The sequence below is a fragment of the Halichoerus grypus genome, chromosome 12 (assembly GCF_964656455.1).
Source record: "Halichoerus grypus chromosome 12, mHalGry1.hap1.1, whole genome shotgun sequence".
Classification (NCBI taxonomy): Eukaryota; Metazoa; Chordata; class Mammalia; order Carnivora; family Phocidae; genus Halichoerus; species Halichoerus grypus.
This window is the reverse complement of record NC_135723.1, coordinates 9,703,780-9,775,868: the sequence shown is the minus strand read 5'-3', so window position 1 is coordinate 9,775,868 and position 72,089 is coordinate 9,703,780. Positions and strand designations below refer to the sequence as shown.

Sequence of the window (72,089 nt, the reverse complement as noted above, 5' to 3'; positions counted from 1 at the left end):
GGAAGCAATGGGCTTCGGCGTTTCTGCATAGAGAAGTGGGGGAAGATTACGTCTCTCCCCAGGTAGGGGCTCCTGCCAGCCTTCAGGAAACCCACCAAAGAGGGCCAGTATACTTGGATATTGGGTGATGATCCTTTGGGATGGAATTCTTTCCTGCCACCCAAGTTATTGTTATATGAGTTATTGGTCAAAGGCACCGGTGAGGAGTCTCTGGCAGGTGAATTTAGACCATATTCTTAGTGGTTTTTTGATTATTGATGGTATTTAGGCTGTAGTGTCATGGCCCATGTTTCACTTGCGGGAAGTGCAATCTTTCCAATCTGTATGTAGCCCAATTTAACTTGAGGAATGTCTGGCCAGGTAAGAGTGGGAGGAGAGTCTGGAAGCCCAAAGTAACCCTTCCAGCACTGTATCTGTACTTCTCCAGCACATCACTTGATACTCTGTAGGATGGTTGTGCATGTACATGTCACATTTTTCCTACTATGTTTTAAAACATGTGAGGACAAGACCATGAGTATCTCACGTCTCTACAGTGACTTCTATATAGTAAGCTGTCAAGGAGATTATTGTGAGATAAGTGCAGTAAAGGAGACACTAGGGATCCAGGCAATTTAACGGAACGAATTCCCTGTGCCATGAGTTCTAACACTTCCTGGGTCCTTCCTAGGCCACTTTGAGCAGCCTTTTCCTGCTCAGTGAAATAAAGAGCACTAAAGAACTACTTCTGTTTAGGTACCACAGTAATAAATACTGCTCAACAACAGGAGAAAAGATTGATCCATATTATTTTCTTCAACTATGATATTTTCTAATTATAAAAGAAGATTCACATTTAATTCAGCTGTTTCCACATGGCCTCCCAGATACTATTGCTAAACCCCAATGGAAGGATTTACTGAACTATGATTTGCATGCAGATCTCCCAGACCTTCCACTGTCCTGAAGACAAGTCACCTGATGTCAGTGAGCATCAGGAGGCCCAGGAAACAGAGTGCATGCCCAGCTGGTCAATAACAGCCTAAAGCCTTGGCACAATTTTCAGCCCTGGCTTCACCCACTTGTTCAGCAGACCCTCAGTGCTCATTCGCATGGGTCTGCTGATAGCTGAGCCTACTGAATTAAATCTGGCAAGAAAATAAAGCTAAAAAAGACAAGATTTCCATTTGTCTAGTTTAATGATAGATTTGGAAGATGAGGTTATTTGGAAACAGTCTGTTTTTATTTTAGAGTTTGCATCACCACTTGATGATAGCCCGCCCCTCCCCCCAGCATCATGTGCACCCTGAAGAGTGGCTAAGACACAACCATCTACCTTCCCAGAGGAGTTTATAATCTAGGGAGGAACACAGCCCAAAAGTAATAAATCACAACACGAGGTGGAATCAGAGAAGCACTGAGAAAGGAAGGTAAAAGGAAGGTGTCGTGAAGATGTAGAATACAGACCAAATCCCCATTGAGTTGGGAAGAGGAGATGGCACAAGAAGATGGCACTTAGGTGAGCACTGAGGGTCAATGAATGAGTAGAGGGGAATTCCAAGCTGAAGCAGGAAGGATTGCTGAACCAGTGTAGAGAACAAGATATCCAAAGTGATACTCATAAGGGATGAGATTGAGAAAGATAGTTTGGTGGGTCACAGGGGGAAGACTCTGCTGAGGAGTCTCTGTTTTATTCATTAGGAAATGGAAATAGGAATTGTTTTTGTCATTTGGGGGCCACAGATTGAGTCTAATTACAAATTTCCTTTGAGAAGCTTTGAAATGTACATTAACACTATTAACCCACATAAAGAGCTTATAAGATAGACATTGGGCTTATAATTGGGCTATTCACATCTGGGCCAAGGCATCCCTAAAAATGTTGCCATTCTGCAAACCCCAGAGAGGATTCCTTGGGGAGGCAGAGACGTTACCCTGGGCCAAGAAGGTCCCAAGAAGCAAGTGCTGAGATGCCTCTGGGAGGACAGTGAAAATGACCCCCTGGATAGTAACCCCTAACTAGTCTTCCTTGTACATGTTCTGAAGATCCAAGAACCTAAAAAGGGTCGCCAATGTGTGCAGAGAAAGAAGTAACTTCTGACTTCCAGGAACAGAAATTTGGGTAGATGTAGCCAGACCACGTGGCAGATGGCAGGAAGCCCAGAGGCTAGCAGGGGCACCAAACAGACACAGGACGACCCAGGACTTCCCAGAGAATGTGAGCCCACTGTACACTGCCCACACTGGGAGGAGAGGTGGTCTGGAACTGCTCTGTTCTCAGATCTTCCCCTGTAGAGAGGCAACTGGCTTCCCAGATGAGAGTGCCAAATAGTGTCACAACCAAACCTGAATCATAGCCCAGGCTAAATAAAACCTTTACATCAATTCAAGTCCTTGAATTGTAGGAGGGTTAGGAAGGAGGACTTTGAGAGTAGTGGTTTCCAGGATGTAATTTTACAGTGTCTGGTAAAGAAAGTTCAGTATCAGATGGGTGGGATAGTCACTGGGGTTGAGGTCAAGGAGCTGGCGGGTTAGGGCATCCCTGTGGACTCAGATACTACACAGTCTGGTGAGAACACCTGAAATGGGAAAGATTTAAGCAATGTACCAGAGATTTTAATAAATGTAATTAGCTGGAAGGTCAAAAGGTATGGAAGATATATCTAGATCACTGATTTGCAAACTTTTTAACCATAGGCTACAGAAAGAAATACCTTTTACATAACATTACAACCCAGTACAAGCATATCTACTTGTGTGTGTGTATGTGTGTGTGTGTGTGTGTGTGAGCGTGTGTGGTGTGTGTGTCTGAAATACAAGTTCCTCAAAACAACACTTTACTTTCTTGCCTGAAGATGACATGCCGTATCTTCTAATCTATCCTATTTGATTGAAATAAAATGTCAGATAAAACCTGTAATTATGGGAGAAAATATCTAAATGGCACAAGATTCAAAGGAACAGAATTTTTTAAACATTTGATTCCCTCTTATTTATTTATTTATTTATTCATTTTTATTGAAGTATACTCGACACAGGATGTTACATTAGTTTCGGTGTACAGCATAGTGATTCCCCAAGTCTACAAGTTGTACTGTGCTCACCATGAATGTGGCTACCATCTACAACACTCTGATGATGTCATTGACTACATTCCTTGGATTGTGCCTTTTATTATTGTGACATATTCATTCCATAACTGGAAGTCTGTACCTCCCACTCCCCTTCACCCATTTTGCCCATCCTCCCACCCTCTCCTCTCTGGCCACCACCAGTTCGTTTTCTGTATTTATGGGTCTGTTTCTGCTTTTTGTTTGTTTGCCTTGTTTTATTTTTTAGATTACACATATAAGTGAAATCATTTGGTATTTGTCTTTCTTTGTCAGACTTATTTCACTTAACATAATACCCTCCAGGTATTTGTTGTCACAAATGGCAAGATCTCATCCTTTTTTTATGGCTGAGTAAAAGGAACAGAAATTTTTGATCAAAGATTGACAAGTAATGATCTAGAATTGGCAGTGGGGCATGAGCAGAGTGCTCATCCACATCACGGAATGTGGCAGAGTGATCATTGGCCATCTCTACTCATGGGGACTGAGAAAGGATGCTAGGGCTTGTAGGCGATGTCCAGAAAGGAAGAGTGGGAGAGTTTCCTTACTATGGAACAAGGACTGGGGAGGGGAGAGAGGAGAGGCTCCAAAGGAAAGAAAAGCACGGAAGCTAGTCAGAGTAGACACAGCACAAGACAGCATGGAGAGGAGAGAAACTTAGGGGTTTATATTTGGAGTAAGGACCAGGGATTACAGAACTATGAGTCATGGGCAGGTTAGCATAAAAGTTGCAAACAGAATTCTAACAACATGCTTCACTGCAGATGTAAACTGAGCCCAAGCCCAGGCGGAGGGGGAGGCCTGGTTAAGCTGGGCAGTTGGCTTACTCTATAGGGACGGCTCTCAAGGGGGATGGGAGAGGTGATTTTACCCGCTACTGGACATTCAGCAATGTCTGGAGACATTTCTGGTTGTGGGGGAGAGGTGCTATTGGCATCCAGCCAGTAGAGGCCAAAGATGCTTCTAAACACACAGGACAGCCCCTCACAACAGAGAATTAGTAAGTTTAAAATGTTAGTAGTGCCAGGGTGAGAAACCCTGCTCTGTGGACCATAAGGCTACAATGGAGGCTTCGGGGAGCCATTGGGAGTTCAGAAGAGAGACCGACAACCACTGAGAAGCCATAGAAAAGCCACGGGGAGAGAGATGTTCAAGAAGAAAAGATGCCAAAGGCTCTTAAAGAGCTTGAGGAGGTGGGGATAGAGAATGGGTCCCTGGATTTGGGGATCAAGAGGTTCTTGAGAAAGTTGAAAAAGAGTAGGTTCAGTAGTGACGAGAGTGAGAACCATCTATAGAGTGAGGCTGTGGTTGGGCAATGGAAGAAGATGGCATGAACAGAGGACAGGACTTGTAAAACTGGGCTCACAGCCCGCTGAACAACCAGCAGCAGAGAGCAGTGATTTGTTTGCTTTTAGTAGTGTTGTTTGCTTTTGACCAGGCTTAAAGTGGTCTCTTCTGGGGAGAAGCATACTCTCTTTGGCATTGGTTACCATTTTAATCAATAACTTGGAAAAAAATCAAGGAGACAGAGAGATCAATCATGCAGATGATACAAATTAGAAGGGCAAATCACACAGTGATTGACACACTCTAAATCCTGAATTATCTCAAAATGCTGGAATCCTAGATTAACACCAACAGAGTGAAAATTGACCTGGCATGATTGAAAAGATCCATGTGGAGTTCCAAAAAATCAATTGCACAAATAGGAGATCAGGGTGATTCATTTGCCAGTAGTTTCTGTGAAAAAGGCTGAGGGTCTTGAGTCCCCACAGGTGTGACACAGTTCCTGCAATCACAACTGCAATCGTGGTTGCATCAAGAGAATCTTATGCAATCATGGCTGCATCACAGATGACAAAATGCATTTATGTGTATTCTAACATTGGCCCTCACAACAAACCCCTGAGGTACACAGAACATATATTAATACCCACATTTTACAAGTGAGAAAACTGAGGCTCAGAAAGACTAACTGACTTTCCCAAGTTGATAAAGCTAATAAGTGGCTAGACTGGGATCGGATTAGAGGTCTTCCAGACCCTGGTTTTGTGCTTTCTCCACCACCCCAATGCACCCTGGAAGACTGGGCCCAGTGCCCAAGGAGGAAAGTAAGCAGGCACTCTGAGCTGTCGGAACCACACCTGGAGGACTGCAAGCATTTAAGAATGCTAAATTGAATCATGATTTGATTGTGTTCGCTCATTCTAGTTTACAAACTAGAATCTATTTTAGAGAGTTAACCAAAGCTGGTGATAAATACAGTAAAAGCAAAATAACGAAACTCTGGGTGTTCACACGAGGTCTTGAAGGGGTGCCATTTGCTAATGCTTTCAGATTTTTCCCAGAAATCACCTTTTACAGAATTCATTTGGTTTGCAAATATGGGATTTTTTGCTAACATTTCCACTCATGAGTGCCAGTTAAAAAATAAACCAAGACAATGATGTCTGCTCATATCTCATGCCTAACTAGTTCAGCTAGGTTCAAAAGCATACTTGGGATTTTCCTGCCCCACTTAACATAGCTAGCCAGAGCCCAAAGTATGTCCTAGTTTTAATCGTTCTGAACACTGTAATTGTCATCCTACTCATTTTACTGAGGGCTCTTCCACTTTTATTTCAAATGAGTTTAGGTAAAATATTTTAATTATTTTCTTGTGAAGTCAACATAGGCCTACTGGCATCTTAGATCATAATCTGAGACCTCTACTAATCTTGGTCTATTTTGATGCTTCTTCTCAGTTAAGTCCTTGAGGCCTAAGGCCAGATGCACTACTATCCTGTGCCCACCATTGGAGCTTGTGAGGGGAGGAATTTGGGGGGTAGTTTCCCAAAGACAATGAGGGAGCTGTGACCAGGAAAAGGAGGAATGGGTGTTGAGAGGCAAACACAACAGTATCCTCCCCCTGAGCACTGCATCAGCCTCATCAGGAACTCTGAAAACAAAGGTATAAATAATATACAACTTCCCTGGGGATCTTATAATCAGAAGAATTCAGTATCCCAAATGAAATTCAAATGAAGGGAGAATGGTTTCTTCGGTTAGAGTTTTGTTTATTTGTTTGTATATATACTTGTTTTGTGATATTTTATCTTCTTCTCTTTTATTTTTTTATTATTTTATTTCATTTCATTTTAATGTGCCCTTTTTTGTGCTGGTCGGCCTTTCAAAACACCACTGCAACACACCACCCCTTCTAGGAAGCAAAAGGCATTAAGTTAACCTTGAGCTGCACCCATCCCCCATCCTCCCTACTTTGCTATAGTCCTTGGCCTCAACCAGAGATTCCATAAAAACAAAGAATATCTGACAGGGAGAAACTAGTCAGGTGATTTGAAGGTCCACAGGAGGAACCTGTTCTGGGCCTTTTGGGCTCACCACTGAGCCCTATACAAGTGATAGAGGATCTGGTCCTGGTCTGTGCCTTAGAGCAAGGTGGGGGACCCCATTCCTTATCTAAACCAGGTACTGGCGTGCGTGGGCCCAAAGGATGAATGAAGGATATGACAAGTAAGGCAGAACCCAGGGCACGGGGATGCTCCAGGCAACCAGCGAAGACTATTCCACAAGCTCAGCTGTCCTTGGAAATGCAACATTCCGGTGTCAGGTTAGCTGTGTCTCACTGAAAACAGAAGAGTTAGACTGTCCCCAGGGCTCCCCTGACTTGACAGAGCTTTGGGTCTCAAAATTCCAGGGCATCTGGTGGCACCTGTACATCAATGTACATGGTTTACTGTGGCCCAGAAATCAGAGCTGGACAAAGAGACTTGGGAATATGATCTTCTAATAATAATTATGTTTCTGCCTCCTTCACGGATCACCTCCAAGTTCATAGGCCAATTGCAGAATAAAGCTGATACCATAGAGTCGCTGACTGACTCGCTAGTACAGTTCTACATTAGTGTGGTTTGCTTATAAACGCAAACCATCTGTTTCCAGGTATCCTACTCCCTCAACTGGTTTATTTGTGTCTAGAAGACTATTGTTCTTAGTTGCAAGGCTTTCTGGTGGTCCAAAATCATGGTTGTGCTCACTTTTTATTCACTTTTGCTTCATAGCTTCAGACTGATCACAGATACATACAAACCAGTTGTACCTTTGAAACAAACACCTTCACCGGTCTTTTTTCCCCATTCAGGGCACACACATGCTTCAACCGATTGGATCTTCCACCTTATCCCTCATACTCCATGTTGTATGAGAAGCTGCTAACAGCAGTAGAAGAAACCAGCACCTTTGGACTTGAATGAGGAAATGGAAACTCACCTGACATTTTCCTGGCAGTCACATCACCCTTTCTGGGATGATCCCCTTGCCCTTTCCCTGAATCAAGTCTCCTTTGATTTTGGTATTCCATGATTTTTATTTTCAAACCAAATCAGGATTGACAAAAGCTGTGCATGAAGAACTGCCTTCTTCTGAGATCCAACCTTCAGGCTTATCTCCTCTATTCTCGATGAACTGCCAGCCTGTATGCAATATTAAACAACAGCTGTCTCAAGGTCTGTGTGTATCTCCACATACCTCCATTACTAACAAGGAAATAGGAATGCAAGTTATGCTACACTTGACCAAATGGTAATAAAAGTTTACTTCCATTTATATAATTTTAGGGAAATTGGAGCATTAAGCATTCCGAGCTTTTATACGCCCATGTCTTCTGAGCAGAACCACCATTTTTTATAATTTCTAACAACCAACTCCAGGCCTAGGAGCCAACCAACAATTTCTTTTCCTCCCACTCTCCCTTTTCCCATGCATACCATCCATCCAAAAACAGCAGTAGCAAAGCTGAATTTTTTATACATTCAACTCATGAGTCGTACGTGGCCTCAGTCCCATCAGCTGGAACTAGCCTAGACATATGGTGCAAATATTACACTTTCCAACAAATAACAACACCAAGAAAAACGCCTCCTGCTGATGCAACACAATGCATCTCAATGGTTGTGGGGATTGTTGCTCAACATGAGTTTAGAGAAATCTAGGAGGGGCACGCCCCTCGTGAACACTCACCGCACAAGAAGCAAAAACTTGTGCACACGAAGGAGCTCTCATTATGTAGCATAAAGGATGAGGCTTCTACCCCCACTGTGTTGTGTAGAATGTGATGAAGCAAGCAGGAGAGAGGGAAGAAGGCCATATTAGGTTGGTTTGAATACCTGAGTTCTGTACTGTTTTGTTTTGCTTTGCTTTGTTCGGTCAAGCTACATTTCTCCTTCACAAGGGAAAAAAAATGTACAGATGATCTCATGACTTTTGTTAAAGGTGATTGGCAAACAAACTCTTGTTTTAACTTTGATATGGTTTTTTTCATGCCACTTTCTTTTTTTCTTTTCTTTATTGTGTGTTCGAATTCCTTCACATTTGATTGTCCGCAGGGACACGTCAAATGAGAAGCTGCAGAGAGTGATGGTGCTGGTTCGGGGTCAAGGGCAATATAATACTCCTCCTTCACCCACAGCAATCCTCCTGGAGCAGACACCTAACACCCCAAAGGCACGTTGATTTGTCAGAATAGATCTCCAGTTTCTTTTAGCACTCAGTAAAGAGATATCTCGGAAAACTTAGTGTTTTCAGAAAACCAGTTGCAGCCTCCAAAGACAGCCTAACCTCTTGATTACATTTGGAATAAGCCCAAACACAGTGGTCATTTCTATTTTTCTAACCTTGTTCTCCATGTTGTCTGAAATGTGTCATAAGTGAAAGTGTTTTTCTTCACTGGGAAAAGAAGAGCTAAAGGGGCCCCGCCACTGTTGAGATGTCACATTGTTACTTCCAATATATTAAACAAGGGAGAAATGTGAGAAATGTAAGACACAGTTAATTTGACAGGAAGCCATGCCTTGTGCTCATTGTATCAGTGTGTGTCCGGGCACTGCGTTGTGTTTCCTGGGCTCCAAAATGAAACTTCTTTTAGTAGGAATTATTTATAATGCCCAGCACCCCTTGCGGCTGTGTGTCTATTGTCAATCAGGAAATAATATGTTACAGAAATTTCGCTTTATATTGTTGTCTAAAAAGAATATTTACCAAGATAAGACAGAATGTATAGGTTGCATAATATAAATTTGAGGGATCTGTAAAATTCAGTTCACATTTCAGTATCTGAAAAGTTATGGGTTCCAATGGAGCTATTATTTATAAAATCAGAGCATAAGGATAATGCAAATCATTTCACCATTTTACCTCTTTGAACAGCATCTCTAGTATAGGGAGCGTCTTTCATTTTTAGAACTTGGTGTTATCCATGTGTAAATACTCATTAATTCAAGCACTCGATTCTTTTTTTAGTACTTATCTTATTTGTTAGGCATGGCAAGGGAGGAAGATGTTCAAGAGACAGAACTTGCTCCTGGGGAGCTTTGCAATTTACACAAATAGCTAATTAACATATTAATTAGATTACTTGATATCTATTCTACCCATACACAGAAGGAACAAGGTATCCTAGAAAATATGTAGAGATAGACATCTTGGTCATAAAAGTACTGGTTTTTCAACTAACTTCTCCTTCTTCCTATTCCCCCCACCCCCCCCACCTCGATGCCCTGACTCTAAATGTATCTAAATGTATCTCACAAGCATTGCAGGACCAGTATTTCGTAAAAGTGTAAAATTCCATAAAGAAGTACTGATGTCAAAGTCAGCTGAAAGGATGCAAAGCTTGCTTAACAGGGTTCCAGATTCTATTACACGTTGCACAGAATCCTATAGGAAGGTAAACGAAGAGAAAAGGAGTACATACAGTTGTTATTGAAAGATCCTATGATTTCTTTATTTTCCAAGTGACGTTTCCTTAGCTATTATTCCCTAATATATGAGGCTGGAATACATGGAAATTATGTGTCTCTGTGTGTGTATAATTATGCTATTGATTCCACCAGCTGTAGGTATAAACCTCGTCCAACCAGATGACACAATGAGTGAGGCAGATCTGTTTGTTACCATTTGTATTTAATTTAAAGTCTGAGTTTTCTCCATGGAGGCATATTATAATATTAATCACTTATAAACCACAATTCCCCTTAAACAAGACCTTTTAGAGCTAGTTCCGGTAAAACAAGAACAATAAGTTTGTTCCCCTTAATTGGGGAACAAACAAGAGCAGTAAGTAAGAGGAAAGTTACATTTCAAGTAGAAAAATACTTTAAAATGCTATGAAGTATTAGAATAATTTCATGGATATGACATTTTATTCGATCATATGAAGATGATAATCTTAAAAATAGAAATTGCCTCTGCTGGGTCAGGAGTTCTTTGTAACTTCCTGTGTATGTAAGTTAGCAGCAGTTGTGAGAACTTTTTACTACCATCACCAATGTAGCACAATTGTTTGAAGGATAATGAGGAAATTAAGAAAAAGAGAAAAAGGATCCTTTGGCAGACTTCTAAATCTTTTTTTCTCTTTAATACATGATTTTATGTCCATTAATGGTAAGTACCTTGTGTGGCAAGTTGAAAAGCCAGACTTTCCAGAACAATTCTAATGTTACGTCTACGGTATTTGTCAGTCCATGTGTCCAAAATTTGGGTTCAAAAAATTTCTCAATTGCCACAAATGTTTTCCCAGTCAAGATGAAACACTTTCAAATGAAAGTAGTTAGAACTTTACATAAAAAATGTGGTGCTTTATTATTATTATTATTATTATTATTATGTACTTCAGTGTTCATTATTAAAACTACTGCAATACTATATCATAAAAATCTGGGATGGATATTCTAGCCATCACAAGGTCCAAAAGAGAAAACGTTATTTTCCTGTTAGTGACATGTAGTCCCTTTGTTCTAGTAGAAAAAAAAGGTGCCTAGAGGTAGCATATAGAGTAAATATTGTTCCATTAGCCTACTTCCTGCAGCTTCCAATTTATCTAAGGAAATGTCTATAACGATTTTGTTAAAAGTCTTTGTTCTAGTCAATAGCAGGAGAAGTCCACATTGCTGGGCTGATTTTGCTTACATCCACAAGAAAAATGTCACGTGATACTCAGGCCGAGCTTTCTCTTCCATCATACCACCTTCAAGGAATGTCAATAAACTCACTTTGGTATGGCATTGTGTGTGCTCCTTATTGCAAACAGAAGTCTAGGGGAATGCATAACAATTTGTATCATGCCTATATTCTCACTGGATGTAAGCAATAAAACAGCACAGAAGGGGCTCCTGGTTGGCTCAGTCGTTAAGCGTCTGCCTTCGGCTCAGGTCATGATCCCAGGGTCCTGGGATCGAGCCCCACATCGGGCTCCCTGCTCCGCGGGAAGCCTGCTTCTCCCTCTCCCACTCCCCCTGCTTGTGTTCCCTCTCTCGCTGTGTCTCTCTCTGTCAAATAAATAAATAAAATCTTTAATAAATAAATAAATAAAAATAAAACAGCACATAAGTCTGCCGGCTGCTATGATAAACAATCCCAGGAAAAATTATTTATCAAAAAGGCAGAGTATGTGTTCCCAAATCCATGAATCAAGGAACAGGTTTTGTGACAAGTTCCTTGTGTATGCCCATTAGGTCTGCACACAGCCGCGCGGGCTTCGTTTGGGAGTGTCCTGTACGTTGAACCAGGCATACACAGACTTACTAAATTCCTACATGTTGAGACGCTTCCACAAAGACTTCAGGCTATAGCCTAACACCCAATGTGACCCTAGGAAAAGGGTCAGCATGAGGCAAAAATGTCCAATGACACGTAACAGAACTCCCAAAATCACAATGGTCTTGGGAGCCTGTAAAAGACAAATCGTGTGGCTGTCACCGGGCAGTCAGAAGCTGACTTATTCTTTGAGGGGGAAAAAAAAACTTATTAGAAAGCGTGGGTAGGACTGAGAGACAGAAAAACCTGAGAAGTCTCAATATTGCGCTTTTATGCACACTCTGGGTTTACTTTAGATTCATTCTAACTGAAAATAATTTTTCTCTTAAGGCATAAAGAAAAAATTAGCCTAAACCATAATTTACAGACAGTAGATGATATTATTTTATATTTTAATCTGACCATTATTCTGAAGTCAAGATTAGATTTCAGATTTCCTGATTTCTATGGCCATGCTTTTCCAATACGCTGTGCTGACAACTGTAAAAAAAAAAAAAAAAAAAGGCACATAGACCTTATAGTCCAGACACAGTTTAGGTATGTTTAGAGGATGGTTCTCTAACAGAATAAATGAAGAGAGAGTTATGGAAGGTCAGGTTAACCTTTATCACTGCTGCAGAAATCATCACATTTTTAGCGGGGAAGAGACACTTAGACACTTTTGTCTGACTAATTTTATCTTGGAGATAAGGAATCTGAGACCAGGAGAGATGATTTGCTCAAGGCCACCAAGCTTTATCTTGAGGGCTAAAGGTATGCCCTGCTGCAAAATATCCCTTGGGTCCTGAGCTCCTGGACCTGGTATAACCGTGAAGAAACTGGCCAGGAGGGTGGGAGAGATGGAAGCGGTTATCTATCTGGGGTGCCATGGGGGATGCCAGGAATGCAGTCAATGTGTACTCACCAAAGAAGGATGCAGGCTGCCTATGGCAATAGCCCCTCTGTATGAGTTTGCTGGGGCTGCTATAACAAAGGACCACAAACTGGTGGCTTAACCAAGGCTAGAAGTCCAAGATCAAGGTGATGGTGGGGTTGATTCCCTCTGAGAGAAAATCTGTCCCATCCCTCTCTCCTAGCTCCCAGGGATTTGCTGGCAATCTTTGGCCTTCCTTGGCTTAGAGACCTCAGCCCTTCATCTTCATGTGACATTCTGTGTGTGTGTGTGTGTGTGTGTCCAAATTTTCCCTTTTTATAAGGACAGCAGTCATATTGGATTAGAGTCTACTCTATGAACTCATTTTAACTTGGTTACCTCTGTAAAGACCCTAATTTCAAATAAGTTCGCATTTTGAGGTACTGGGAGTTAGGACTCCGATGTATTTTTTATGGGGGACACAATCCAATCCCATACTATCCTCCTTCCTGCCACACAAATACCTCTCACCAGCCCCAACAGTAATAATAAAAGCTAACTTATATTTAGAACCACACTATTCACCAGGCTCTTTAATTGTTCTAATAGTAATCACAGAAGGAATAAAAACATCGCCTCTAAGTTTACTGCTTTTTAAAATAGTTTAGTATAGTAAATCAATAATTAATATTGTGGTATCTAATCAATGGATTAATGCAGATGACTGTGACCACAATAAATTTTTTTCACTACTTAAGAAGAACTAATTTGTGCTTTTCATGAATAACCCTATGAGATAACTAAAAAACCTGAAACATAGAGAAGTTAATTAATTTGCCCAAAGTAAATGGTATAGCCAAGATCTGAATGAGAAGCTGGGCTCCCTCCAGAGCCCAAACACTCACCCGCCGCCACACACTACCCTCCTGGAATTAACCATTTATTGAATACTTATTACATGCTGGGTCCTGTGCTGGGTACAGGGGGAGAATGGCAGTCTTTGCCTCAAGGAGCTCATGGTCTAGCAACATACAATTCATTCTTCTGCTTCATGTGAGATTTGGCCCCTGTTTTTGATATGAATAGTCCCTCCCCCAGCAACCCCTCCCCAGTTCCTGAGTAAGATATGATGTCATTAAAAAAATAATAATAAATCAGCAAAATGCTATGGGGAAAAGAAAACAGGAGCCATTGGCTCCATTGGAGGGGAAAGACAGACAGGAATGAGATAGTAAACAGAGAAGGGACCAGAAATGACTGAATCAGCCTAAGAACCTTCATATCGTGAAGACCTGGGAGATGACAGCTACGAAGAGATTTATTTTAATGCCGGGAACCTCTGAGTGAATTAGTGTCAAAACTTGTTGAAATTATTCGTCTTATATATGCCCAAGAATTTGTATTTCTTTCCATCCTTTTCCAAAGAGTATATCTTATAGTTTTCTTTTTTCTTTTATAATTAATGTAGTCCCTATTATTTTTCTAATGTAATAAAAATTGGGTCATGACTTTTATCATATCCAAACTTTTATATTTGTTCTTATAAAAAGAGCTACTCTTCTTTTAAGCATATTATTTTAGTAGGAAAATTTAAATGACAATAGAGAGTGTCTCTTTTCTAAGATCGTGATAGATCACATTAAATGGCCTCAATTCTTCATCCCTCCCTATAGCCATACCCAGTCACCTCTTACTGGGAGCCAAGCCCAGAGACATGTAAATTACTTGCACAGTTGAGCTTGACCTCTCTCTCTTTATACTCTACTATCATGGAGGTACATGCCTGGAGTAAGAATAGGATAAACACATGGGGAGCTGTGGTGAGACCAGGCTCAAGCAATCAACAGCCAGATGAGCCACCAGGTATTTGAGTAAATGCAGCCAAGATTATGAAAGCCACGTAAGCCAAATTCCAGCTGACTCCAGAAACATGAAATATAAGTTTACAGTTATATGCCAGTGAAATTTTATGATTGTTATACATCACTGTTGTGGCAAGTGGATAACCACTTCAAAGACCATTAAGCATCTTTTCCTTTCTGGGATAACTTTTGAAACCAAGCACGGAAAGTTTATTTTAATGGTATGAATGCACCCACTATGCATGGTAGCCACTGTTTAATTTAAATTAATAATGATACTGAAGACAGAAGAGAAATTGGCATATTTACATGAGCTTATCAACAAAAAATTATAAAATGCATGAGGAACTCCAGTGCCAGGAAAGAGAATCCACAGATAGAACGAATAGGAGAAACTCGAAATATACCACAATCTAAGAGAGGTATAAGGTAAGTACTTTGAGATGTTCAAACAGACAAGGAAATAATAGAATACATAAATCAGAAACAGGAAATTATAAACCTAGAAAGGCAGGCTTGAAAAGGGCAATATTGTGCTTTTTTTTTTCTTTTTCTGGAACCAGCCATTTGAATTCTTTAAGTATTTAACTCATATGAAAATGTGTAGTAGCTCACAGCACTTGAAAGATGTAGTTTCTAAAATAAGCGAATCTATATTTTTCATATATATGTGTTTACAAAATGTACTTTCATCATAATTACATGGTAAAAATAAATAAATGCTCTGTTAGTTTTTATTTTATAAATTTAAGTTCAGGTTGAGATAAGAATGCACAGATGCTGAACTTCTACCCTAAGAATGCTGAACTTCAACTTTCAAAAAGTAGACTTAGAGGTGTTTAATAAATGTTTTTTAAATTTGTTTGTCATAGTAAATATAATTTGTTTCACTGGCATAGGGCAACACATACATGTACATAAATACGATTTGGGTTTTTACTTATTGTTACTAATTTGTGTAATTTATAAATCAAAATTCTTTGAATTTATAGTTCAGTAAGCTTCATTTATTTTGAGACTATGTATTATGTGTATATAAGTTAATGATTGTTAGGTCTCCTTGGTGGCTTCTTTCTTTTACAAATATGTAATGACCTTCTTAGTCCCCATCAATATTCACCTACAATTCTACTCTCTTGGTTATTAAGAGTTATTAAGGGTTCTATGAATACCTACATTCACCTATTGTGTAGATACCTGTAAGATCTTTTACTAACACACGGAGAATATGCATTCTGCCCAAGCACATGAAACATTTAAAAACAAAAACAAAAACAAAAAGACTACAATGTCTTAATAAATGCCAAAGAAAGGATAGCCCCGATTCTCCTACTACAATGCAACATAATTAAAAGCCAATACTTAAAAAAATTATTTACCACGGGATAATAACAAAACAGGAGTTATCCCTAACTCATGGAAACAGCTAAAACATCTCTTACACTTACATATTCAACTGGCCAATGAACATCTCTATTCAGTGGGCTAATAAATCATACTTATATCAGTCAGGGTTTTGATCAGGAAAGTATAGTCACTCTGATCCAGAATAAGGAATTTATTCCAGAGCCAGACCTTACACAGTTGTGGGAGCTGGGGAATAAATCTATGGAAGCTCTGCAGCTAATGGTTGACCTGAATCAGGAGGAAGAGGCAGATGTAGAGCAGGTGTGAACCACAATAAGGAGCTAAGATAAACTGAAACCCATGAGAACAAACTAGAAGCCTCCTCAGGTTGGTGACCTTCCGAAAGCAACGGTTCCTTTCATCATGGAGCTGCACACATTTCTGACCCAAGACTCAGAGAAACTGCAGAAAGAGATCCTTCTCCTAAACTCTTCATCTCATCCGTCAGCAATTCCTGTTGGACCTAGCTCAAGAGAATTCCACTGTTTTTCATCAATCCCATAGCCATGTCCCGAGTCTGAGCCACAGTAATTGTACATCTGCCAGCCTTCCTGTATCCAGTTCGCAACGCTACCGTCTATCCTCCACGCTGCAGCAAATAATCATTATAAAACATGTGTTAAATCATGCCGTTCTTCATTTAAATCCTTCAATTGGTTTCCCATCAGTTTTTAAATCCCTACATGATTTGCCATTAGTTGCCTCTCTTATCTCTTACCTCTCTCCTAGCCACACACCCCAAACACATTTTCCCCTGAAAGCATTTGCAATCATGATTTGCTCTGCTTGAAATCCTCTTCTTCTGCACGTCTGCAAGATTGCCTTCCTGTCTTTATTTAGGTCTCTCTCTATATGTCACCTTCTCACAGAGATATTTCCCAGCCAGTGCATCTGAAGTACTACCTCCAACCCCTCCCTATGTCCTACTTTTGCTTCATGTTTTTTTTTTTTTTAAAGATTTTATTTATTTATTTGACAGAGAGAGAGACAGCGAGAGAGAGAGAGTAGGGGGAGTGGGAGAGGGAGAAGCAGGCTTCCTGCCGAGCATGGAGCCCGATGCGGGGCTCGATCCCAGGACCCTGGGATCATGACCTGAGCCGAAGGCAGCCGCTTAACCGACTGAGCCACCCAGGCGCCCCCTTCATGTTTTTTCATACTACTTATCTCTATCTGACATTGTCTTATATAGTTAACCCTTGAACAATACCAGGCTTGGGGTGCTGACTCCCCATGCAGTTGAAAATCTATATATATCTTTTGACCGCCCAAAACTTAACTACTAACGGCCTGCTATAGACCAAAAGCCTTACCAATAATATAAACAATTAACACATATTTTGTATATGTATGACATACTATATATTCTTACAAAAAAGTAAGCTAGAGACAAGAAAATGTTTTTAAGAAAATCATAAGAGAACACATATTTACAGTGCCATACTGCATTTATTGAAAAAAAAGTCATATATAAGAGGGCCTGCATAGTTCAAACCCATGTTGTTCAAGGGTCATCTATTTTCTTATCATATCACCTCCATAATAATGCAAACTCCAGGAAATCAGGGATAATGTTTGGTTTACCCTTACAGCACCAAGGCCCAGAGCAGTTCCTGTCTTAGTAAATATTCACTGGATATTTCTTTAATAAATAAATATATTCATTTTATACGGAGTATAAAGAACTAATGAGGCTTCGAGTGTCCAGTTCTGCACATAAGGTGCTCATAAATTGCACTCTTCCCAACAACACATGGAAAACTGAACTGAACTGACCTGAAAAATCAACTCTCCTTGGAACCATAAGAGAAGTAAAGACACAGGGAAAACTGTGGTCTTCAATATTGGAGAGACAGACAGGCAAATACAGGGAGTTTGGAACACCAGAGCAGAGACTCTTTTTTTTTAAGATTTTTTTATTATTTATTTGACAGAGAGGAGAGAGAGAGAGTGTGTGTGTGTGTGTGTGTGTGTGTGAGCACACAAGCAGGGGGAGTGGGACAAGGAGAAGCAGGCTCCCGTGCTGAGCAGGGACCCCGACTCGGGGCTCTATCCCAGGCCGCCAGGATCATGACCTGAGCCAAAGGCAGATGCTTAACCAACTGAGCCACCCAGGCGCCCCCCAGAGCAGAGACTCTTGAGCAGAAATTGTCATAGGAACCTGTGCAGGAGTCGGAAACCCTGAATTGTAATTGACAAATTGCTGGAAGCTCAGTGTGGACAAATCTGAGAGTTAAAACCTCCAATCACAGGGAAGCCTCCACCATATTATGAGATTTACTTCCAGGTGTTCAACCAGGTCCTCACAGTAAATATTAGAGAACAATCTCTTCAAGCTTCTGGCTTGAAGGGGAAAGGGAACCATTTTGAAACATTCCAGAGCATTCTGTTCCTCTTAACAAGGCCTGTCCTCATGGGAAACTAGTTAACCCGACCCTAACCTGCTGGGGTGTTAACAGAGTCTAACTGACTTCAGGGAAGGGAAATACCAGGGGCACCTGGGTGGCTCAGTTGGGTTAAGCATCTGCCTTCGGCTCAGGTCATGATCTCAGGATCCTGGGATGGAGCCCCGCATTGGGCTCCCTGCTCAGTGGGGAGTCTGCTTCTCCCTCTGCCTCCAGCCCTCCCACTGCTTGTCCTCGCTCTCTTTCTCTCTCTCTCAAATAAATAAATAAAATCTTTAAAAAAAAAAAAAGAAAGGAAATACCAGACTCCAGGCCACTCTAGAATTCCACTTGGGAGAAGAGAAATACCCAACTCTCCCACCTAAGGAAAGAGAAAAAACTGACTTAGAAACATTGTGAGCTCATAGTCCAGAGGCACAGACTCACTGTAAGACTGAGAACTAATCATGGACTAGAGAACACTTCTCTCCCCCATGTCGCACCACCACATCACAAAAGGCTTATGTACGGCAATTCCTTTAATGCAGTACCTCATGTTTGGCTATTGAGAAAGAATTACAAGGCATATCAAAAGGCAAAGAAGAAACACACAATTTGAAGAGATAGAGCAAGCAAGTGTCAGAACCAGAAATGGCAGGGATGTTGGGATTACTAGACTGGGAATATAAAGCAGCCACGATTAATATGCTAAGGGTCTAATGGATAAAGTAGACAACATACAAAAACAGATGAGCAATGTAAGCAGAGAGATGGAAATTCTAAGACAGAGCCAAAAAGAAATGCTAGAGATCAAACACACTGCAACAGAAATGAAGAATGCTTTTTATGGGCTTATTAGCAGACTGGACACAAATAGGGAAATAATTTCTAAAATTGAGGCTATCTCAATAGTAACCCCAAGACTGAAAAGCAAAGAGAACAAAGGCTGAAAAAAAAAAAAAAAGCAGAACAGACTATGCAAGCATTATGGGACAATTACAAAAGGTGTGGGTCCACAGTCAGGTCTGTCATTGGCAGGCATGTTACCAGCAGCAAAAAAATGAGTGTCGTTTCTGCCAGGTCCCTAAGCATTCTCCTTCTGGATTACTGGGCAGGTCCCTGCATAGGCAGGACTATCTCTGGACTACAGCAGAGCAGGTCAGGAGTGATGTCATAGGACTGCTTCAAGGACCCAGTTGGATCAGGAGCTGATGGGCCTGTTAGCAGAGATGCCCATGGGCTTGTCTACTGCTGGGTCCCTGGAGTGAACTGGGTCACATGACGTCTTCAGGGACTGCAGTTGAGTCTGAGGTCAACAGGCCTTGTCACTGAGGACTTGGACAGGCATGGCTCTTCCTGGGTCCCTTGGCAGGAGGGGCTGTTTAGCAGAACCATGAATCATCTCAAGCAAAGACTGAGCCAAGTCCACAGAGGGATAAGGTTGCTTCTATTCCACAGTTAGGACCATAGTCAGCAGGCCTGCCAGTGGTTCATGAGCCTGCCTTCTCAAAATGGCCGTCCTCAGTCTTCGGCTTTACTGAAGTGTCATAACCTCCTTCCCAGATCCCAAAATTCTCACAAACTCACTTTTGTCTGTGGGTAGCAGCTACCAAATATTTGTTTCTTTGGGGGATGTGATTTGGGAAATTCTCATTCCCACCATATTGCTGATGTCACCAATACCATACTGTCTTGATTACTGCAGCTTTATGGTAAGTTTTGAAGTTAGTTAGTGTCAGTCCTTTGGCTTTGTTCTTTTCCTTCAATATTGTGTTGGATATTCCAGGTTTTTTGCCTCTCCATATGAATTTTAGAATCAATAACTACAAAATAATTCATTGTGATTTTTATTGGGATTGTGTTTAGTCTACAGATCAAGACAGTGTTATTTTGAGCCCTCAAGAAAGTGCCTCAAGGTAAATCTTAAAAAACAGCGCCTAGAAGATATTTATCCTAGGGATTTAATAAATGTTATTTCTGGCTTGAACAGCCTTATCTTGCACAGGAGATAGAATTTAAGAATTAAAACATTCCTGCATCAGGTTAGTAAAATCCAGTACAAAACAATTATTTCTGTATCTGTTCTTTGTAGAACGTAAAAAGGCTGACCTTGGGATGCCTGGGTGGCTCGATCCGTTAAGCGTCTGCCTTTGGCTCAGGTCATGATCCCAGGGTCATGAGATTGAGTCCTGCATCTGACTCCTGGCTCAGCGGGGAGTCTGCTTCTCTCTCTCTGACAAATAAATAAACAAAATCTTAAAAAAAAAAAAAAAAAGGCTGACCTTTACTCTCCTCTCATTTCCTGGAGGATATCATCAGAAATGATTTTGTAAGCAAATGTATTAATCTTCTTTTCTAATGTTGTGCCTTCAGATCTCAGAACTCTAAATAGTTGTAGAATCATGGGGGAGTAATGTTTTATTTTTTTCAGTTTGTTTTAATTCCAGTTAGTTAACATACAGTGTTACATTAGTTTCAGGTGTACAGTATAGTGATTCAACACTTCCATTCGATACCTGGTGCTCATCACGACAAGTGCACTCCTTAATCCCCATCATCTATTTAACCCATCCTCCATCCCCTTCCCCTCTTGTAACCATCAGTTTGTTTTCCATAATTAAGAGTCTGCTTCTTCAGTTAAGATGGTGGAGGAATAGGGAACCCTAGTTTCCTCTGGTCCCTGGAATTCAGTGAGATAGTTATCAAATCATTCTGAACACCTGTGAAATCAATCAGAGATCTGAGAAAAGAAATGCTGCAATTCTACAAATAGAAAAGCAACCACTTTTTGGAAGGTAGGAGGTGCAGAGACACGAATCTGGGGTGATATATCAGAGGTTATGGCAGAAGGGAGGGAACCTGCTTCAGGAGGCCACTGCAAAGTACTATAAGCAGCGGAGTCCAAAATCAGAACTTTTAGAAGTCTGTTATGGTGGAGGATGTCCCTGGCTTAAAGGTGCTCAGGTGATAAAGCAGGGCAGAATCCCAGGTGGGATGGTGTGATCTTAGGATCCCTGGGGTCACAAAAAGAATGGGGGTGCCTCAGTGTGGTAGAGTTCCCAGGCATCAGAGTGGGGAAGTCATCTGCAGCCAGTCTAGGCACCAGCTTTCTGCTCGGCGTTGCCATAAACTGAGAACCGCTGTATGGTTGCACATCCACTTTCCTGGCAGGGGCCCAACAAAAGGCAGAAGTGTGGCAAGACCTCCCTCCCTCCCTGGGGAGGACAGTGCGGGTGCACACCATAGGAGTTTGTCAAGTCTGGAGACTCAAAACTGGGTCACATGCCTGAGATGAAAACGCTCTGTCACAGGCTAGATGAACACAGAGTTCCAATGGAAACCAGAGACAGAAGAGTGATTGATTGCTTTTCTGTCAGAGATCACTGATGAATGGGGCATGGAAACTTCCAGCTCTGGGGCTAGAGATCTGGGTACCACCATTTTTATCCCCCCTATCAGTGCTGAAAGCATTCAGGGAGCAAAACAGTGCCCCATAGTGCAATCTAGAGCAACTTACATGAGCTTGGCCCCTGGCAGGGAGGCACAGTTCCACTAGGGCAAGGACATCTGGTGGACCAAGGCCTGCCCCTCTAGTCTCTTCACCCTCACCATGGGGGCAGGAACCGTGTGGAGCTCCATGCCCTGCTCTCGAGGGGCGGGCAGGGCACAGTCACGTTTCCAGGCCCCAGTGGCCTCCAAAAGTGGAATAAAGGAGCTAGCCCACCCTGGGCATCCCACCCCCACCCCTGCCCAGGATGTCCGTCTCCCTTCCTTTTTTTTTTTTAATTTAAATTCAATTAGCCAACAAATAGTACATCATTAGTTTTTGATGTAGCATTGAAAGATTTATTAGTTGTGCGTAACACCCAGTGCTCATCACATCATATGCCCTCCTTAATTCCCATCACCCAGTTACCCCATCCCCCCAACCCCCTCCCTTCCTCAACCCTCAGTTTGTTTCCTGGAGTCAAAGGTCTCTCATGGTTTGTCTCCATGATTTCTTCCCATTCAGTTTTCCCTCCCTTCCCCTATGGTCCTCTGCACTATTCCTTATATTCCAGATATGAGTGAGACTATATGATAATTGTCTTTCTCTGATTGATTTATTTCACTTAGCATAATACCCTCCAGTTCCATCTATGTCGATACAAATGGTGGGTATTCATCCTTTCTGATGGCTGAGTAATATTCTGTTGTATACATGAACCGTATCTTTTTTATCCATTCATCTGTTCAAGGACATCTCGGCTCCTTCCACAGTTTTCTGCCTCCCTTCCTGGTGGGGATGAGTGACTTGACCTGTGACCTCAAGACAATAAACATAATCCCCTCTCCCCCACCAAAAAAAAGTGCGGCAGAGGCCCCTCCCCCAGAAGACCAGCAGGAACAACTAGCTAGCACCAAGTTTACTGATTATAGAGAACTGCAAAACTTCAGCACTCGGGGAAAACAATATATAGCATTTGTGGTTTTCTATTATTCTTTAGTCTCTCAGTTTTTTTTTCTCAGCTCTTTTCTTATTTTTAAATTCTTTTCTTTTATTCTTTTATAATTTTAATTTCATATATATGTTATTTTTTTTTTTACTTTTGGTTTCCTTTCAATGTATTTTATATATAAGATTTTCTTTATTTCCTATATTGGGATCTAGTTTCTTTTAATAAACAGACCAAAATACACCCAGGATCTTGTTCATTGTTTTGTTCTATTTTACCTCTTGTTTGATTTTTTTAATTTTGTTTTGTTTTTTATTTCTTCTGGTTTGTTTATTGATTTCTGGTGTTGTTGTTATTTTTCTCTTTTCTCTCTCTTTTATTCATTTCTGGACATGATGACCAGATGGAGAAACTCACCCCAAAAGAAAGAACAGGAGGAAGTACTCACTGCCAATGATTTAATCAATATGGATATAAGTAAGATGTCAGAACTAGAATTCAAACAACAATTATAAAGATACTAGCTGGGCTTGAAAAAAGCATAGAAGACACTAGAGAATCCCTTACTGGAGAACCAAAAGAACTAAAATCTAGTCAGGCTGAAATTAAAAATGCTATTAGTGAGATGCAGCCAAAAATGGAAGCTCTAGCAGCAAGGATAAATGAGGCAGAAGAGAGAGTCAGTGATATAAAAGATAAAATGATGGAAAATAAGGAAGCCGAGAAAAAGAGAGGAAGACAACTACTGGATCACCAAGGGAGACGTTGAGGAATCAGCAATACCAGGGCGCCTGGGTGGCTCAGTCATTAAGCGTCTGCCTTCGGCTCAGGTCATGACCCCAGGGTCCTGGGATCGAGCCCCGCATTGGGCTCCCTGCTCAGCAGGAAGCCCGCTTCTCCCTCTCCCACTCCCCTCTCTCACTGTCTCTCTCTCTGTATCAAATAAATAAATAAAATCTTTAAAAAAAAAAAAGCCATACCATAAAGCGAAATAATATCCTGATAATGGGGGGCAGAAGGTATATTTGAACAAATTATAGCAGAGAACTTCTTAATCTGGGGAAAGAAACAAGCATTCAAACCCAAGAGGCACAAAGAACCCCCCTCAAAATCAATAAAAATAGGTCAACACCTCAACATATAATAGTGAAACTTGCAAATTTCAGAGATAAAGAGAAAATCCTGAAAGCAGCTCGGGACAAGAGGTCCTTAACCTACAGGGGTAGACACGTAAGGCTAGCAGCAGACCTGTCCAGAGACCTGGCAGGCCAGAAAGGACTGGCATGATATATTCAGTATGCAGAAAGGGAAAATAATGCAGCCAAGAATACTTTATCCAGCAACGCTGTCCTTCAGAATAGACAGAGAGATAAAGAGTTTCCAGGACAAACAAAAACTAAAGGAATTTGTGAACACTAAACCAGCCCTGCAAGAAATATTAAAGGGGATCTTTGAGCACAGAGAGAGCCCAAAAGTAACAAAGACCAGAAAGGAACAGAGACAATCTACTGAAACAGTGACTTCACAGGTAATACAATGGCACTAACTTCATATCTCGCAGTAATTATTCTGAATGTAAATAGACTAAATGCTCCAATCAAAAGACATAGGGTAGCAGATTGGATAAAAAAACAAGACTCATCGATATGCTGTCTACAAGAGACTCGTTTTAGACCCAAAGTCACCTCCATATTGAAGGTGAGGGGGTAGAGAACCATTTATCATGCTAATGGACATCAAAAGAAAGCTGGTGTAACAATCCTTATATCAAAAAAACTAGATTTTAAACCAAAGGAACAGTTGATAAAACTAAAAGACAACCTAGATAAAAGTCAGTAAACTCCTAGAAACATATAATCTTCCAAGACTGAATCATGAAGAAATAAAAAAATCTGAATAAACTGATAGCTGGTAATAAAATTGAATAATTACAAAAAAAACAAAAAACAAAAAAAACAGCAAAAGTCCAGGTCCAGATGGCTTCACAGGTGAATTTAACCACACATATAAAGACAAGTTAACACCTATCCTTCTCAAGTTATTCCAAAAAAAAATTAAAGAGGAAAGGATCCTTCTAAACTCATTTTCCCCTGATACAAAAACAAAAGATGGTACAAGAAAAAAGGAAGTACAGGCCAATATCCCTGATAGCATAGATACAAAAATCTTCAACGAAGTATTAATTAGCACACCAAATTCAACAATGCATTAAAAGGATCATACACTGGGGTGCCTGGGTGGCTCAGTTGGTTAAGTGGCTGCCTTCAGCTCAGGTTATGATCCCAGGGTCCTGGGATCGAGCCCCACATCGGGCTCCCTGTTCAGCGGGGAGCCTGCTTCTCCCTCTCCCTCTGCTGCCCCCCCTACTTGTGCTCTCTCTCTTTCTGTCAAATAAATAAATAAAATCTTAAAAAAAAAAAACCATCATCAAATGGGATTCATCCAGGGATGCAAGGATAGTTTAATATCTGCAAATAAATGTGATACAACACATCAACAAAATGAAGGATAAAAAAATCACATATTATCTTAATAGAGTCAGAAAAAGTATTTGACAATAAAAATTCTGAACAAAGTCTGTATAGAGGAAATGTACTTCAACATAATAAAGGCCACATATGACAAACCCATGGCTGAAATCATAGTCAACATGAAAAGCTGAAAGGTTTACTCTCAGATCAGGAGAGGACAAGGATGGCCGCTCTCCCCACTTTTATTCAACATAGTTTTGGAAGTCCTCGCCACAGCAATTAGGCAAGAAAAACAAATAAAAATATACAAATTAGAAAGGAAGAAGTAAAACTGTCACTATCTGCAGATGACATGATACTATATATAGAAAACCCTAAAGCCTTCACCAAAAAACTATTAGAACAAATGAATTCAGTAATGTTGCCGGATACAAAATTAATATGTAGAAATCTGTTGCATTTCTGTAGACTAATAACAAACTAAAAAAAATTAAGAAAAAAATCCCATTTACAATTGCATCAAACAGAATGAAATACCTAGGAACACATTTTTTTAAAAGATTTTATTTATTTATTTGACAGAGAGAGAGAATGAGCGGGAGGAGGAGCAAAGGGAGAGGGACAAGCAGACTCTGTGCTGAGCATGAAGCCTGACATGGGGTTTGATCTCAGGGGCTTGATCTCATGACCCTGAGAATATGCCCTGAGCTGAAACCAAGAGTCAGATGCTGAACCAACTGAGCCTACCCAGGTGCCCCAGTGAAAGATCTATATGCTGAAAATTATGAGACATTGATGAAAGAAATTGAAGATGACACAAATAAATGAAAAGACATACCATAATCATAGGTTGGAAGAATTATTATTATTTAAATGCCCATACTACTCAAAGCAATCTACAGATTCAATGCAATCCCTACCAAAATACCAATAGTATTTTTCACAGAACTAGAACAAATAATCCTAACATTTGTGTGGAACTGCCAAAGACCCAGAACAGCAAAGCAATCTTGAGACAGAATGAAGTTGGAGGTATCATGCTTCTAGATAAAACAATACTACAAAGCTACAGTAATGAATACAGTATGTTACTTGCACAAAAACAGACACATAGATCAATAGAACAGAATAGGGAGTCTAGAAATAAACCCATGCTTATATGGCCAATCTATAACAAAGGAGGCAAGAACATACAATGTGGAAAAGATAATATCTTTAAAAAGCAGTTTGGGAGGGACGCCTGGGTAGCTCCTCCGGTTAAGCAACTGCCTTTGGCTCAGGTCATGATCCCACAGTGCTGGGATCGAGCCCCACGTCAGGCTCTCTGCTCAGTGCGGAGCCTGCTTCTCCCTCTCCCTCTGCCTGCCGCTCTGCCTGCTTATCCTCTCTTTCTCTCTGTGTCAAATAAATAAATAAAATCTTTTTAAAAATTTCTAAAAAAACAGTTTGGGAAAACTGGGCAGCTACATGCAAAACAATGAAACTGGACCACATTCTTACACCATATTCAAAGATAAACTCAAAGAGGATTACAAACTTAAATGTAAACCCGAAACCATAAAAATCCTAGAAGAAAACACAGGCAGTAAGCTCTTTATCACTCTCAATATTTTTTGGATATGTCTCCTCAGGCAAGGGCAAAAAAACCCAAAATAAACAAATGGGTCTACTTCAAACTAAAAAGTTTTGGCACAGTGAAGGAAACCATCAATAAAACAAAATATAACCTACCAAATGGGAGAAGATACTTGCAAATTATATACCTGATAAGGGGTTGACCTCCAAAATCTATAAAGAACTCATACAACTCAATAACAAAAAAGCAAACAACTCAATTAAAAAAAAAAAATGGGCAGAGGACCTGAATAGACGTTTTTCCAAAGAAGACACACAGATGGTCAACAGACATATGAAAAGATGTTCAGCATCACTAATCATCAGTGAAATGCAAATCAAAACAATAATGAGATACCCACCCCACACCTGTTAGAATGGCTATTATCAAAAAGACAAGAAATGACAAGTGTTGGTGAGGGTGTGAACTGTTGGTGGGAATGTAAATTGATGCAGCCATTATGGAAAACAGTATGAGAGTTCCTCAAAAAATTAAAAACAGAACTACCATATGTTCCAGAAATTCCACTTCTGCATACTTATCTGAAGACAACAAAAACACTAATTCAAAAAGCTATATGTACCCCTAAGTTTGTTGCGGCATTATTTACAATACCCAAGATATGAAAGCAACCTAAGTGTCCACTGATAGATGATAGATGCATGGGTAAAGAAGATTCAGTGTGTGTGTGTGTGTATGTGTGTGTGTATGTGTGTGTGTGTGTGTGTGTGTATATATAATATTACTCAGCATGAAATGTAGCCATTTTCAATAACATGGATGGACCTAGAGGGTATTATGTTAAGTGAAATAGGTCAGAGAAAGACAAATACCATATAATTTCATTTATATATGGAATCTAAAAAAAAATAAAACAAAACATAAACAGCCTTATAGATACAGAGAACAAACAGGTGGTTGCCAGAGGGGAGGCAGGTGTGGGGAGGGGGCAAAACAGGTGTAGGGGAAAGAGAGGCACTAAGTTCTAATTATAAAATAAATAAGACATGAGGATGTAATGTACAACATAGGGAATAGATGAATAGTTCTGTAATAACTTCGTATAGTGATAGATGGCAACTAGACCTACGGTGCTGATCATTTCGTAATGTATAAAAATACAGGTACTATCTCGTACACCTGAAACTAATACAATATTGTGTGTCAACTATAATTCAATTAAGAAAAGACCAGATGAGGGGGTGGAGGGAGAAGGTATGTGGGAAATCTCTGTACCCTTCACGTAGTTTTGCTGTGAACCTAAAATTTCTCTAAAATAAAAAATTCTATTTAAAAAAAACAACCTAATATTAAAAAAAAGAAAAAAAAAAAGGCCAGACGAGAGCACCCGTTAAACACAGAGAAGACTACAGACATATAATACTGCCTATTGCACAGGGCTAGAGTGAGGGGTTAATAATATTTATCCAACTTCTGTTTCCAGATTTCCTCCCAGTGTACGAAGGAACCAGGTGCCCTGGTCAACTCCCCCGTGCTGCACAGCAGCCGGGATAGAGTCTCATTACCCCTCCCCACACGTCCAAGGTAAAGCTCCAGCTGGCAACTCTTAAGCCTTTCACTGACGGAGGAATCAAGTTTTGGAGCCCTCAGATGCTCAACAGGTGTGTAAATGACTGAGGCCAGGCGCCTGCGGCTTTTCTTCTCCCCGAGGCCAGGGCGGCCCCCCAGGCTGCACTCTCTCCCTCTCGGCTGCAGAGGGAGCACGGGAGGTACCCTGCGCTCCCGACGCCAAGGGAGCGAGCGAGGGGGCGGGGCTAGGGGCGGGGCGGGGCTAGGGGCGGGGCGGGGCAGGGGCAGGGCCAGGGAGTGGGGCGGGACGTGGGGCGGGACGTGGGCGGGACGTGGGGCGGGACGCCGGGAGTCGGCGCGCCGCAGTTTAAGCGCGCCGAGGGGGAGAGCGGGTTCCTGGAGGCACTTGGAGCCGCGCGAGGCAGCCGCAGGTGGGACCGTTACCCGCCCGCAGCTGGGAGCGAGCGGAGCGGCCGGAAAGGAAGCGTGCCTGTCCACCATGATCCCCCTGGAGAAGCCCGGCAGCCGCGGCTCCCCCTCGGCCGCCGCCTCCGGGTCGGGCCGTGCGGGCAGGAGTCTGGGCGCGCCGCGCCGGCCGCCGCCCCCACCTCAGGCCCGCGGGCTGCTGACGGAGATCCGCACGGCCGTGCGCACCGAGCCCTTCCAGGACGGCTACAGCCTGAGCCCGGGCCGAGAGCTGGGCAGGTGAGGAGGGCGGGGGACCGGCGGCCGATAAGTGCCGGAGGCGGGCGGGCGCGGTGGGGGTGGCGGGGCCGGGGCCGATAGCGCGCGCGGTGACTTGGCACAAACTTGGGTGCGGGCGGCGATCGGGGCGGTCGAGTCGCACCAGCCGGCCCCCCGCGCGCCGAGGCTTGTTCCCAGAGCCGGCGAGGCGCTCCCCGGCCTGTGGCTTTCACTTGGTGGCGGGTGTGAGAAGGTCCCCAACGGCGGGTTCCCGAGACCGTAAGGCCCTTTCGGCCTCTGAGGTGTTTTACACGGCAGGGCGGCGCGGGGGGCGTGTGAGCCACGCTGCCTGTATTTCCCGAGCTAGTGAGTCCGAAGGAAACCCGGAGCTGCAGAGTCAGCTTCGCCCTTCGGGTCGCGTGTGTTCTCCGCCTCCTTCTGTGGCTGCAAGAAAGGATAACATCAGGCGTGACAGCTTCCGTTGCAGCAGCGCTGTGTGACCTTCTCAGCCTTGGGCCGACTTCGTTTTCGGGTTCTTGGTTTTGCGCGATTTTAGTTCTAAAATATTTAGGTCTTTGTGGCTTACGTTCAGATTGGTTTCATTCATAGGCTCTTGGCCCTTGCATCGCTCTTTCTACTCTGCTGTGAGCTGGCCCTTGTCCTCTCCTCCCCACGCCACCCTTCAATGGTCTCTCTGTAAAACCGTAAAAGGCAAAGGCAGTTTGGATCCTTTGCAGTTAGCATGTTGAAGAGGGGTGGTAGAGCGACAGGGGTTGGGGGACTGACTCCCTTTTTCCTTACGAACAGTTTGGAGAAGTCAGAAGCACCGGGGTTGGAGTCGGACGCGAGCTCCTAAGCCCGGCCTGCTTGCTCTGTGTGCCTTCGAGTGGGTGCCTTAGACTCCCCAGCCTCATGTTTCTCACCTATAAAATCGGTATAATGACAGTGCCTACCTGTCTCATGGGGGTGTCGTGCAGCTGACCTGCCCGTAAAGCCCATGCTACGGGTCCTGGCACGTAGCATCCAGTAAAGGTTAGCTGTTGTTGCAAACAGTTGTTACGGCTGCAAAATAGCACCATGTTGTAATGGGGACGGGCCTGGCAGTTATGACTGCCTTCATCTGGGGTCTTGGAAAAGGAGGGTCTTGTAACATTGGTTACAAACAATATTAAAAATGCTCTCTGTATATTAAGCTGGCTTTTAGAAATAGGGGTTGGTGTTTTGTTTGTTTATTTTTTTGGAGGGGAATCTACCTTAAACGTGTCATACTTACTCCAAATGTTAAGGAAAGGAAAAATATCTTTCAGAACAAGATACACTTCACTACAGTGGGCACTAATTAACTCGATCTGTACACAATTTAAATATGACCAAGAAGGCCTGGAGAGCTACTGACTCAGCTAGGTATTCTCAATCATCGAAATTCCAGACATTCTGAAGTAGCCCTGATCTCTCGAAAAAGGAAAACTCAGACTTTCTGTTATTTGGTTGTCTGGCTTCATTCCACAAAGGGAAAACTGGTATGACAAAGCTGAAATACCTTCAGGTGGCAAGCACTGTCTTGTAGAGTTTATAATAATAATGATTTAATCTGAAAAAACTGATTTATACACTACCAGGTGTTGATACTAATTCCTCCAGGAATGTTCTTTTCAATTCTTCTTTTTATCTATTATAAAATTCACTTGCCTATAGGTATTTGTTTCATCTCTTACATATATGTTACATATATTTATATGCTTACATAAATTTGCTTACAAAAACAATAACTCCTGAAGCAGCAAAACAATGCAATTAGATAGCTACTTGATATAAGAGCCTAAAACTGAAAAACAAAATTAATGTATTTGTTTCTTTTTGGTTCCTTTTTGGGGGGGGGGGCACGGAGAAGTTTAATGCAGTGGTGAAGACCATGGGCTTTGGAGTCAGGCTGTGGCTGAATCTTAGTTCTTACTAGTTATGTGTACTTGAGTAACTTACCTAACCATTTATTGTCTCATAGTTGTGGAGAGAATTAAATAGAACACATCTATAGCATTAAGACTGTGCCTTTCTTAGGGGGAGCACTCCAAAAATATAACTCCTTGTTTAATAATAAATGTTCTTTTACATGTAACCAGAAAGCAAAAATAAGAAAATCTGTACAACCTTATGCTTCTATCTGTGGCGAAAGTGATGAAATCTCATTGCAAAACACACAGTAACTATTTAGAACTCTTAGGAAGCAAAAGTTCTGTTTGTGTTATTAGCAATCTTTGTTGAAGGTTTATAAATTTTGCCTGTATATTATGGTTCTGACGTAGTAGTTTATTCATAACCTTTTCTGTAATAAGAAAGTTGTCTTTTTTCCCAACTACGAACTGTGGTTGCATTTCTCATATAACTAATTGATCTCATTCTGATATAGAATTTACAAAATTACCTATGTTACATTTTAATGATGTAGTAGGAAAAACAGAAGATCTATTTGTTATATTCTATGGCCTTTCATTTAGTCAAAAATGTTGAAGAGGTGTGAAGAGCTAACTGTTCAAATGAAGAAACTGAGTTCTTTAAGAAGTTACCATTATTTTATCTTATAGAAAATGAAAGCTTTCAGTGAAATGGTTGAAGAGAATTTTTGAAATGGTCAATTTTGGTTCTATAGTAATGACAGGATGTGAGGTTGATTATTTTTAAGAAATGTCATGTCATATTCTTTCATGTCTCCAGCAGGTCCATAGCAACTTAAATGTGGGTAAATATGTGATGTAAAATTTTCTTTTGCTTGAAGCTTGACTTGTTATTCCTAAAGCTTGTTAACCTTTCTTTGAGTCAGGATAAGTGCCAGTGTAAACCACATTAATGATTATAGGTACGGGAGACATGACCTTGGGTTCTGAGAATTTTTTCATAATGTTGTTTTCCCTTGAGTTTGAAAGTACAGGAACAAAAATGTTTCTAGAAATTTAAAATAATACTAATTTCACATTGAATGATTACATGTGTTTTCATTATCTAGTACTCAACTTTAACATTTTTTAATGCATTTATAAATTTTATCTTAAGAAAAAAAGGATTTTTAAAGCCAAAAGAGCATCTTTTGTTTGCTAAATTATTACATGCTGATAGTTGAATTTCTGTATGAGACAAAAAAATATGAATTCTCTGCTGAACGAGTATTCCATAAATACTTTACAGTTATACAAGTGCTTTCACATGTATTATTTAATTCTCCTCAAATGCATGTTTGGGGAGTCCCATTTTCTTTCTCTCTCTCTCTCTTTTTTTTTTTTAAGATTTTATTTATGTATTGAGAGAGCTCAAGCAGGGGGAGCTGCAGAGGGAGAGGAAGAAGCAGGCTCCCAGCTGATCAGGGAGCTGGACATGAGGCTCAATCCCAAGACCCTGGGATCCTGACCTGAGCCTAAGGCAGACACTTAACTGACTGAGCCACCCAGGTGGCCCTGGGAAGTCCCACTTTCAATGAGAAAACCAAGGCAGAGATTGATTGAGTCTTATGAAAGACTACTGAGCTGGAACTCTTTGAAATCCCTTCTATTATATGTCAGATATTTCTCAAAGAATAATCTGCAGTCTGTCTTGTAGCTGAAGCAATTTCTCATAGTTTTTATGAGAGGACATGAGTTCCATGTTGGGGCAAACCCTATGAAACTTCTGTGTCCTATAGTTGCCTCTTCAGTTGGGCCTTTTGGTAGATAGGGATGTTGCATCTCTTTCTCTTCAGAGCAGTTGAGAGTAACAGGAACAAGGAAGGATTTTTATCAGACAATAAGAGAATGTTCAAGCTGAAGGAGGGCAGGTATATTTCAGGAACTGTATGTTCTTTACCTGGATTCATGGCTGTAAATAATGGCCTCAGGTTTTTGTACCTTACAACTACTTGAGCATGTGTCATAAATTGTAATTCATAGTTTCTTTGGAAATTAAGACCCTTCTGGGGCATGTGGCTGGCTCAGACGGTTGAGCTGTTGACTCTTGATTTCCACTCAGGTCATGATCTCAGGGTCTTGAGATCCAGCCCTGCATAGGGCGCTATGCTCAGTGGGGAGTCTGTTTAAGGATTCTCTCTCTCCCCTTCCTCTGCCCACCCCCCCCCGGCCCCCCACCCTCTCTCTCATATAAATAAATCTAAAAAAATAAATAAGACCCTTGGTAAGTAATATTGTCCATGTAGAAATTGCCTTGTTTTAGGATGGATATTATTTAAGATTTCTTTGAAGAGTATTTACCAACAGTTGTGTGTAATCTGGTATTTTTGGATTAAAAAAAAATTGGCTATGTTTGTGGTTCAGCAATAGGGTTACTTAGGAAGTTCTAAGGCAGGTAATTCATTGAGTCAACTGTTTTAATTTTGAAAAGTTGGGACTTATTTAAATCTTAATTTAAAATATACATAAACTTGGTGTGCCTGGGTGGCTCAGTCAGTTAAGTGTCTGCCTTTGGCTCAGGTCATGATCCCAGGGTCCTGGGATGGAGCCCTGCATCAGGCTGTCCACTCAGCGGGGAGTCTACATCACCCTCTCCCTCTGCCCCTCCCCCCATTTGTGCGCACGCCCACATGCGTGCACGCCATCTCTCAAAATCTTTAAAAAAATAAAATACAATCGCTTCTTAGCCTTTTGGCTAAGATCAAGTATAAAAAAATAAAATACATAAACTTAAGGATTTAATGAGTTTCAGCCTCTTTATAAAGCTATATGTAACAAAAGTTTATAAAATCGGATTATTGAACCAAGTGCATTAGAAAGCTAAGTAGCTATAGCCATTGATTTACTTATTCGGGTGAAGAAGAAGGAACTACATATATTGAGGGAAATTTTGCATCAAGTAGAGAGTTCAAGTTAGACCACCTTCAAAACTCTTCTGTTCTAGGATTCTTTTTTACAAATTACTGTCATTATCATAGATCCTGAAGTTTGTGCCTCAAACAATAAAAATAGCTACTGATTACTGATCATTTGCTGAATGCTATACGCTGTAGAGATGTAATTTTTTTAGTATTTACTATCTTGTTACAAGGGTAAGTGCCATCAACCTAATCTTACAGACGAGGAATTCAGGCTCAGAAAGGTTGAGTAAATTGCCTAAGATTATGCAGTTACTAGCCAGAATTCAAAATAGTCTGTCTTTTAAAGCCCTGCCTGTTCTTGTCACTCATGCTGATAGCTGATCTGATGGACTTACTGATTTTTACACTTAGGGTCAACAGATATTTTGGGTTTTGCTGTTTTCCTTTCAGAGGTAAGGAAGACAGGTAAAATCTGTTCTAGGTCTTTCTTGCATTGAAGGTCTTATATTTAATAACACTCCAGTGCTCTTAAGTAAATGTTATAAGCACGTGAGGCACTTTGCTAGGATCTGGCAGTTATTCTCAAATGTAACAAATCAGTCACTACTCCCTTTATCAACAGGGTGACATGTCACATGGGAAAGTTTTATGGGGAAAATAACATTTGAGCTGAGCCTTAAGGAATGGATGGAATTTCAGTAGTAGTGATGAAAGATACTCCTCCAGCCATTGGCAATAATACAAATAAGCACAGTGGCCGAAAAATTCAGTGAAAGAGTGAATAGCAAGTAGTGTGATGTGGTTAAAATATTAAACTTCATGAGGTTAAGTTGCCATAGAACTTTAACTTACTAGATAACAGGAACAGTTGTATATATTCAGGGTGCTTATCTGATATCCTTTTTGAGCACTGGCCATGTGCAGGGCACTGTGGAGATACAAAGATGAATGATAAGTGAGGTCTAGCTAGGGAACTCATAGCCTAGCTAGGGAGACAGGCATAGTGCAGCAAATTGTACTATGTCAGACCAATTTAAACAATATAATACATGTATAAACCCATCCAAACCTGTTACCGTTCTTACAATCAGTCTGTCAGTTCATGGTACCACATTTATCCAGTACTACAAGTCATCCTCTGCTTCCACTTTTCCCTTTTCCCCTCATCTCTGCCTAAAATTCCATCTGCCAAGGAGTGCTAATGAACCTTGACCCTCTTTTAAATGCATCATCTTTTCCTAGCCTCTACACTGCTGTTTTGGTTGAGACCCACTACCCTGAATTATTTTATGGGTTTCCCTAGTTTCTAGTTAAGATTTTGCAATATATTCTTCATAACACTATCAGAATTATCTTTTAAAAACAATTATTTTAAAAATTCTAACAGGTACCCATTTTTACCCTGAGAAAGCCCAAACTCCTTAGCATGTCATACTTCTTAAAGATGCTCACCACACCTTCCTAAGCTTTGTAAGTTAGGCCTTGGCAATGCGAAGGTGACTAAAATCTAGTCTTTGTTCTTAGGAGGCTTGGACTGGTGGGTCTAACTCAGATGTCCTTCCTCTTATTTGTTGATATATCTTACTTCCCCACTGCTCTGCAATGTATTATCATTAAGTAGTTCTGAAATTGATTTTTGATATCCCCCCAGAACTGTTTAATGCAGACCTGAGTTGTCAGTTTAGTGTGTAATAGTGAACTATAGATTTTTGTGAAATGGATGAAGAACTCAGAAAAATGTAATAACTATGTAGTCCAGGAAGAATTTTGGCTAAATCAGTAAAGAAAGTAGATGTTAAACAAACATCTTACGCCCTTTGAACCTCATCAGCCTCAAGTCTGTATATTAACTGTGGCCACTAGTGTCTGGAGAAAACTTTATTTTATGCTTTTGCCTAAGTAACCTAAAATTCAGAGTTTAGATACAGTCATGATTTGTGCCCTGAAGCTGTGGTAAAACATGCATATTGGAATCCTTGTGGGGTGTGGAATTTAGACACTGTGATGATGTGATTCTTAATGTGTTCACTAGGACTCGGCACCTTGAATACTGAATCTCACATTTCTGTGTACTCTGTTGCTCTACACAAGGAACAGTTTCAGAAATCTCTTTTTATCTCCTTTGGAGTCTTCCTTGAGTAGTTTCAAGAGTTCTCCGCCCATTGCACCAGTCATTTAGAGATGAAGGCAATACAAGTTTCCTCAAAACCATCATGATCTGCTGCTCTTGCTGTCAGTTTCGGTATCAGAATGATGGACGACTTGCTTCGGTGTGGGATAATGCAGGGGTTGACAAACTGCTGCTGGCCACCTATTTTTGTAAGGCTCATGAGCTATATAGAATGATTTTTATATTTGTAAATGGTTGAAAAGATCAGAAGAGTAATGTTTAATAACATGGAAATTATATGAAATTCATATTTCAGTGTCCATAAAGTTTTGTTTTGTTTTTTAAAACCCAGATCCACCCATTCATTTACCTTTTGTCTATGCTTTCATTTTACAAAGCAGACTTGCCTAGTGGCGACAGAGACCAGCAAGACCAAAAATATTTGCTATCTGCCCCTCTACAGAAAAGTTTGCTGACTCCCAATATAGTGCATGACAGGGTGGAAAGAAAGAATAAACCTAAAACTGTGAGGAGTGCTTCCACAAAAACAAAGGTGGTGTTAAGAGTAGTCATTGGTGTGGGTGGAGAGCCATGGGAATTGTGCTGATGACCCTAAGAAATGGTTGTATGGCCCCAGATGTTGAATTAATAAGTATGGGGCTCTTTCCTGTATTTGTCTCTGGTTCCTGAATTTAGCAATAGCTTTTCTGTAACAAGGGCTCCCAGAGTTTGTAGGTTTGCAATGTGTATGAATCCCTTTCTCTTTTGAGTCATTTGTCTTCCCATCTATTCAAAAATACGCATTCAGGCCAGATATTAAGTAGTGTTTTATTTAGTGCAGAGTACTGTATTGCCTGGAATGTTAAGTGTGTGAACAGTAAACATTTGTGTGTTTGATGGGGGAATATTTTGAGAGCAGTTCAGCGGAGTCATTTCTAATTTACCAGGAACATGCTTGCTGTCAATTAGATATGTTGGTCAGTTTTTTATAAATGAAACTTCCTCTTTTTTTCTCTTCTTTTGAAACTTCTGACATATTAATAATTTGATTCTTTTATTTTTTAAAAAAAGATTTTATTTATTTGAGAGAAAGAGAGAGCAAGCAAAAGTGAGGGGCAGAGGGAGAGGGAGAAGCAGACTCCCTACTGAGCAGGGAGCCCAATGTGGGGCTTGATCCCAGGACCCTGAGATCATGACCTGAGCTGAAGGCAGACGCTTAACTGACTGAGCCACCCAGGCGCCCCTGATTCTTTTAGTATCTATGATTTTTGTTCTCAAAAGAACCCAGTGGTCATTAGGAACCTTTTAAAACTTGATGGAGATATTAGTCTAATGATTTTGTGGGGTAAAATAAAAGGCATTAGTCTGTGATGAATAGGTTTATGATTTAATCCCTCTAAGCATCTATGGAAGTCTTTCACATTTTTGTGAACAAGAAGAACTTTGATCTGAACAAGGGTGCTGTTAGGTAGATTGTTACTAATGTGAGTAAGTATGTTCACAGATATGCCTAAGGATATATCCTTTAACATTTTTATTAGTGTGGTTACAAAAGTATAGAGTGCATGAAAAATATATTTGTGGTTAACAGTAGCTAGGAAGGAAGAATTAGTACTCAAAATTACATTAGTAGTCTAGAATGCTGGGTCCGAACCTAAAAATTAAAATTTAACAGAACATGAAAGCCTTGCCTTTAATTTTTTTAAAACATTTTAAAAATTGGGGCACCTGGATGACTCAGTTGGTTAAGCGTGCAACTCTTGGTTTCTGCTCAGGTCATGATCTCAGGATGGTGGGATTGAGCATCATGTAGCACTCTGTGCTCAGTGTGGAGTCTGCTTGGAATTCCCTCTCCCTCTCCCTCTGTCCCTTCCCTGTGCACTCTCTCTCTCTCTCTCTCTCTCTCAAATAAGTCTTTAAAAACCAAACAAACAAAAATGGTATTTTAAAAATATGAGGATGCTGGCTTGAAAAAATTCAAAAGGAAAAAGATCTAGGTGGTTTATTTACCAGCTCAATATGAAATATGAAAAACCTGTCAGGTTTTTTTAAAAAGCAAATGTTAGGTTGTATTATACCAAGATCAACAAAATAATAATGATGTAACCCTTTGATCTGATTATACTTGGGGGAGTTGCTTCAGATTTGGTTGACACGTCTTATCAGCAGTTCTGATGAGCTGTAATAATGAGAAAGTGTTCAAAACCTTTATGGGGATGAGGAATGATTGAAATTGGAAAAAGGAGGGGCACCTGGGTGACTCAGTCGGTTAAGCATCTGCCTTTGGCTCAGGTCATGATCCCGGGGTCCTGGGTCCTGCCCCTCCCCCCGCCCCACTTGTACTTTCTCTCTCCCTCTCTCTCAAATACATAAAATCTTAAAAAAAAAAAAAAAAAATGGGAGGAGCGCCTGGTGGCTCAGTCGGTTAAGCGGCTGCCTTCGGCTCAGGTCATGATCCCAGGGTCCTGGGATCGAGCCCCGCATCGGGCTCCCTGCTCAGTGGAGAGCCTGCTTCTCCCTCTCCCTCTGCCTGCCACTCTGCTTACTTGTGCTCTCTCTCTCTCTGTTAAATAAATAAAAATCTTTAAAAAAAAAAAAAATGGGACAAGGGAGTGGCAGTTAACAGATCCTTAGCTTCGGTCAATACCCGACAGATTGGTATTTGGAAGAGAAAGGTCTTTGTGTACTGCTCAGCAAAAGGCCCAGACTTAACAGCCCTTCACTTTAGGCTTGTAATGAAAATCGTATTAAAATAATATGCACCCAGACGATCCAGCAATTGCACTACTGAGTATTTACCCCAAATATACAAATGTAGGGATCCGAAGGGGTACGTGCACCCCAATGTTTATAGCAGCAATATCCACAATAGCCAAACTGTGGAAAGAGCCAAGATGTCCATCGACAGATGAATGGATAAAGAAGATGTGGTATATATATACAATGGAATATTATGCAGCCATCAAAAGGAATGAAATCTTGCCATTTGCAACGACGTGGATGGAACTGGAGGGTATTATGCTGAGCGAAATAAGTCAATCAGAGAAAGACATGTATCATATGACCTCACTGATATGAGGAATTCTTAATCTCAGGAAACAAACTGAGGGTTGCTGGAGTGGTGGGGGTTGGGAGGGATGGGGTGGCTGGGTGATAGACATTGGGGAGGGTATGTGCTATGGTGAGCGCTGTGAATTGTGTAAGACTGTTGAATCACAGACCTGTACCTCTGAAACAAATAATACATTATATGTTAAAAAAAAAAAAAGAAGAAGAAGAAGATAGCAGGAGAGGAAGAATGAAGGGGGGAAATCAGAGGGGGAGACGAACCATGAGAGACTATGGACTCTGAGAAACAAACTGAGGGTTCTAGAGGGGAAGGGGTTGGGGGGATGGGTTAGCCTGGTGATGGGTATTAAAGAGGGCATGTTCTGCATGGAGCACTGGGTGTTATACGCAAACAATGAATCATGGAACACTACATCAAAAACTAATGATGTAATGTATGGTGATTAACATAACATAATAATAAAAATAATAATAATATGCACCCAGGAGTGGAAGAGACAGCCTTACAGTTTGAAAGAAAACACTGACATTGGCATTTGGCATTAGGTATTAAAAAATACTGTGATTTCTAAGCTGCCTTCCAACTTAAAGATTGGGTATTTTTGGGTGATGACTATCGCAAATTAATGATTTGTTTGATTAACAATATTTCATTTAGCACTTATGTGGCAAGTCCCATGTTAAGCAATTGATATGTATTATATACTTGAATTCTCACACAACCCTGTGAAGTGGATTCTGGGGTGTCCTCTTTTACAGATAAGGTCGATGAGATTTAAAAATGTTAAATGAATTGCCCAAGTGAGCTGCAGAACTATTTGTGGGATTCAAACTCACATCTAATTCTAGAGCTCATAGCCTTAATTTGCTTAGTTTGTTATACTGACTCCCCTGTGACTCACTTATTAGTTTAATAACAAATGATAGTGTAGCGTATCAATAATGCTTGTTGTATCTGTCTTTATAGGAAAACTAGACCTTTCCAGCTGATGCTGTAGTTGAAATACATAAATGAGATCCCTAACTTTTATAGTTTTGAAAGGCGATATAGTATTAGAGTCAATTCAGTCCTTTTAGGAATTCTGATAACCAGTTTCTCTTAACAAGTCAAATGCCTTTTTTCAAGATTTAAATCATTCTTCTGTATAAATGTGTAAAAAAAATAGTTTATGTATAACTGCAAAAAATATTGACCTTAATATTTGGTTATTCTCTATTCAGAAGGAATTTTGCAAGTTTACCAGTTACATTTTATTTGGTTATAGATGTACCTATTAAATTCCTAAGTGACAATGCTGCATTTGTGTTTGAATTATGGTCTAAATTTGAATATCCACTGATGAATATTTGGAAATCTTATTAAAATTTACCATTTCTAGAAAGTTGTCAAGTTTAACAGTGAATGTTTTTGTTTAATTCTAGGGGGAAATTTGCAGTGGTGAGGAAATGTATAAAGAAAGATTCTGGAAAAGAATTCGCAGCAAAGTTCATGAGAAAAAGAAGAAAAGGTCAAGATTGTCGGATGGAAATAATTCATGAGATTGCAGTTCTTGAACTAGCACAGGACAATCCATGGGTCATTAATTTACATGAAGTCTATGAAACTCCATCAGAAATGATCTTAGTTCTGGAATAGTAAGTATTGTTTTCCTTAGATAAAGTTTGTTTGATAGTCCACACTTTATAGGATGCTAGTCATCTGTGATACGTTGTTGCAGCCTGGCTCTGGAAATCTGAAGACTTTCCAGAACTTTTTCATGTGTTTCTCTTTTTAACTTGGAAAATACCAGATTAATAAGAATGCATGTATATTAGACTTTTTATTTTTATTCTTTAATGAAATTCTTCTGATAGTAAAGTTCTCTTATGTTCTTATTAGAGGCATTCTTCAGAAAGTAAGTGGTAACACGGTAATACTAAAATAAGAGACATGTTACAATCCCTTACATGTTCATATAGTCTGAGTTAATAATCTCCCTTCTTTCAGAAACAATTGTTTTGATTCATACCATGTTTTCATTTGAGTAAGTAGAGACGGTATAGGAAACAGCTTTGGAAAATGAAGTTTTTTCTTCTTAAGAAATCCTGTTTTCCTCTAGTGGAGGGCAGCTCCAAGGAGCTGTACAAAATGGACAGTTTTTCTAGGAAGGAGGGTGTGGCAAAAAGTTACTAGCAAAAGAAAAGAAAGGATTGTTTCAGGCAAGATCACCTTCCCTTGTGGGAAGGGCAGGGGGTCTTATTAGGTGCATTACCTCATCTTCTTTTGGGGGGATGGATAGGGCCCATGTGAGATTCCCCACTGATGTTGGTCAGAAATTTTCTGACTGACTGGTTAAGACTTACACTTCTGGGGGCGGTTGAAACTGCAGTGAGCGTAGGTATTAAGCCCCAGTTTGGGGATTTGGTCTAAGTGATACCATTTTGGGCCTGTGCTTTTCTCTTTAACAGATATGAAGAGAAATTCCACATAGACATACATATATATAAATGGCCTATATGTACATGAAAAATATTGATTCTTACGATTTTTATGATTAAATTTGAAAATAAGTTTTCAATTTCCCCTTATAAGAGTGGCAAAAATCATAAAGAGAAAGTGATATTCATGGGCTGAACCATCGGATTTATACTACAGGGGGGAGTGGAGTATTCATTGGTGCAACTTCCCTGGAGGACAGACTGGACTTACGTATCAAAAACTTAAAAAAAAAAAAACCCGCAACACTCTTTAATCCGGCAATTTCACTTACATATTTTTTCACAAGGCAATAATCAGGCAGTTGGGCAAAGATGTGTTAGAAAATATTTAGTGAAGTTTTTTTTTTAATGTAGCAAAAAAGAAATAACCTAATCGTTTAATAGAGAGGGGTTGGTTGGTTAAGTAAGTGATAATGTCACAAAGTGAGTTACTGTGCAGTCATTTAAAAAAAGCTAAGGTGGATCTAAATGTTTCGACATGGATTTTTTTTTAATATTGTTAAAAAGAAAAAAGTTAAAAAATGTGTGTAGTATTGTTTTTAAAAAATTTAAGAATTTGTAGAAAGCAAATTCTGGATGGCTAAAATAGTGGCTTCCTCTTGATAATTAACTCAAGAGCATCGTGTTCATAAATTTTAATTCCGTAATTTCACTTCTAGGAATCCCTTCTAAAGGAATTATAAAATGTGAACAGTGAGAAGTACAAAAGTGTTTCACACAGTATTTTTAATTATAATCGGAAAAATATTAAAAATGATGGGATGGGTAACAAATGTTGTACATGTGGATCATACCTGAATAAAGTTGTTTTCTAACTTAAAAAAAAAAAAAGCTGGTTTAGGAATCTCATATATAAATGCCCTGCTTACCTAGGTTTTTGGTTTCCAGTTTGTTTTGGAGAGGATCAAGGCAGAATTAGAAGTTGATTCTAGAAAAGACTTTGTGAAGTATTATTCTCTGACCAGATTCCTCTCCTGTTCTCACCAAACCTGCTCTTCAGCCTTTAATCCTGAGCTCTTCTCAGGTCCCCTGTCTTTCAGCCAGCCCCTGCCTTTTTTCTTTCCCGTGATGCCCTTTCTTCTCAGTAGTTAGTTTGGCTGACCTCTCGCCAGCACCTCGCATTATTTCCTTCTTCCTCCTCGTCTTCCTCGGCAAGTCCTTTGGCCAGTTTGCAACCCCAGCCTCTGCTGCCTCCCGCACACTGGGGAAGATTTGTGTCATCTCTGACCTGCTTGTTACAAGCGTGAAGGGTCCTCAGATGGGCTTTCGCTGTCGTTGGGTCATTCTTTACCTAATCTCTCATTCTTTTAATGTGTCGTCCCCACCCCCACCCCCCCTCCTCCCCCGCCAGGATCTACTCAAAACTTTTAACACACTTCCTACATCACCACTTTGCATCTTTTCTCAGATACCTACCAGCAGGCACCCTCCCTCGGCGTCCCTCACCCCTTCCCTTCTGTTCGAAGTTTCCACTGCTTAACTCTGAGGCTGAGACCTTAACTTGGGCTCTTTAATTCTCTTCCTTCCTTTTCTAGGGCCATTGTTTTGTCTTTAAATCAGTTCACTGACCTCTGTCGGCTTTTCAGCCCCTCTTCCAAGGCGGTTCTTTTCCCTTGTCTTCCAGTGTTGCTGTCTCTCTTATCCTAAAATTCCTTTCCCTCAGCTTTGACTGTCTTTAAACCATGGTCCTGGCTTGCTCTTTCCTTTACTGCTGTACTTTTTAAAGGAGCAGGCTGAATTTACAGCTTTCCTCACCTTCTAGTCCGTTTTGTTCTTCGCCGTTCCATGCATCCGCCATCACTCTTCATTCTGCCGCACCTGCTCTTCTCAAACCCTGTTTGCCAAAATCTGTCTCCTCTTTTTAGTGTTCACTCCACTTCTTACTTTCTCTAAACACTTTATTATACCTTTCTTGAAATGATGTTCTTTCTTGGCTTTCAGGGTCCTCTTTTTTTGTTTTTTAACTCTGTCACAGCCTTTTACCCTGCTTCTACTATATGAACACAAGTGCTCCCCAGAGTTCATTAGTGTTGTTCTTGTCATATATTTATATTCTGTACATTTACTCTGATAACAGTCTGTGTTTGTGGCTTCAGCTATTATTTACATGTGATTTTTTCCAAATCTTTGTCTCCAACCTTGGACCTTCTAAGTTCTAACTGCCTACTGCATATCTCTGTATCCAACCACACGTCATTATCAATTCAGGATCAATATGTGTGCACTCCTGCATTGCCCTGATAATGCCTGTTTTTCTCTTGTTCCCCATTTCCATTGTTAACCCCATTAATTTCATAGCTCAGGCTAGAAACCTTGACTCTATCCTCATTTCCCTTATCTCCTTTAAAAGCACGTATATAATAAATTACCAAGTCTTCCACTTAAGCCTCACCCCTGCATCCCTTTTTCTTGGTACTTGCTGTTTCTCCTCTGTTTTGGGTCCTCATTGTCTCTCCCATGGACTCTCAGTAGCTTCTTGGCTGATCACCCTGGCTTCAATTCTAGGATGTTCCGCAGGCTTCTGTTAGGTAACTAAGACGTAGATGTGGTGATACTATTCCCTTGCTTAGAAATCTTTGGTGGCTTCTTTTGATTCAGTGATCATGGTTTTAGAACCACAGATCAATATGATTTGGCTAAAAATGTGTTCTACTTTTTGTTTGAAGGTAAAGTCTTAGAAATAAATTTTTAGATATTGAGATATCAAAATTCTTGGCCACATCCATAGATTGTTGTTAGGGAAACAGGCAGGTTTATGTTCACCGTGTCACTAACGCATTTCACATACACTTAAGTATCCTCCATGTGCACTAGGTGCTAATTGGTGCTGGTGGTATAGAAGTACAAACAGCATAGCCTCTTCCCTCCAGGTGCTACAGGTTTAGTGAAGGAGAGAAAAATGATGGTGGCAGTGTTGGTGTTCACTAGAAATGCTTGCTAGTTGCTGTGGGAACACAAAGTATAATATTCGTGTTAAGAATTTACTGTGTGCCAGGCACTATGCTGAGTCTTTCAGCCAGCTTTATGTAAATTATTTATATGCTTTATATACATTATTTGTTTTATTTTTAAAATTTTTTCCAGCTTTATTGAGACATAGTTGACATAAAACATTTTGTAAGTCTGAGGTGTAGAATATGTGGATTTGATACCCTTATGTATTGTGTAATGATTACCACCAGAGCATTAGCTTACACCTGCAGCAGGTCATGTGATTACTGTGTGTGTGTGTGTGTGTGTGTGTGTGTGGTAAGAGCATTTAAGATTTACTCTCTTAGCAACTTTCAAGTATATAATACAGTATTATTAACTATCACCACTGTGCTGTACATTAAATCTCCAGAACTTACTTGTCTTGTAACTGGAAGTTTGTTCCCTTTGACCAATATCTCCTTTTCCTCCATCTCCCCACCCACTGGTAACCACCATTCTAGTCTCTGTTGCTAGGAGCTTTGCTTTTTTAGATTCCACATGTAAGTGGAATATGTTTCTATGGCTGAATAATATCCCATTATATGTATAACTTCTTCTTTGTCCATTCTTCCATTCATCCATTCATGGACGCTTAGGTGTTTTCGTATCTTGGCTATTGTGATTAATGCTTCAGTGAACATGGGAGTGTAAATCTTTTTGAGATTCTGTTTTCATTTCTTTTGTATATATACCAGAAGTGGGATTGCTAGATCATATGGAAGTTCTATTCTTAATTCTTTGATGAACTCCATACTGTTTTCTTTTTTAAAGATTTTATTTATTTGACAGAGCAAGAGAGCAAAAGCAGGGGGAGCAATAGAAGGAGAGGGAGAAGCAGGCTCCCCACTGAACAGGGAGCCCCATGCAGGACTCTATCCCAGAACCCTGGGATCATGACCTGAGCCGAAGGCAGACGCTTACTGGCCTGAGCCCCCCAGGCGCCCCCATACTGTTTTCCGTACTGGCCGCACCACTCTACATTCCCACTAGCAGTGCCCAAGGATTCCCTTTTCTCCACATCTTTGCCAACACATGTCTCTTTTTGATGATAGCCATCCTAACAGGTATGAGATGATACCCAGTTGTGGCTTTGCTTTGCCTTTCCCTGATGATTAGCGATGTTGAGAACCTTTTCATGCACCTGTTGGCCATTTATATGTCTTCTTTGGGAAAATGGTCTGTTTAATTTCTCAACCCATTTTTTAATCAGATTGGCTGCATGAGTTCTTTATATACTTGGGATATTAAGCCCTTATCAGATATATGATTTGCAAGTATTTTCTCCCATTCCATAGGTTGATTTTCATTTTGTTGATGGTTTTCTTTGCTGAGCAGAAGCTTCTTAATTTGATGTAGCCCCACTTGTTTATTTTTGCTTTTGTTGTCAAACCAAGAAAATTGCCAAGACTGATGTCAAGGAGCTTACAGCTTATGTTTTCTCCTGGGAGTTTTATAGTTCAGGTCTTATATTCAAATCATTAATCTACTTTGAGTTGACTTTTGTGCATGATGTAAGATAAGGGTCCTGTTTCATTCTTTTGCATGTAGCTACCCAGTTTTTTAAAAAACATTTATTGAAGAGACTGCCCTTTCCCCATTGTATATTCTTGGCTCCTTTTTCATAAATTAATTGACCATCTATGCATAGTTTTATTTCTGGGATTTCTATTTCTGTTCCATTGATCTATCTCTTTTTTAATTTGAATTGATTTAACTGTTTTTATGCCGATACCATACTATTTTTATTGCTATAGCTTTGATACACACACACACACACACAGTTTTTTCCACAAGAAATTTTTTGTAATTGGGGTAAAATTGGTATATAACATTATGTAAGCTTCAGGTATACAACATAATTTGACATCTGTGTGTACTACTAAGGTGATCACCACTTGAAGTCTAGTTACCATCCATCTCCATGTAATTGGCCCCCTTCACCCATTTTGCCCACCTCTCCCCCCACTTCCCCTCTGGTTACCACCAGTATGTTCTCTATATCTATGAATTTTGTTTTGTTTGTTCATTTGTTTTGTTTTTTTTTAGATTCCACATATGAGTGAAATTATATGGTATTTGTCATTTCACTTGGCATAATACCTTCAAGGTCTATCTGTGTTGTCACAAATGGCAAGATTTCATTCTTTTCAATAGTTGAATAGTACTTTGTAATTTATTTTGAAATCGGAAATATATTTTGAAATCCAGATTTGTTGTTTCTCAAGATTGCCTTTGTTATTCAGGGTCTTTTGCGGTTCTATGCAAATTTTAGGATTTTTTTTTCCTGTGTCTCTGAAAAATGCCATTGGAATTTTGATACGAATTGTGTTGAATCTATAGATTACTTTGGATAGTATGGACTATTCAACAGTATTAATTCTTCCAGCCCAGGAGCATGGTATGTATATCTTTCCATTTACTTGTGTCTTCTTTCATTTCTTTCATTAGTGTCTTATATGGTTTTCATTGTACAGATCTTTCACTTTCTGGGTTAAATTTATTCCTAAGTATTTTATTCTTTCTGATGCCATTGAAAATGGGATTGTTTTCTTAATTTCTCTTTCTGAAAGTTCATTGTTAGTGTATAAAAACACAGTGGTTTTGGTATATTGATTTTGTATCCTGCAACTTTACTGAATTTGTTTGTTTGTAAATTTTAGAACAAGATTTTATATGAGAAAAAATTTCAGAGGAGTAATCAACCTGAGGTCACACTGCAAATAGCAGAGCCAAGATTCAGTCTGGGAGTGTGTGATTCCAGAGCTTTTAGCCATGAGTTGTGCTGCTTTATGCTACCTGGGAGGGAAGGAGTGCTTCTGGAGAAAGAGACATTTAGCATTATATACCGATTATTGCCCTTACCTAGGATATTGCAGATTGTTCTGACCTCATCTCTTGTTTTTCTGTCTGACTTCTACCTCCTCTCCTGCTAGTCCTTTTCCAACCTCACCGTGCATTTTAGACACACTGTCTTTTCTCAGCACTTAAAGATATCATTGCATTGTCATTTGCCTTGTGTTGTTTATGACAAGAAGTCTGCATTGATTCTTGGTTCCCTTATAAATGTGTCTATAAATTATTTATAAAATAAATAAATAAAAAGACAGTAATTCAGTAATTTGAGCATAATGTGCCTTGGTTTGCTTTGTGTTTACCCTGCTTGGGGTTTACTTTGAGCTACTTGATTGGATCTTTGGGGTTACAGTTTTTATCAGATTTGGGAATTTTTCAGCCATTATTTAAAAAAATATTTGCCACCACCTCTCTTCTCTTGTTCCTTCAATTACAATCTGTTAAACTGCTTGATATTATCACTCAGGTCCCGGGGGTCCTATTGGTTTTTTTTCCCTCTCTAAAGATTGAATTGCTAGGTCTTAAAATTCTGTTGCTATGTCTTAAAATTCACTGATTCTTGTGCAATGCTATAAAGCCCATCCAGTGCAGTTTTCATTTTAGATACTTTATTTTTTATCTCTAGAAGTTCCATTTGGTCCTTTTTCATACCCCTCCTCTCTCTCTTTCTCTCTCTCATTATGTTCATATTTTACTTTAAATCTTTGAGTATATTTATAATACCTTATCTGTCAATTCCATTATCTCTGTTTTTTCTGGGTCTGTTTTTATTGTTTTCCTATAAGTTGTGGATTGTAATTTGTGGCATTTTCAGATGTCTGGTAATTTTTGGAATGATGCCATACATTTAGAATGTCACAGTGTTGAGTGGATTTTATGATCTTCTGTTAAAGAATGATGACATTCATTTTGGCAGTCAGTTAAATTATTTGTGAATCAGCTTTGTTGGGGCAGTTCACAGGCTATTTAATCTTACTACTAAGGTATGGCCCTTCTGGGGCCGGGCGGGGGGCTGCTGACTGCCTAAGTGGTTCACATGATTTTTCTACTTCAACTGGACAAAATTCAAATATCTTATTCTGTTCTCTGTGAATGCTAAGAATTGTTCAGCTTCTAATTTCCCAGCAGTTCTTTGCTTGACCTTACAGAGTTTCACCCTTATGCTTGCCCCTATTAGTATTTTGTCTAAGACTTCAGGATACAGCTAAGCAGATGTCTGGAGATCCTTCTCTGTGTAGCTCACTCCTCTGGAAATCCAACTTCATTACCTTTGTCAAATTCCTGGTCTGTGTCTTCAGTTTAGTAAGGCCGCCGTATTCTGCTTGGGCTTCTCCTCCATCCTGTACCACGGTCCATAAATTACTTCCCAAGTAGGAAGACAGGGAGAGTAGGGCTCAACTTGTTTGTGTCCCTCTTATAAGGGATCATGGTCTGAACTGCCTGTGTTCTCATGTCTGAAAGTAGTTGGCTCTTATACTTTGCTCATTTTCTAGTTGTTTATGGCTAGAGGGTAAGTTCTGTGCCATTTGGCTGAAAGGGGAAGTAGGTACTTAACCTTTAGTGAGTCATATCATGTATTTTTGACACCATCCTGCTTACTTGTGTTCACTATGCCTGGGATGTGCTCTTAACCATTTCATCTAGTGGATTCCTATTCCTTCTACAAGTCTCAGAATAAATGTCATTTTTCTAAGCTTTTTTTTCTCCTTTCCAATGAATTGCTCAGTTGCTAAATTATCAAATCACTTGATATATAATTTTACACCCATATATATTTATGCATATGTATTCTTTATTTTATTTTATTTTTTTTTTTATTTAAAGATCTTATTTATTTGACAGAGAGAGAGAGACACAGCGAGAGAGGAAACACAAGCAGGAGGAGTGGGAGAGGGAGAAGCAGGCTTCCCACGGAGCAGAGAGCCCGATGCGGGGCTCGATCCTAGGACCCTGGGACCATGACCTGAGCTGAAGGCAGACGCTTAACGACTGAGCCACCCAGGCGCCCGCATATGTATTCTTTAAAATGTGTTTCCTGAAGTTATAAGCCATACTTATTTATTTATTTATTTTAAAGATTTTACTTATTTATGTGTCAGAGAAAGAGCGAGACCACACACAAGCAGGGGGAGTGGCAGGCAGAGGGAGAAGCCCTGTGCGGGACCCTGGGATCATGACCTGAGCCGAAGGTCAGGTCATGCTTAACCAACTGAGCCACCCAAGGCGTCTCGATACTTATTTATAATTTATCTTTCTATCCATAGCACATTGCACAAGGACCTAACATATTTGATTGGTATTTGTTAATTTTGAAGAGTGAGGGAGGAAAGATCTGAACTGAGCCTCGAAGCAGGTAGAAATGGATATGCTAGTTTCGATAGCAAAAGGAATGTTTGGCGTCAGAGGTTGGGGGCTAAGATCTCGCCCGGGTGCAGGCAGCTCGGCAAACACAGTTGCTCGTAGCCTGCAGACATGTACATGGCTCTGCGTAATGTTGATCAAAAGATTCTTATCCCTTAACTTTCTAAGGGCCACTAGAACATTGAAATGAAAAGTTCTTAATATGTTTTATAAAAATAGTTCCTGTGTAAAATTTTTTGTGAAAAGTTCTTGAATTGATGTTTTTGTAAATGTAATTCATAGTAAAGTTAATTTCTCAATTTCTGGGTAATTTTAAAGTAGTGGAAAATAAGCACTACTAAAGTAAATATACCATAATATAACCGTGGACGTCTTGCTGTAGTTAAAAGATAGGGCACAACAAAACTTGTAGCATTTCTCTGGCTTCTATGTGAAGAAAGATACTTCATGTGAAGTGGTTGGTAATGTTCTTATACATCCTGTTAACCGTACTTCACAGATGCTTTTAAATGTTGCACACTGTTCTTTAGGATAATTTTGTTTAGTTCTACTCATTAATATGACAGTTAATGGGGTCAAGCTTACATTTAAGCAGATGTAAACTGGGATGATTGCAGACTGTATCAGAGGGTGTGCAAGTCTTGCTGGTCACTGAAGGCTAGGCTAGCCTTTGCAGCTTCTTTAATAGTCTCATTTGAAATACATCCTTGGAAATTTTCAGAAAACTGTAGTTTTATACTTCATATTCTGTGCTTATGTAAACTACTTAATTTGTTGGGAAAACAAAGGAAACCCTTACATTAAAGCAAGGATGGGTACACCTTATAGTGGAAAGAAGTTATAATAAATTGCTCTTAAAGTTTAAGTAAAGAAATCTTCTCACTTATGTAAATGGACCTTTATTGAATTTTATTGTGAATGGTAGTAATGAGCTGAGAGACATTGCTGGGAGACTTTTTCAACCAAGATACAGTTCTTTGTTTTAGTTGAGGAACATGGACGGTTCTGAGTTGTAACTGGCAAATTGTGGTGTGTGCGTGCAGAGGGCCACATGTTACGTCCTGGTGTATCTCTAGCTGCTTGGGACTGAGTTGACCCAGCTCATACTGACTTTTGCTTTAGGTCATCAAATCCATATTAACAGTATACGGTATTGGCAGGCTGCAATTAATTTACTCTGTAATTATGTTGTGAATGTTCACCATTTCTTTTCTTATGACTTGTATATTACTTTAACCGTGCCTGAATATGTGATGGGCATTTTACAGTTAAATACATAAAAATGATTTTAATGCTTTCATATTTGTTTCTTAATACTATAATCAAAATATAATAAAAAATCAGTTGTATAGATTTAGCCAAAATGAAAACCTTATCAGCCAATGAATTATTTGCTTTCACTTTCATCACCTGCAACTGTTCAGCTAAACTTAAATATGTTCTTATCTAATTTTGGTGACAAATTGTCTTTCCTTATATGGGCAGAATTTGGAAATAGGTTGCTTAACAGAAAAGGAAAGAAAAAAAGAACTAAATTATCATACCGAAAGGAAATTAATAAGTAGCTCTGGTCTGAGAGCAGCATGGCTGTTTGGAGTTATATATTTCATGTCAATTTTGTAACAACTTTATGAAAGCAACCTAGTCTATTTTTTTTTTTTAAACATATACAAGAAATTTTGAGATATGACATGAGCTGTCATTTATGGTATGAACAAAGTGTTTAAGTATGGACTTTCTGCCAAAGAGAAATAAAAATTTTTAAATGTTGATTATTTTTTTTCCTCTTATTGGCAAAATTATTTGGAGGAAAACAAACAAACTGAGATGCTTTGCCCAGAGGTTAGAAGAAAGTTTAAATCAGTATTGCACTTTTGGTGAGGATAGGCTCTTCCTATTAAAATTTTAAATGCACATTCCCTTCACTCCAGCTGGTTCGTTCTAGGTGTCTACACTTGGGAGCTCTTGGCACATGAACAAATGTGTGAGAAACTGTAATGTGCCTTCTCATCACAACATTGTTTATAATTGTGAATAATTAGGAAGAAAGTAAATGTCCTTCAAAGGGGTTTTGTTTCTCCCTCTCCTCCCTGCTCATGCTCTCTCTCTCTCTCTTTCGTTATCTCTCTCTCAAATAAATAAATAAAATCTTAAAAAGAGAAATTTTCACTTGAAAGTATGTTAATATATTTTACTATTAAAGTTTAATTCTTGAAGTTCTTAAAGTGATGTTTTTATTTAGCTTTGGAAATGTTAATCTTACCTCATATTAGAAGCTTCATATTTTTATTTAAAAAAGAAAAATGGATTTAGGCAAGTAGACAGACATATACACACACTCAAATTATAGTTTATCTAAATAAAGATACTTAATGTGTAAAATATTAAGAACAAAAAAAGGCTAAATATTTTTAATGAGCCCTTTCCCTTTATAATTAAAGTGTGCTTCTGTCCTTCTCTAGTGCTGCTGGGGGTGAAATCTTTGACCAGTGTGTTGCAGACAGAGAAGAAGCCTTTAAAGAAAAGGATGTTCAAAGACTCATGAGGCAGATATTAGAAGGTGTCCACTTTTTACATGCTCATGATGTAGTTCATCTTGACTTGAAGGTAAGATCTGAATTACTTTACAGTTTTGAGAGGGCTAGAGAATGACCCTCCAGGTCTAAAGTATTTAACAGTGATTAATTCAAACATTTAAAACACAAGTTTATGTGTTTTATTAGGTAATACGGAAATAAAGGTTGAGTCTATTCTTATCCTCTTGCCAGTTAGTTTTATCAAGGAGGTAAAGTACATGTGTGTACATAGAAAGGTAAATAATAATACATTGCCCCAAAAAATGAAGCTTAGAGGATATTGGTAGGATAGGTGAACTCTTCCCAATAAGAGACAGGGTTTAAGCTAGACCTTAAAAAATTAGGATTTAGATAGAGAAAATACAGGAATGTAGAGAATAGAAGATAAAATTCTATCACAAGAGTTAGGAAAACTTGTTGGGCAAACATAAATGGAATAGCATCACTGGAATTGAGAAATGAAATAGAGGAGATATTGACAATTGAGAAAAGGCCAGATTCTAGTGGTTTCGAATGTCATGAAGAGGGAGATGACCTTTTAGCAGGAATATCTGAAAAACAGTGTTGTAGAAAATTAGGCAGACAGCAATAAATAAAATAGAGAACTAAAGAGATTCAAGGCAGGTAGATACAGAATTTAAAATTATCAAAGAAGGAAAGGGAGGAGGGAAGAAAGAATACACAAAGGGCACAGCATATCAGTTATGATGCTTTCAGGTAATCAGAATGCTGGCTGAGAGTCGGGGAAGCAAAAAAGGAAATTTTATTGGCTAAAAAGTCCAGGTATAATTCTAACTTAAGGTATGACACTATTCATTGATTCAGATATTACAAGTAGTTGGTTTTTCTTTAGTCTCCAGCTCTGCCTTCTCAAAATGGCAAGAAGACGGTAAGTTAGATGCCGCCATTTTAGCCTTGGAATTGTCCAGAGATGCAGCAGGAAAGAGCCAGGTTCTACTTATTAGCTCTTTCAGAAGTCCTGAGATTCACTGTCACCAAACCAACTTCGATTGGTCCGGAACTAAGAAGTGTGCAGGGGGGATGGTGCAGGGTTCTGACTGGCCAGGCCAGCATGACCAGTGTCATTTGCTCTAACCCTGGAGGGGTAAATTCCTTCTCCCATCCCAATTGTTTTTCGGACCAAGAGTGGGGAAGGGTTGGATTCTCAGACCAGTTCTGTTTCTAGAAGAACAGAGGGTGGGTGGGTGCTCAGGAGACAGACAGTGAATGCCCACGACAAGTATCCTTAGCAGATTCCTTCAGGCATCTGGGGGAGAGGAGTCTAAGATCCTTGTTGATGGTTGCTTCCATATTGAGTCCAGGTATGGCTGTGGGGAAAGGACACATTCCTCAAGGAACACACCAGTGACTCCGGTCCTTTCTCAGCCAGAGGAGATAGGGTTAAAGAAGGAAGGTAACCTGAGGAGACTGGACCCCTGGACCCAGAAAAGGCTTTCCTCTCCTGGACTTCCGCAGCTTCATTTTACTCAGCATCTGCCAATCTATCTTGACTCCTGCTGTAGTTTGCCTTCTGGCAGAAAGGAGACGCTCACGGCAGTGGCTCTCCGGCTGTGACAGGGATCAGGATCACCAGGAGAGCCTTGTTAAAGCAAAGGCTAGGCCCCAGTTCCAGAGTTTCTGATTCACAGTAGGGCCATGGGAGCTTGGTACTTGGGGTCCAGGCACCATTTTGAGAACTGCTGCAGTCAGGTGCGCTGGGACACCCAGTAGATAGCCCACAGCACGTGAGGCCCTAACCCTCCACATTATGGTCTTAGGAGGGGGAGGGCCTTGAGAAGCAAATAGATTTAGATGAGGTCGGGAAGGTGGAGCCCCCATGATGGGATCAGTGCTCTCGTAAGAAGAGGAAGAGACAGCAGAGCTCCCTTTCTCACTGCCATGTGAAGATACAGCAAGAAGGTGGAGAAAGGAAGAGAGCCCTCGCTAGGAATCAGATAATCTGCTGTCACCTTGATCTTGGACTTCCCAACCTCCAGATCTAAGAGCAGTAAATGTCAGTTGCTTAAGCCACACAGTTTATGGAATTTTGTTATAGCAGGCCAAGCAGACTGAGACAAAAGGAGACTATGTTTCACATAATAAAGGTTTATTTTATTAAAAAAAAAAAAAAAAAAGATATCCCACAGCGTGAATAGCAGTGTTTAATCTTCACTTCATGAAGGACCACTCTCAAGGAAGGGCGTACAAGAGTGCACAGTGTGTACTTCGGAGCTGGACTTCTAGAAGTCCATCTGAAATAAGGTAGAGGGCAATAGGTATTCCTTCAAATACTAGTTTCCTACAGAAAAATACAGGGGAAAGAAAACAATTTGGAAACTTTCTTGTTCTTTTCTGAAAAATGCCAGTTTACATTCGTCTTGTAAACAGATATTTTTCTCAAGGATATTAATTTTTTAGTACAGTGGCTAAAACGCATGGTTATAACACTGTAGACTGTGGTAGGTGAAGTGGCATTTTTGGAAGGCACGTGTGGACATGTGAGTGGAGTCCCAGGATGGGAAAGCTGAAGTGGCTGTAGAGGTCACCTAGGTAAAACCCTCACAGCTAGCTGAGGGAACTGGGCCTTTGTTTTTTTCCCTTGAGTCTGTCATATGCTTCGAAATTCAAAGATCCTTGCTACAAGAAATACCCATCTCTGCCTCCCTCGGGAACACTGAGCCAGCCGGAAGAGATGGTCTCTGCAGTCCAGACTTCAGTGGACTCAGACTTTAAGAAGCCCCAGTTAGTGTCAGCCATGCAGAAGAGTTCCCACAAGTAATGTTTGTACTGAGCTTTTTTTTTTTTATGTTTGGTTTTACACACTTAACTTTAGAAAGTCCTATATTTATTTTTTATGATGTTTTGCTAGTTTTGTGATGTAAAAAGGACTTCCAGGAATGAACCCCAATTTAAATAACATTGCACCTATAGGAAATACGCTTTCGATTTATGACAGCTCAACCTTTAACTATTATTCAGGAACTAATTAAGTAGCAGGTCAGACAGGTTGCCCGCACCATGTGTCATGGGTCTTTGATGTTACTTGAAAGCAGCCGAAGGTGAAAATTAACTCTGTATTTACTCAAGGAAATTATATCCCTTTCTCCCCAATACACTCAGTATAAATCATATTCCTTTCTCCCCAGTACACTTGGTGTAAAATTCTTTCTGGACTTAATAGAGGCTTTGATGATGGGCCTTTGATGTTAGACCCTGGACTCTTCATATGTCCTAGGCCCAGAGGAGCTGGAAGACTGGGTGGCCTGGCGAGTTCTCAGCCGTCCCCCTGCCTCACAGTGGTCACAGGTGCAGTCAGATGTGTCCCTGTGTGAACCGCTGAAGGGGGAAGGCTGCACACGGAGCTGGGGTGGCAGCCGTGCAGATGGGAATGATGTTTACCTCAAGGTCCTCTCCAGTTGACTTTCTGTGACCTCTGTGAGTCTGGACAGAGAGTCTCCTGTCCCACACCTTTTAGTAGCCGTCTGCCCCGTGACAGTTTATGCTTATAATGTTGACTCTTGAGTCTCCATAAGAGCTGGGAAGCTACAAAGCTAAATATGTTTCCTAAAGTTTTAATTCTGTGCAAATTGACAATCCCCATGTCTAGGGTAACTTTGAGTTAGTAGACTCTTTATTCTCCCATTATGGTTAAAATGGGAAATTCTTCTCCCAGAGACAAGAAGTAGTTAGAAGTTAGAATAACTATTGTAGTTGCTCCTATAAAAGAGATAATTGTCACAATGGGAAATATGCTACTTGGCTTCAGGTCAGACCCCAGATGGGCAGTTTGCCAAAAGACTGATTCACTGATGACTCTCAGCCAGATATCTTAAATTGAACATGGCAAATGCTTTGAGCGGTAGCAGATGCAGATCTTGGACTGTTTAGAGGACTACAAAAATAGAAAAGACACTAAACTGTGATTAAGGGAAAGCCCATTTATTTCATGTACATCGTGGCAGGATTGACAAATCTGAGAAACAATAACTGTACCAAAGTCAGGACAGAGCTAAAAGCCTCAAAATAGTATCAGTTGGTGACTTAGTCATTGGCATAGTGGCCTGCTTTTACTTCAGTCAGGGATGGACTTGACCAGAAAGAACACACAGAAATCCAGCCTGAAAACCCAGTGCTCTTTGTTAGTTAGATCTTTCAGCAGTTCTGTGCTAGGTACTCAGTCATTAGCTTGTCCACCCTGTTACATGTTATATGATGAGAAGCAGAGGAGCAGACCAGGAACTAGGAGCTGGAACTTTCCCTTTGGAGATTTAAGTTGGTCACTGACAGTTTGAGCATCAGTGTATTACTTGAAAGAGGGGTGACATTTCTAAACAGACTCCCAAGCTAAGTTGGACAATAGTATTAACCTCTTTCTGTACGATGACCTGGGTGTTAATAAACAAAAAAATCCACTTGAATTTTCATTGCCTGATAAAAATGTTCCTGAAAATTTTGTTCATGGTACCTTAAGGCTAATTAAGCAAGGTAGCCTCAACTTTACAGTGATCTTATCCCGGGGTGATTGTTCAGTGACTGTTCAATGGGCTATATATATAGCAAGATGAAGATACCAAGGTAAAAGAAAGGATTCCGCCATGAAGCAGAGAAATACGGTTTTACAAAGATCTCCCTACGGCCTTTGTCTGTTTGAGGACAGTTTGTGTGTTTCCTGTTTCTTCCACTGTCATTGTCTCTCTAGTGACCTTCTTGTTTTCTCTTACCACCTGGGATTCATGCATCCTCAACAGAATTAGGTATCATGAGCCACAACTTCTTTTTTTTTTTTTTTTTAAGATTTTATTTATTTTTGACAGAGAGAGGGTATACAAGCAGGGGAAGAAGCAGGCAGAGGGAGAGGGAGAAGCAGGTTCCCCACCGAGCAGGGAGCCCGACACGGGGCTCGATCCCAGGACCCTGGGATCATGACCTGAGCCGAAGGCAGACGCCCAACCGTCTGAGCCACCCAGGCGCCCCGAGCCACAACTTCTTTATCATGAACTGGATTCCCTAGAAAGGAGGTCTAACTAAGCTGTAATGCCAGTGTACTTTTCTTTGTTTTCAGCACAGATACTTCACTTCCTTGAAGTGGGTATATTTTGCCGTCAAAGACTGACGGATTATAGTCCTGTAATTGTACTTATGTTTTATTTAGAAGAGTAAGGTCTGTTTCTAAAACGTATCTGTGGTCACACCAGGGCACAGTTGGCAGAAGCTACGTAAGAAGCATTACCTGTGAAATCCCATGAAAAGAGCTCTGATTGTGAGCTGTGTTATTTCCTAGCAGTCCCTCTGTCATCTATTTAATGTCTCTCACTTTGGTAGATGATGGATGCAAGTGACGGGGCCTAGATTTCAGACACAGTAACATTTTAATAATTTGATCACGTTAATTTAGAATTTACTACATTACCACCACACCAACTAGGTTTTACATGATTGCTAAAGAAAGCATTTCCCAGGGAGTGCACGGTGTAAACAAAATGTAAGGGGAAAACATTTCCGCTATTTTAAGGGAACAAATGGTATTTCAGACCATATAGAGACCGTGCGTGTGGTAGTAATCACAGACGGCCCTCATGAGGTGGTGAAGATTTCCACTTAGCAGTATTGCTCTCGGAATTTTTTAGGTACTGGGAAGGGCAAAACATGTTCAGTGATGAATATATATCACAGAGGCAACTTTGCTTATCTCATTTGTCTGAATAATGACGTTTGATTTTACTATAGGATTTCATTAATGTAATAACACTAAAATTGCCTTGAGAAGTCTTGGGACTCCTAATCCTAGGTTTTGTCCTGAAGATATAGCTAGAGGCCAATTAACAAAGAGAATATAGCTTTATAATGGAGTTTGTTTACACACATTACCAAAACCTCTCGTTATTTTATCATTGAGAAGAGAAATTGATTCTAACACTGATCAGTTGCGCATTTTCAATCCTGCGTTTGTGGCAGGAGGGGTGCTTTATCTGGTTTGGATTAATTTATAACAATTTAGCTCGCCACTGCAGTGCAGACTTCCATAGTGACAGCAGTTGGTTGTTTTTGTCTTTCTGTTCAGTTCTAAGTTTTTACTGTAGCCAGAACTTTCTATGATTAAGAAAACAGTTTTTTGTACAAAATTACAGATTACACTGAGCCACAGGGTGGTGGTTTTCACTTTAGACAGAAAGTCTGAGTTTTTATGAGTAAGTTTTCAAGATGAACTACCATTCCATAATTGCATAGTGGTAACAAATTAGGACATTATGCAAGAGATGTTAAGAATTTCCTGAACATTTATTGGGGTATCATTTGGATCTTTTTTTTTTTTTTTTTTTAAACTAAAGGAGTTTATAGCTGCACTGTTCAATCCAGTAACACTGGCCGTTTGTGGCTGTTGAGCCCTTGAGAGCAGAGATGGGCTCAAAGTGTGAACTCCATGCCAGATTTCAGGGACTTAGTATGGGGGGGGGAAAGTAAAATAGCTCAATAATTTTACATTTTACGTATTACATATTGAATTAAAGAAATATTAAAATTAGTTTCACCTGTTTCATTTTATTTTTTATAATATGTCTACCAGAAAATTTTAAATTACTTTCTGTGACTTGCATTACCTTTCCATAGGACAGCACTGGTTTGAGGACATCCACAGATAAGCCAGAATGACGTGTAATATAAAGATCACTTAGCCTCTCAACTTATTTTTCAACCTATTATAATCTAGGTTTTTCTCTCACGGTTTTACTAAGAATTACTTCTTCAGAAGTCTTTCAGAGGTGGTTTATTTGCTGTATTCAGTGGCCTCTTCTTGGTCCTCATTCTTCCCCGTGTCCTGTTTGACCCTTTCCTTCCTGACTTTCTTACTACAACATGGTGCCTAGGTCCTTAGCCTCACTTCTCAGACTATTTCTGAGCGCCCTCGTCACTCTTGTTGCTTTCCGTTATAGATGTAGTTACCGGCCAAAACTCATCTTGGCCACTTCTCTTCCTCTCGTTTACTTCCATGGTTTTAGTCTTGCCTCTGTGTCCTTGTCCTCCAAAGCAGTATCCTCAGCCTTGTATTCTCTCCAGACTGAATTTCCAACTGTCCTGGGCGGTTCTGCAGGCACCTCAGATTCTGGGTCTGAGAATCAGAATCGAACCAATTGTCTCACTTGCTGACCTGACTGTATTAGTCAGTGATGTAAGCACCTTATTGTTCCTGCTTCTCCACAGCATCAGTCACAGTGGGCTGTGGATTTTGCCACTGTAATGTGTAACGTATCTTCTTCTTCTTCTTTTTTTTTTTTTTTATTCCACGCTTCATCATATCTTCCGCACTCTGTCTCTCTCTCCCTTTCAAGACTTTAAAAACAGGGTAGAGGCACATTCTTCAAAGACCTGTTCTTATATTTGATAATCCCTCGCACGCATCATGCTGTATATTAGCTCACCTGTGTAGACTTTGGCGTGTGGCCTGTTCTTTCCCTGGAATGTCCTCCCCTCTGGTCTGCCTTCTGCCAGTTCTTCCAGAATGGCTCACAAAGCCCTCTGATTCCCGTTCCTCCACCCCCATTTGCTTACCAGTCTTGTGCCTGCCACCACACTTGTCCCTTCCACCTTCGTGCCGTCCTCCAGTTTGCAGTTGCTCCACTCGTAGCTTGTCCTTGCCTCTGGCGGGGTCTTTCCTCTCGCTGGAATGCTCCCTGCCCACCCCAGCCCCAAAGTATTCTGCCGTGACTGGCTCCTTCGTGGCTCCAGTACCACCTCCTCAGAGGAACCTTCCCTGACTACCGTGAACATCACACACTCATGCGCACGGACACACACCCAGCAGACACTCTCTCATCCATTTCCCTACTCCCAGTTCTCCTTAGTGCTTCAGAGCACCCGAGGAGTTACTACTTATTCGTACTTGCTTGTCCCCATTGGAATGTAAGGCTCCAAAAGAACATGGCATTTACGTCTTCTTTTCTGTTACTTTCCCAGTAGGCAGTCAATAAAATTTTTTTGAATAAGCGACAGAAACCTTTTTCTCCTCCAGGGCCTGCTCACTCTCCTCCTGTATGATTCTCCAAGGCTGCATTATTCCCTCTTATTTATTTATTGCCTGAGCGCTTTGTCCACGACAGCACTTGTCGAGCCTGATGGTCCTCCCCTCTGTTTTCTCTTCTGATGACCAACTGTCACTAGAGACTTGTGGTTGCTCCGATTTACAGTGCCTCCATTGCGGACACGACGTAGACATTTTAGGATTCTTTTTTATAGTTAGTTATGTCCCTTCCACTCAAGCAGCACCTACTGTGTGCCTCCTGTGCGCTGGCCCTGATCCGGTGCCGTCACCGTGCCCAGTACTGTGTGACGCGAGGAGCCACAGTCTTCCTTCTCTGTGTCTGAACCCAGACTTTGGGCAGCCTACAAGCGTTGTCATACTGGAGAAGGGCAGGATGGATGGTTGGGTTGACAGTAACCCTCTTAAAAGAGAGGAACCACCTAGACCTCAACTTCCTGTTTCATCTTGCAGCTCTTCACTGTTGAACGTTGTTAGAAGCTTCTTCACTGCCATCCTAGGTCTTCTCAGCAAGCTGACTCTAGGCAAAGAAGAATGGGGGAAAGAGTACACAAAGATAACTGTTGTGAGAGAGAGAGCATGGCAGGTAGGAGAGACTGAACAGTGTCTGCTGAGATGGTCTCCACTGTCGCCGAGCCAAGGGGAACAGGTTTATGATGAGTCTGGAGAGCCAGGCAGGAGCTCGAACCAGCCGGGGTTTGTATGCCCCGTTAAGGAGTTTGGAAGTTAAGACTAATGGGAAGCTACTGAAGGGTTTAGGCAGGGGGGTGACAGATCGGATTTATATGGTGCAAAAGATCCTTCTGTCTACAGTATGGGCAAAATAGAGCCTAGCAAACCATTTAGAGGCTGTGGCAGTTGAGCACGAAACTGATGGTACCTTGAATGGGTGGTCTATAGTTGGAGAGAAATAAAGTCTAGAAATGCTTACATTTATGATTTAAACTCAGTAGGATGTAGTGAAACCTTAGCTAAATGAGGAGAAAGTGGGGAGAGAGGAATGGCCAAGGTGATTCTTGGTGTTTTCTTCTACCTTGCTGGGTGAGAGTGGCATTCCCTGAGGTGACAGTCATTGGCATACGGGGAATCTGATTCGGGAGGGAAAATAGTCTGGTTTGGGCATGCTGAATTTGAGTAGCTGTGAGACATCAAAGGGGAGAGATTAGGTAAGCAGTTGGTTGAAGAGGTCTGAGCCAGAGATAAAAATCTGTGACTCATAATGTCTAGGTGATAATTAAGCCCTGGGTGCAGATACACTGTGTCAGGTGAGAGTGTGGCGTGTAAAGAGCGAAGAGCCTCAAGATCAGGCCGTGGGAAACCCACTGAGTGGGCCTGTAAAGGAAGATGAACCAACAAAGGAGACAGAAGCAGTAGCCAGAGAGTTAGGAGGAAAACCGGGATGGTGGTTTGTTGTGGAAGCCAAGAGAAGAAGCGTCTATAAACAAGGAACGAGCAGCAGCAGCGTCAGGCACTGCTAAGGTGGTGGTCGGGAAAGCGCGGAAACAGGTCATTAGATCGCAGTGACCTAGTGACCTGCGGCAGAGGGAGGAGCAGACAGAAGTCAGATGGAGGGCTTGGACATGCGTGGAAGGAAAGGCAGTGCTGGCGTTCATTATAAACCTCTGGCGGGAGAGCCACAGTGTGACGGAGGGGACAGGAAGATACAATAACCAAACAGTGGGACCAGTCTGTCATGTACAAGATGTTGTGGAGTAGAGAGAGGGGGCAGGCAGCAGACCCTCCCTGGAGGGCCAGAGGGGGCGTCACAGAAGGCTTTCTTGAGGCACCAGTGCTTTGTTGAGACCTGCCGTGCATGGAGTGAACGATGAAACTAAATTTGCCAGGCAGAGAAGGGGAGAGGGCTTCCTGAGCAGAGGGAATACAGAAGGCAAAGGCCTGAGACGTGGGCGTGCACGTCTTGTGTAGGGATTATAGCTTGTTGGATTTGGAACGCAGATTGCCTGTGGGATGGGGGCAGGAGGTTAATCGTGAAGAGGAGGCGGAAGCCAGATCATAAAACACCTGAGGTGCTGTAGTGAGGTATTTATACTTTATTGGTACCAGTGGTTCTCAGTTTATCTTTGGAAATATTCTTAATGGCAGAAGACAGTAAGTGCAGCCCCTTTCTGAAGCAACATAAACTTTTCTTTCAAAGGTCATTTCATTTTAAAAAATGGAAATGAATTTTATATTCTAGTGCATAATATATGTTTGACTTTTTATGTAAAAGTGCCTTAGCTTATTTGGGTAAAAGAAAAAAATGACCCCAGGAAGATGAACCTTATTGATTCTGTGGCCTTGGGTAGCTCTCTCTTGGCCTGTCGTCAGATACGTCCCATTTGAGAGTGTGTCCATTGTGAGGATCATCATCAGACTTACATTATGGCAAGGTCACTGTACAGTGAAGGCTGGGTTGAAGGTGGGGGAAAGCTAGAGGCAGGAGGGTAGTGGTCCAGGTAAGAAATGATGAAAGCCCAAACTTGAAGCAGTGGGGGTTTTGAGATTTAGGACATAGCATTGGCATGCCGGTGACTTCACTAGGTTGAGACATGGTTGAAAAGGAAGGAGACAGAGTACTTTAGGAGGATTCCCCCCAGTGCCTGACCTGGGCATTGACATTGGGAGTATAGAAGGAGAGGCGTGGGGTCGGTGGGGTCGAAGGAAGAGCCCTTGCCTGAGCTGTTTACTGAACTGATGGCCTTGCTCATTAGTGGGAGTTGAAAGTGTGGCCCATTTCAGCCAAATGAAAAGATCTGATTTTAATTGGATCTATGAGTCAGCGAAGGGCTCAGGATGGAAGTCATCAGCATGTAAGTGGTGGTTGAAGCTTTGATAGTAGATGAGATAGTAGAGGGCCAGCCAGCAAGAGATCTGGGGTCACACCAATATTTAAAAGGAGGGAAAAAGGAAAAAAATCTCGAGAAAATGGTGAGCGAGCTCTCGAGGAGGAAAGTATCCAAGAGTGCGTAGAAGGGTGGTTTGCCAGGCCAAATTATACAGCGGTCAGTGCCTACAAAATGGTGCCTTGAAAGACATTCATTAGATTTGGTGGGTCTTTGATTATTAAAGATTTTGCGATCTTATTGAGAACAGCTAGATCTAAGAGAGGGGGCAAAATCCAGATTCAGCTGCACTGAGAAGTGCTCGCAGGTGTACAAGACCGTGCTTTCTAGAAGCTGAGCTTTGAGGGAGCAGCAGGGAGTGAGTGTGTTGGCTAGAAAGAAATGCAGAGTCTTAGAGGATATTTTTGTATGAGTGGCTTGGTTTTGTTTTTAAGGTGGGGTAGATGCACATTTCTGTGCTGAGCAGGAGCCAGTGTAAGGGAAGAGACTGTGTAAGGCCTGTTGCCTTACACATCGTAAATATATTGTAAAAATATTTGTTTAATGAATGACTGCTTACTGTTAAATTTGTCAGTCTTAGTTTCACAGGCAAGCTGTATATGTTTTAAGGGCTACTTGCTTTTTCTGTATTATTTTTTTAGCCTCAGAATATTCTGCTGACAAGTGAATCTCCACTGGGTGACATTAAGATAGTTGATTTTGGTCTTTCAAGAATAATGAAGAACAGTGAAGAGCTCCGAGAAATTATGGGTACTCCTGAATATGTGGGTAAGTACTCGTAAGAGTGGGTTATGTTCTGTGTTTGGGGTCAAGCATCGTCTTCGTTAGGGAACTCACATGTGGCGTGGGAATAGTGGGGCCAGCCATCTGCTGTGTTAAAATTCTGCCATCAGAGAGCCCTTCTTTTGTATAAAAATTTAAAAATGGTTAACATTAAAGAGTAAAGTACCAAATTGATGATCCCTTTCCTGAAGGGAATCAAGAGAATTTGAAGGGATTGCTTCTAAGAGGAATCAAAGAGGATTTTCTTAACAAAGTGTAGGATACCAGGTTATCTGAAGGTGGGAGGATATTTAACAAGTAAGGACCTCTGAAGAACTTTAAGTTCATCATAAACAATGTTAAAGTAATGGCAAGCCCTGTGAAACAGAGGGCATTCTGTTGGATTAATGCAAGGTTGGGAGCTTCTGGAAGAAAGAAAAAAGCGCTAAGCCTTGAAGGTACTAGTAAAAGAGCAGCTGAAGTGATGAACCGTGGCTTTTAGGTTTGGTACAAAAATAAGTAAACCATGACTTTTTTGATAGACCGGAAGAACAACAGGATGCTAAGGGATTCGTGGCCTGAATGAGGTTTAAAAAAAAAAAAAGAAGAAAAGATATCCGTAAGCAGAACAAGGCAGTGAAATAATCTAAAGGCTGTGACCAGGAGTTTACAATATTAACATTTAAAATTTCAGAGATGAAACAGTTCTTCGTAATTACTAGGCCTGCGATGTAGCTGTGGAAGGGCTGTGTAGACCTGCAGGTCCAGAAGCGGATGTAGCTGTGGAAGGGCTGTGTAGACCTGCAGGTCCAGAAGCACGGACGCCAGGCTGCCCGGGTCACAGACACGAGTGTGGACGATGTCCAGGGGGGCGGCAGGCGGGTGAGGAGGCTGTAGAGAAGGCCGTGGCCTGGGCCCCAGGGGAAGAATATTCATCTGAGGTTAGAGGTGTGAAGTGGACGGACAGGCTGTCTGCATTCTAGACTAGGGCGTGCGGCAGCCTCGGCCTCCTTTCAGAGGGGAGACGGGACCGGGGTGGCTCCGGTGGGACTTCGTTTACAAGGGAGAGTCCATTCCAGGGGACAGATAGGGTTGAGGGAAACAAAGCTGTTCGGCAGTGAGGGGACAAAATCTAACTCAAAGCTTTAAAGTAAGTCCTACGATTTGAAACAGATCCTTAATTAGGTAATAAAAGATAGCACGGTGGGCAGGAAAACCACCTTCAAAACGTTGATGCGTTCTTCGTGGGCTAGAATACTTCAATTTCAGTGCGCGTCATGACCACGCAGTAAGCTTTGAGGATGGGGCTTCTCGGGGCCTCCTCTTGGAAAGCCCGGGTCCTTCAGCCGGTCGCTCGAGAGCTTTGTCAACGGGAGGGAACGCGCAATGATGGGCTGTGAGTTGAGAACCCTGTAGGAGTTATTGCCCTGAAGGAGTTTTGTTATGTTTTATGCTTTCTATTCTCTGGGTAAATTCTGTTTTCTACCAAGAACTTTATATTTTCCCTCCAAAAAACAGAACTATCTTTATTATAAAAGTAATTCCCAATCCAAGAAAACTAAAAATAATTCAGAACTATATAATAGAGAAAAACAAGGGGGCCTCTCCTCTCATTCTTTCCTGCACTTGCAGAGGTGAGTGTAAGCCTCCCAGCTTGTTTTCCTCACAGAATCATCTGTCTGGGCTCCGTCTGCTTCCTCTGCCAACTGTGCATGTGACCTCAGTCCCGAAATCTCTTTATACCTCCCATTCCTCTGTCCCGAAAATGGGGCTCTCATAGTACTGCCATACTGGATTTGCTGTATCAAGCTCTTAGATCCATGTTCAGCTTATCATAAACACAGGAAAGGAAGCTACTGTTATTTCCTGCTCCCTCCTCCCAGCATCTTTTACTCTTTGGTCTCTTATTTTACTTTCTCCTCGAGTAATTTGGGTGCTATGCATTTCATTTTAAATTTCCTAGTAGTTTCTTTTAAAACCTTAGAATGATGTTCATAACCTCTGTTTCACAACTCAGTATCAGAGGTTGAAGTTGAGGAAATTAGCCTCCCTAGCATTTTCTCCCAACCTTTTCTTCCTCATATTGTGTGTCGTGTGTTTTGGGGGGGGGGGGGGAGGTGTCCCCAACCAGTGATGAGTATGTGACTTGAGTGTTTTGTTTTTTCTTAGGATTAGAACATCTTCATTCCCTCCCCCCACCCTTTTTTTTAATTACCACAGTTGTTTAGTCTTTGATCTGTTTTTAAATGGATTCAATACTTGATTGCCTGTCTTTTCTTCCTACTTTTGAAAAAACTCATTTGGTTGACTGCATTGTATCAATGAGTGAGTTTTTCTTTCAAGGAGGATTTTCGTGAATTTCTCCTAAGTTCTTGCACATTTGAGAATGTCCTTTGTATGGCTTTATGTGGGACAGCAGTTCAGTTAAATGTTATGAAAGCATGCTGTTTCTCAGGACTCTGCAGAGGCAACTTCGTTGTCTTTGTGTCTGGTGCATGTCAAATGAGAATGCTGTTTTTTCTTTAACCCTGTTGACGGACTTTCTGTCAGTGGGCAGACATTTTAATAAGCCCCCTCTGGCTCCAGTATGGAGAACAGATCGGGGAGCTGGAATGAGTGGAGGTCAGGAGGGGAAGGTGCCACGGACTCGGTGGGGGCGGGAGGGAAGCCGAGTTGTGGATGACATCGAGAAAGATTTAAAAGCAGTCATCTGTTAGGTAGGATGCTTGATCTTAGCGGGTATGGGAAGAGGAAGGTGTCAGAGTTGTCCGTTTCTATTACAGCACTTAAGCATTCAGATATTTTTAAAAATATTAAGACCCAACAATGGAGGGTGCTGGTGGGAAAATAAGTTAATTACATCTAGTCAGACTTTACAGTAATTCATGTTAACTTATATAAATGTTATTTCATGTTAGCCCAAATCTTGATGGTGTCTTAATAGAGTTTCTGATGAGTATTTTAAAAAAATGTTTTGATTTCAAAGAGCAAATTAGGAATTTTTTTTCACACAGCTGAATGTTTTCTTGTTTCTGATACTAGCTCCCGAGATTCTGAGTTATGATCCTATCAGCATGGCGACGGATATGTGGTAAGTTATTTATGAAAAATTGATCAGATTGGTTTCAAGAAATGAGTATGATACTAATTTTTCTTACATTTTCATTCTAATTTAGGAGCATTGGAGTGCTTACATATGTCATGCTCACTGGAGTGTCACCTTTCTTAGGTGATAATAAACAAGAAACATTCCTAAACATCTCTCGGATGAGTTTAAGTTATTCTGAGGAAGAGTTTGATGTTGTGTCTGAGTCAGCTGTTGACTTCATCAAGACACTTTTAGTTAAGAAACCTGAGTAAGTATTTAGTTAATATTGATCTTTGTCAATTTTTGAGTGATCTGCTCTGAACAAAAGCAGGTTAAACTGAAACACCAAAATGAAGGCAGGAAAATGTAGACATTAAATTAGATGAAACCTTGAGCTTATTATATCTGTTGAAAGAAAATGTCAAAAATGAAAACGTTTCTTAGAAAACAGTGAGCTGCATCTCAGTCTCACAGATACTGTCTATCTGTTCTTGGTCTTCCAAAAGGGCTTTTCAGAGATATCTTACTTAAAAGTATTGTTCAACATTGTGGGAATGGCATTTGCACACAAATGCCAAAACTTCTAGTCTTATTCTGGGATCACAGTAAGATTCTTGTCAACTCTTCATACTTCCCCAAATATAATACAATAAATATACCTTATGCTCTAACTTACATATTTTTAAGATTTTATTTTTTAAGTAATCTCTACACCCAGTATGGGGCTCAAACTCAACCCTGAGATCAAGAGTCGCACGCTCTCCCGACTGAGCCAGCCAGGTGTCCCCCGGTATGCTCTAATTTATAATTGAAGTTTTATTTTTTATTTTTATTTTTTTAAGATTGTATTTATTTGAGAAAGAGAGAGAACGAGTCGAGGGCAGAGGCAGAGGGAGAGGGAGGAGCAGACTCCCCGCTGAGCAGGGAGCCCAATGAGGGGCTCCATCCCGGGACCCTGAGATCATGACCTGAGCCGAAGGCAGACGCTTAACTGAGCCACCCAGGCGCCTCTATAATTGAAGTTTTAAACTATCTTGTCTTAAGGGTGAAATGTGTTTCTTTTTACAGAGATCGAGCCACAGCCGAAGAATGTCTAAAACATCCGTGGTTGACAGAGAGCAGTATTCAGGATCCTTCTTTCAAGGTGAAAGGGGCATTAGAAGAAGCAAATGCGCTCCAAGAAGGTGATTCTGTGCCTGAAATTAATTCAGATACTCAGAAACCAGAAACCGAGGAATCAGTTGTAACAGAGGAGTTAATTGTATTTACTTCATATACTTTAGGACAATGCAGACAGTCTGAAAAAGAGAAAATGGAGCAAAAGGCCATTTCCAAACGATTTAAATTTGAGGAACCTTTGCTACAAGAAATTCCAGGAGAATTTATCTACTGAGCAGTACTTCCCTTTAGAACTTAAAGATTTCTACATTGAAACCATTATTATTATTTATGGACTTCTGGCCAAATGGTACATGTACTGAAAGTGGATAAACCAGGTATCACTGATAGAAATTAAAATAACTTTGTCAAACTTGTGGAGTTAGATATATGAAGACAGATTTATAAAGCTGCCAACCAGGAGTTTTAACGGGTAAAGTTTTATCTGTGTCAATGTTATTTTTTTAAGAAGGGAGATGTTTGAACCTTTTGTTTCTAAATCTTGTTTCTCCAGAATGAGAATTTGTTATGCAAAGATACCTGTATTTACTTTCTTTAAAAATCCAAGTAAAAGTGCCAAATTAACATCTTTGTAAATCTATTTTGCAGTATTCATGTGTATCTATATCTGCATATCTGTATGTTGATATCTTTGCTAAAATTGATACTTTTTCACTTTGGATTTTTTGAGGGGAGTAAGCTTTTTAATTAGGTATCTTCCAAATTTTGAGTCCTAGAATAACATCCACTAGAGTTTGATAATGTCTTATTTTTATATTTTATTATTGCTTTATATTGACTTGATTTGACTTCTGTTGTCCTTGTTTTTGCCTAATGCTTGTAACCTATCAGTGAAAAGCCCTGGCTAATTTTTTTTTTCTTCAGTGTCACTAATAAGAGTGGTGTTGATTTTTCACCTCAAACTATTCTGGTTTTAAGGTCAAGGTTAACCAGTGCTGACCTAGCCGTTTCCCTCAGCACACCTTACCCATCTGCGCTCTCTCAGGAGACGGACTCGGGCCACCTTCTCACGTGCTTGTCACCTAATTTTGGTCACTTGCAAGTGTCAGTGTGATCTGATCAACACGGTGGTTGCTTTGGTCAGTGAAAGACGCTATTACATTGTTTTTGTTAATAAAATCCCCCAGAGTAGGGTAAGAGATGGAGCATATTCGTCCTAGCCGTTGAGCCTCCACTTCTGTGGAGTTTATGTGCCCTCAGACTATACTGGGAAACGTTATAAAAAGCCACAATATTTATAAACTGTTTTGTTCATAAAAAATTTGACCTTGGATACTTTGTCATCAGGGAAGCAGCCATGTTCCCAGAAGACTTACAAGAATTTAAGTTGATTAGGATGGAACACTTCGGTTGTATGTAGGCCCCACAGTGAACAATACGTTCCTGTTCAACAGTGGAAATGTACAAGTGTATGCCGTGTAACTTAAACAACTAAATATCCTTCTCACACAAAAACGTCTGAGTAGTGTCCTTATTTACCTTTTATTAGGCTCGGGCGTTAAGCTACTTGTGAATACAGTTGGTCTGTCACCCGAGCGGGGGCTCTCGGGGGCGCACACGATGCTCTCTGCTGCGGGAGTTCTCAGGTGCCAAGAGTCGTGACCGGGGCAGCCCGACCACCTGCTGTAGAGCGCGTGCCGCGTGGTGTGTGGGAGCCCGGCCCCCCTGGTCTGCAGTCAGCCCCAGCCTGCCCTGCGGGTGCGGGAGCCCCAACGGTGTGCACACACCACCAGCTGAAGTGATGAGGCAGCTCCAAACATGAGCTCGCACTGTTTGCTCACTCAGTTCGCTTCATTTGTACAGTTTCTCGGAAACCAGCATTTCTAACCAAGCTGTAGACGGAAGAAGAGGAAGTTCTGCCACAATGGCAGGGTTTTCTGTGGAAAACCCAGGACCACTATGTTAAGCCTCAGGTAAGTCTTGGAAGAGGTAAAACACAAGTTTAGGCACCTTTTTGTAAACATCTCTCTGGCAAAAATAGGAGGGGGGGGTGAGAAAAATAAATACCCACTATCGAGTGACACATTTTCACACTCGATAGATTTGTCACATTTTAAAATCAGAATCATTTAGATAACATTTAGATTTTTTTGTAAGCCATTTTATATTACATTCAAAATAAATACCTTTAATATAGTTGCTGTATTTGTTTAAAAAAAAAAAAGACCTCTTTTCTCGTAGCTGGCCACTTTGCTGTCTGTGGTGCGCTGCTTCTCCTGAGCGGCTTTTGTAAGCGCCTGTAAAGGTCTACGGACATCTTCTGACTCAGAGGATGTAAGCAGAGCATGAAGAGCCTTCACAAAACTGAGCCAAATAAAGTCTTTCCAGTAATGACTTACCCAGTAGCCCTGTACTTACCTAATGCTGCTCATGTTTTCTTTTAACAAGTTTACAAAGACCCAAACCAGTATTACTGAATTTGCTCATAGAATTTATAAGCCCATGTTCAATAATAATAAAATTCAACATTGTCGTATTTTAACCTGATGAGAAGTTTATGAAATATGCAAAGCGTATTAGTGGTTTTAGTCAGTTGGGAAATGGTGTTTTAATGTTTTGTTGTTTTCACGTGAAAAGTAGGAGAAAACGCCACACCCTTGTAGTTACAGGGGAAGGTCGGGTGCTAATTAAGAGATACCGCAAACTCCTAAACTTTTACAAGTGACCTCAGTTGGGAAGAAAATTTAATAGAGAAGGTTGGGTGCTAATTAAGAGATACCACAAACTCCCAAACTTTTACAAGTGACCTCAGTTGGGAAGACAATTTAATAGAGAAGGTTGGGTGCTAATTAAGAGATACCACAAACTCCTAAACTTTTACAAGTGACCTCAGTTGGGAAGAAAATTGAATAGAGAGGACGTTATAAAGGTTGAGTTACAGTCCTAGTAACGTAACGTAACGCCTGGTGTATGGTAGCTCAGTCCACGATTAGCACGATCGATCTTGGCACCAACGCAGACCGTTTTACGTAGGGGGAAAGGTCTTCGGCCAGGTTATTAACAAACTAATCCTAAATACGTTTTAAACTCACACACACTTGTAAGAATTTAAATTGGATTGATGAAACTAAAAATAGTCAAAATTGTTCAAGGTCCTTTACCACATAGTACCTTCATTTAGTTGCAGAATTTAAAAACTAGGTTAAAAACCTTCATCTTAACCTCAGGAGCCTTAATCTCCAACTACTGTTTTTGTTGTGAGAGGCGGGGATATAATTTGCAGAGAGGGAAACGTGCAGACCTACATCCACACTGGACGGCGTCGGGCGGGTGCACGCGCCCTGTTAACTCGGCTCCGTTGTTAGAGTTTGCCTTGTCCTCAGCATGATCCTTTTGAGACTCACCCACGTTGGGGCTTCTGTGGGTAGTTTGTGCCTTTTTATTGCAGGGCCGTACTCTGCACATAGCAGTTTATGTGTCCGTGTCTCTGTCCGAGGAGCCCTGGGCTGTTTCGGGTTTGGGCTGTTGTGAATAAAGCTGCTTTAGATACTCTTGTCCAAGAATTTTTGTGGACACACTGTCACTTCTCTCAGATTCAGTGAGTAGAATGCTGGGTCATAATGGGATAGATGTGTACCGAAGTTTGTGAGAAACCCCCCAGTGGTTTTCCTAAGTGACTGCACCATCTTCCATCTCTGCCAGCAATGCCGGAGTCCGCCTGGCCGTCTGATTCATGGTAGCCGCTCTCGTGGGCGTGCGCTGGCTTAACCTGCATTTCCCTGCTGACTAACGAGGAACGCTCCCTCGTGTGCTGGTTGAACCATTCTTTTGATAGTCCTTTATATAGTCTGGATAAAAGTCCTCTGTCAGATTTATGTATTAAGTATTTTCTCCCACTCTGGCTTATCTATTTTCTCCATAGTGCCTTTTGAGCAGAAGGTGGTTTTCATTTTGGTGAAGTTCAATTTATCAGTTTTTGCTTTCTGTATCTTCTTTTAAGAAGTCCTTACCTACCCCAAGTCACGAATATACCTTTTTTTCTTTTTTTAACCTTCTAGTTTTAGCTTTTATGCTTAGGTCTGTGATCCAGTGTGAATTACTGTTTGC

The 72,089-nt window shown here is 40.7% G+C and overlaps 2 protein-coding genes across 7 annotated transcripts in view; both read left to right on the top strand.

Moving 5' to 3' along the window:
* Positions 1 to 11,151, top strand: part of HECW1 (HECT, C2 and WW domain containing E3 ubiquitin protein ligase 1) — a 430,747-nt gene extending 419,596 nt beyond the window's left edge. For all 5 annotated transcript variants that reach the window (XM_078059964.1, XM_078059960.1, XM_078059961.1 and 2 more), the window contains 2 exons: positions 1 to 62; positions 7,234 to 11,151. The exon at positions 1 to 62 is cut by the window's left edge and continues 137 nt beyond it. In XM_078059964.1, the coding sequence (XP_077916090.1) occupies positions 1 to 62; positions 7,234 to 7,345 (174 nt within the window). In that variant the 3' untranslated portion in view covers positions 7,346 to 11,151. The remainder of the gene's footprint in view (positions 63 to 7,233) is intronic.
* Positions 11,152 to 28,585: 17,434 nt separating this feature from the next.
* STK17A (serine/threonine kinase 17a) lies at positions 28,586 to 69,497 on the top strand. 2 transcript variants are annotated; one of them, XM_036090715.2, is made up of 8 exons: positions 28,586 to 28,944; positions 40,317 to 40,529; positions 52,022 to 52,166; positions 63,655 to 63,781; positions 66,818 to 66,866; positions 66,952 to 67,131; positions 67,932 to 68,047; positions 68,147 to 69,497. In XM_036090715.2, the coding sequence occupies exons 1-8, from the start codon at positions 28,739 to 28,741 to the stop codon at positions 68,254 to 68,256; spliced, it is 1,146 nt and encodes a 381-aa protein (XP_035946608.2). In that variant the 5' UTR covers positions 28,586 to 28,738; the 3' UTR covers positions 68,257 to 69,497. The 2 variants fall into 2 exon arrangements, with proteins under 2 accessions (XP_035946608.2, XP_035946607.2); XM_036090714.2 differs by having other exon boundaries at positions 28,587 to 28,944; positions 67,932 to 69,497.
* Positions 69,498 to 72,089: the final 2,592 nt, after the last annotated feature.

Coding starts and splice junctions, on each gene's coding strand:
- STK17A (XM_036090714.2), top strand. CDS start 28,739: ATGATCCCCCTGGAGAAGCCCGGCAGCCGCGGCTCCCCCTCGGCCGCC. Junction 28,945..40,316: donor CCGGGCCGAGAGCTGGGCAG/GTGAGGAGGGCG, acceptor GTTTAATTCTAG/GGGGAAATTTGCAGTGGTGA. Junction 63,782..66,817: donor GGGTACTCCTGAATATGTGG/GTAAGTACTCGT, acceptor TTCTGATACTAG/CTCCCGAGATTCTGAGTTAT.